The 72089-nt window shown below is 43.5% G+C and overlaps 1 protein-coding gene and 1 pseudogene across 2 annotated transcripts; both read right to left on the bottom strand.

The window, feature by feature from the left end:
* Positions 1-719: 719 nt before the first annotated feature.
* Positions 720-1473, bottom strand: LOC308301801 (F-actin-capping protein subunit beta-like; annotated as a pseudogene). Its single transcript has one exon. The product of its transcript is annotated as an F-actin-capping protein subunit beta-like (transcript).
* Positions 1474-13573: 12100 nt separating this feature from the next.
* ankrd50 (ankyrin repeat domain 50) lies at positions 13574-57999 on the bottom strand. Its single transcript, XM_080746412.1, has 3 exons — positions 57362-57999; positions 43560-43813; positions 13574-17865 (listed from the first exon to the last, which is right to left on the bottom strand). Exons 1-3 carry the CDS (start codon positions 57886-57888, stop codon positions 14321-14323), a joined length of 4326 nt encoding a protein of 1441 aa, XP_080602538.1. The 5' UTR covers positions 57889-57999; the 3' UTR covers positions 13574-14320.
* Positions 58000-72089: the final 14090 nt, after the last annotated feature.

Genomic DNA, 72089 nt, shown 5'->3' on the forward strand with positions numbered 1-72089 from the left:
CCTAAATAAATATTGGCACTTTGGCTATAGTGTGTGCGGCCGCTTCTTTGTCTTTTAAAGACTATATTAATGGGATCAACTTTGACCAAAAGAATGCACAGACCTGGTTGGTTGTTTAAGTTGGACAAAATGTTGCCAAAATGTGGTTGTGTTTTCCCAAATATGGAGATGACTGACATCTGACATCATAGATGTTTGATGTTATAGACCACATGAGACTGACACAATATCTCCATATATGGGCATTCCCAGATATGGGCTTAATATTGATGACATCAGGGATGGGCATAAAAGGATGGAATCCATTTGCAACATCATTGTGATCAGCTATATCCTTCTGCTGAGCTGGGATGAGGTGGTGTGATGTCAGAAGAGTGACAGACAGACAGACAGACATGAGCTGGATGTTTTCATACTAAGTACTGTACTGTACTGTACTGTACTGTACTGTACTGTACTGTACTGTTGCAATTATATTCATAGCACGAGAGAGAGAGAGGGGGGGGGGGGGGAGAGAAAGAGAGAGAGAGAGAATGGCTTCATGGTAGATGAGATGCACCAAATAAAAAGCTACGCGTTTTTAAAAAGAAAAACATGTTTTCCACAAATGAACAGAAGTGCAGCACTGAAACAGGTGGAGTGAGATGTGAAGAAACAGAGAAAAGATGACAAAGACGTGGTGGAAAGAAAGAGAGAAGACAGAGAGAGAGACAGCATTTCTAGCATTGCTGTTTTCGTTTGAGAGCCTCCATCAGGTCGTTCTTTAGAGCCTCTTGCTTCGACTTGTTGCCCAGAGTCTGAACACTCCTGAGTCCACTGAGAATGTCCTTGATTTTCCCAAAGTAGATTTCGTTGAGAGTGGAGCGAATCTTGTTATCCATATCCAACTGTCTCATCTTTTTTCCACCTGTTTTGTCAGGCTGCCACCCAAGTTCATGGTACCGATAGTTGTCTGGAGCCACAGCATCACGGTGGAGGTGAGTTTGTAGTGAGCCGTTCGGTTCGTCCGCTGGACTTTTCCTGCACCTCCCAGCAGCCTTTGATCTTCTTGGATCCGTCCCCTGCCTTTTTAAAGAGGATGACCCCAGCGAAGCCATGATCCAAATCCCACAGGTACACAGAGGATACGCCGCCCTCAAAGTACAGCTCTCTGTACTGGTCAAAGGCATTGTTGGCTTCCACCTCAAGCTTCCTCAGGCGGGCTGAGGGCATTGTGTCATCATCGATGGGGGGTTCGTACTTATTACTCCAAGGGGACCTGTAGGAGTCGCCGTCTCGGTTGTAATTGCAGAGCAGGTAGTCTCTCCCCACCACCTTGTCCCGGGTGATCTTCAAGGGCTGGTCCACGGACGAGAGTAGGTCCTCGCACAAAGTGGGCACCAAATCGATGAGGTCACTAAGGTTCTTCTCGATCTGCTGGGGAGGCAGACGCCTCATCAAATCTAGGGCAGAGTATAGCTGCCGGTCATTCATGTCAGCAGTGTCCTGTGGTGAGCTCAGTGGGGCAACTGGAATGTCACTGGAGACCTTGCCTGTGGTCTATCATGACGTCAGACATCATCTATTCCTCATCTCCATATTTGGGAAAGTACATTTTCTTCATTTTCCCATTCAAGTCAATGGAGAAATTAATTCATGGCAAAATGCAAGCAGACTAGTCCTGATGAAGCCAGGCGATTTGACATATGGCCCAAGTCTGTGCCTAGCGCTGCAAATTAAAGTTTATATCTGGAAAGATGGAAAGAAAGAAAGAAAGTCGGACAAGTACTATAGTCAGGGCAACCACACTAATAAGCAAGGACAGCACAAGGTAATAATACATCAAATGCATATAAATAGTGATCTAAAAACGTAGGTAGACGTCGTCAGTCTAACAGTAGAATAACCAAAAATAGAAATAGAAAACAATAATCTGAACATGATTGAATGTGTAAAAACAAATGTAAAGCTAAGAAAACGTGCTATGGCAGGAGTCCTCAGGTGCAGTCAAACGGGGTGTGTGTACACACCGCAGTTAATGGCACCCTCTGATCAATTATGGCCATGGCTGAGGGGCGGGGTACCATACATATTTCATGACAGTGTGTGGACGTGGCTGGGGGAGTAGAGGTCCCTGGCTGTCTCACCCCCTCCCCTCCTCTCCCCTCCCCTCCTATCTGCACCTCTCATCTCCTCCCCTCCCCCACCAGGACCTCAAACCAACTCCCCCCCCCCCCCCCTTGTCTCGCCCATGGGCCGCCCGGATGAAAAAGAGGCTTGACTTGTTAGCACTCTGCATCAATTAGCTCCCGCTAGCAAGGCAGGTCGGCACGGCAGGGGAGCCCCCTCTCTGTGCGACGGGAGTGGGCCCTTGTTCCTGTTCGTCTTTGTGTCTGTGAGTGCCTGAGTGGTATACGGTGTGGTGTGCGTATGCTGTGGGTGTACATACATTAGTGATGATATAGGCCCATGGCGATGTGAAGAGATCAAGGGGAGAAACCCGCTGTGTAGCGTACGCAGGGCTGATGAAAGGGCCGTAGAGCGAAAGATGATTAAACCATATTCTTTGCCTTCGTTTGTCCTCTGAACGGAATCGCTGTGTGTCTGGCAGATAGCGGTTCATTTATAGTGTTTAAATAATGATTTCTCCTTTCACAGTCTGACAGTGTCGTCTATAACGGATACACAGTCGCTGCATTCAGTCTGTCCCTGGGACGCTCCAGTCTGTCTGCTGAGATTGTTTGAGAAAGAGATTCTATGGAGTAGGTCAGCCTATTCATGGGACCACAGACACATGACATGATTCTTCTTTTAGACCAGGGGTCTTCAACGTTTTCAGGCCAAGGACCCTTTAGTTGAGAGAGAGATGAAGCAGGGACCCCCACAACCTTTTCATAGATTCCATATAGTTTCATTGTTTGACAGCACAATCATCAGTGTATTTTGGATTCATGTCAATTTGTGTTTTCAGATATTTAACCACTTGAACCGTCAATACTTAATAAACTTGACCTTTCAGTCTGTACTTAGTCTGCTCTTTTCCCCCTCTACACCAAACCTCTCTGCCAAAATTAGCCGATCTACAAGCTCACAGCGGGCTAGTCCCAGTTGGGCGGTGTCCCAGTTGGGCGAACAGACTGTAAAGCAAACGATCTTCATCCCATTCATGCGTTTATCGTGCGCTTGCCCAGGCCTTACGGCCTGGGCATAAATATAACGATTGCATTCACCACGGGCACTCGCGCCTGCGGCGCACGGGCGCGAAAAGCAGGACCAAGGTCCGCTGGCCTTCGCGCCGCTTGCAATGTCGTGGACAATAATTACAGTCTGTTCGCCCAACTGGGACACCGCCCAACTGGGATTTTCCCCCCACAACGCCTCGCAGCGCAGATCTGCTATTTTTGGCTAAAGTTCTCAGAATAAGGACACTAGGGTTCAAGTGGTTAATATAAAAAAGGAGAAAAAGGTTTCTATCACACAAAGATTTGGAGGACCCCCTAGGGGTCCCGGACCCCCTATTGAAGACCCCTGTTTTAGACAAACATAAGCATTGCTGAAGCATCTATCTATCTATCTATCTATCTATCTATCTATTCATTCACCCACCCATCCACCCATCTATCTATCGTTTTGTTTCCAACCCCCATTCACACATAGAGGCTACACTAGAATCATTGTGGAATTCATTTTGGTTGAAGTGTGCATGGGTCCGGCAATTATGGTGGGGGGTTGGGTCGGGAGCCACATGGCTGGCAGTCGATTACTAATGCTTTGTAGTTGGGATCCTCCCAATCCCTTTGGCTCTGAATCACATGCTTGAAAAGAAACACTCTCCATTATTGTCTTTTGTTGCTTATCTTTGGTATGTTTTCTAAAGTGTACTTAATTGTTTGCAGCAGAGTGATGAAATAAAAGCATACTCTTTTATGAACCTGGGTTTAGAACCTCTTTAGAACAGGCAACATTGCTCAGAGTCAAATAGAATGAGAGTTTACAATAGAAGAACTATGTAATACTTAAATTGCTGTGATTAGGATTTCACATGAAAGGCACTCTGGATTAAGAGTTTGATGTAAATGACTAAATTGTACATTTTAGTGTAAGATAATCGTCTAAACAATATTATACTTAATACCACAGGAATGCACAGGCAAAGCATCCCAAATGAATGTAATCTAGGTCCCATCTGCCCTATTTCAACAGCATGATGACTACAGGGTATGTGGTCAAACTATTCTCTCATCACACACTGGGAGGGTTACACCCTTTCTGATGCAGCATGTTGGCCACATCAATGAGGATTTATTGCCAATATTGAACAGCAAAACAACTGATTGCTATGCCATAAATCCCAACGAAACTCACCACAACATTCCATGAGCTGAATGTCATAAACTCCTCAGATAGCTTTACCTTTGAAATATGTTACTGTAGCGCTGCCTTATTATCAACATTTTTATCCGACAATTTGTGTAACCCATTTCTTTCACCCAGTGCCAATTGCTAAGTGTAATCCTGGGCGCTACTCTGCCAACCTGGAGAGCTGCGCTTCAATGCATGAGGATTCCAAGCTGCTTCTTTTCACCTGACAGGGGGGAGTTTCTCTGGTAGGACGTAGCGCGTTTCCCACCAGTTCCTTTTTCCCTCCATCAGGTGCCGTGACTGACCAGGGGTAGGTAGTATAGAGACCAGGATTACTGCATGTTTATTTGTGAGGGTACACACCCTGGGGGACACGGGGAGAACATGCAAACTCCACACAGAAAGGCCCTTTTGCCAACCCCACCTAGAGCATGCATGGGCACTGATACCCAGCGCCCAAAGAGTCCCCAGCGGGAATCAAATCCGAGACATTCTAGCTGTGAGGCGACAGTGCTACCGACTTCGCCAGCGTGCCCCAGTGCTGCCTTATTATCAATCAAAACCAATTTCCCCAGATCCTCCCCCCTTTCACAGTATATGAAATGGATGTGATCTTGTGCCATAGTGTGCTATAATTACATGGCTACCCTTTTCTACCTCAATTTTCACTATCAAATAAAGACATTACAAAAACAGGTACATCAGGTACTGTACATCCATATTTCAAGCTTTCAACATACGGTTTCAGTGCAAATTATTGAGTGGACATGCATTTCCTTTAACATAAAGGGCCCTATTATGATCCAGGTCTTATGCCTTATGCCTTAACTTCTTTACCTTTTTTTCACTATTTTGAAAAACATTTTTAAATACTTCAAATGCTGATCTACATCTGCACGTTGTGAACTTGCAGATCAGCTATTTGAAATATTTAAAAAACAAAAACAAAATAGTAAAAAAAGACAAATAAGTTAAGGCATAAGACCTGGATCATAATAGGGCCCATAATATCAAAAGTACTGTAGATACTGGCTATTTAATCATATTTAGTCAACCGATGTGATCTATAGGAGCCATGGCCTCCGTCAGCCCTTGGAATACCCCTCTGTAAAAAGGTGCCTACCGCTCCAACATTTGACTGAGTGAAAAGTCTGTCTGTCCATATGTACTGTATTAGTCTGGTATAACCAGCCAAGATACTAATGCAGCTGACCAGGTCTGGGTACTAACTAACACTTAACTGCAGTAGATCCCCTCCTTGTTTTAACATGGGTGGATGCTATAGCTGAGCTAGGCTAGTACTGTATGGCCTCAACAGCTGCAATACCACTGGGTGACCCACCTTCAATTGGTGCTGTTGAGCAACCTACTAAGGACCATTCACCCAAACTGTGTGATTTTTGAGCGGTGCTCCTGGAAGGAGCAAAGCTCCAACATCATGGCAACATCATGACATGGCTTTGTCCGTTTATCCAATGTTTGTTGTACGCCCAGGGTCACATTGGCCAAGCTTTGCGGGACGCTTAATGAAATTAAGCTCATAAATAGCACCATTCACTTCACACTAGGTGTTGCCCCAAGCTAGCGTTGGAGATGGGTCATCATCTTCAATACAGTAGCCTTGAATTATCTTTCCATCTGTCATTCTTTTCATTCTCATAATTTCATTGCACACTCTGCCTTTTTAAGCTAGTTTATTCAGGTATTTTAATCAGAGAATCCCCCAAGGTTCCTGAGAGCACCAGACATGCATTTGTCAAGGCATTGACTTTTACTCAGAAACGGGCAAACGGCCCACAATTATTACGTTCTCTAATACGTGGCAGGCAGGGCAATTTTCTAACAAAAGGTTACTGGGACACTGGGGCATTTTGGCAGCACTTGGCCTACAGAACAGACTTCTTCATTATTGTTAAGAGGAAATGTATTTCCTTGGACTCATTCCAAGGACACATGCTTTCAACATGGTACACAGACATGTATTCAGAATCAATAGTCTGTGTTATGTAACAAATATTTCCTGACCATTGACAGTGTTGTTATCCAATTAAGTATGCCTCAGGTCAGGAGGAAATTCACTTATAGGGACCAAATTATTTCAAAATGACAGATTGCATGAATGTTAAAGTATTGATAGCAGGAGGAAAACATACATTTATATTGTTATAATACAACCATAAATAGAGTTTGAACACAAGATAGCTCAAAGTTTAAAGCAGCACGACGCAACTGTGTAACCTTTCTCTTCTAAGCTGGATTTGAACCCGGTTTGTGCTGAACTGAGGCCTGCTTGCTCAGGGGATAAATTGAATCTTGACCATCACCGTCAAAATTTGTGTCAGATCTTGTGTCTAGGTGAGACATGACGTTTGACACAATCTAATTGTCTCAATAGAAGAGCAGGGAGACAAAATACAATCAACCCAATTGTATAAGTAATATTGTATTAACAAAATGTATTCATTAAAGAAAAGGTTCACAGTGAGACTTTAATGGGTGAATTGAGACACTAAACCCAAAATGTCCACCTGCAAATATCACATAATTGCTATAAAAGCACATTCATGCTCCCTGGAGAATGAACAGTACTCATTTTTGGAACCATAATGCCTTTCCTCTAGTGTCACCCTTAGACCAAAAGTCAATTATGGTGGTGGCAATAATTTTCTTTCATATTAATACTTAATTTTTAGTTGAAGTGTCAAGAAGGGATTTAAAAGAAGACACTACTTTATCAGCCTGACAGCAAAGGTACAGTAACCCTTTGTCTTGGACCTTGACCCACAATGACCCAGGTCCCAGGAACAACCAGCGGGTTCCTTCCTAAGGCTCTCAGTTCAGGCTGGGGTCAAATAAGACATTACGGTTTTTGGCAACAGACCTGATATTGGTGAGTGCAATATTTTGGGTGAAATATTCAAAAACAATCACCCACAGTCGACTTCATGAATAAGGTAGCTATTTTCCCCCACTATACAAACCTGCTAAAAGTAACTGTTAAATCTACTGCTTTGATAATATTATGACAAACTTCATAGTGACTGATTATTTCTGGAACATTGTACGTACTGATGTCTCAGACATATCACAACCTTTCAGTTCAAACAACTTTGCGAGAAAACACATGGCATTTAATCAAAAGACTACTCGTCTTAAATTCACTAAAAGAGAATTAACAACTTCAAATAATTGTTTGACGAGGTCCTTTGGGACAAATTGTACTTGGAATCTGATGATGAATCTGCATCTATAAAGCTTTCAAGTGCTTTTAATAAATCTTTCCCAGTGATTTCAGTAATGTAAAAAAAGAACCCTTGGTTCACACTTGGTCTTAAAAAATCACAACAATTACCTCATCTGCACACACAGGCATGCTCGCCACACACACACACACAAACAGAGCTTAGGCCTACTAACCGAATAAAGATGGGGATTAATTACACAAATCTGGTTCTGCTGCTTGATTCTGAAAGGATTGCCTTCTTCTTCCCAAAATGAATTTCAGGACAGTTAAAAGAAATATGCTTACTGCATGCTGCATTTCAATGATAGTAGCTCTCTCATATAAGCAAGAATGCACCATCATAAATGGTAAATGGTGCATTTATATAGCGCTTTTATCCAAAGCGCTTTACAGAGATTGTGCATTACATTCACCCATTCACGCACACATTCATACACCAGTGGCGGAGGAAACCATGCAAGGCACCAACCAGCTCACCGGGAGCAATGTGGGGTTCAGAGTCTTGCCCAAGGACCCTTCGACATTAACTCAGGGGGAGCCCGGATTCGAACTGGGATCCCTTCGTGCTCTAATAACGGTTTCTCTACCCCCCAGCTATGCCGCCCCATGATGCACTGTCATCATGGTTTAGGCATCGTTTAACTGAGGTTAGGTTTAGGGTTAAGGTTAGGTACAGTCTGACTATGGGACATCGGAACAATGGGAACTAATGTATGATGTAATTGTTGTGGTGTCATAGTGATGCAATTGCGGTCCTGTTGTGATTGGTGTACAAACATGCTAATACATCCAAGCTTCGTGGGACATACGGACAGTCGGACATACAACACAGCCAGATGTAGGAGCAGCGCTCAAAACATGTATCGATACTAAGGGTTAATCAGTTAACATCTTAACTTTAGATGTGCTTTAGATTCTAAAACAAGGGAAGTTGGTTGGATTGGAGGTCCAAAAATATCCCTAAATTCCCAAATATGGAGATCCTGGTGTCATCAACATGACACCATAGTACTGATCAGTCAGACAGCAAATCAAGTAGATCAGTCTGAATGTTCTTGCGCACACGCACACACACACACACACACACACACACACACACACACACACACACACACACACACACTTTCTGATATAGATCCCAGGCCGATTTAGTTTTCCTAAAGACTGTCAATTATCTAACAAATTACAACAAGTAACACTCCCTAAGGTCGAGTATACTCAATAGCGACCGCAGATGGGTACCAGCTAATTTGACTAGACTTACCTAAAGATTTTTAAAAAAAATGGCAAAAAAGAAACACGTCAACATATATACAGGTACATATGCATATGCAAATCATGAATCATATATTTCCCTGTAAAATGCAAATCATGAATCATATATTTCCCTGTAAAATGACATTTAATTTCTATGAGACTTGTTAAATGCATAGTTCTCAATCTGTAAATTCTTCGTCTCAACAATATGACATCATATGGCAGACCGACATTGTTACATTTCAATCTAGGCTCAGATGAACTGAGTGAACCGGGGCAGAATAGGAAGGGGGGGGCGGGGGAGATTGGCACCATCCTCCGTTCCACTTCAGTTTGATCCAAGAGCTGTGATGCATGCAGTGTCCCGGTTTGGCCATCCACCATCAAACGGTCAAGTAGCAGAGGAAAGACTGAGCGCAGCCTGCAGTTATGTAGACCTAACAAAGGGATTGGGGGGTGAGGGGGGACTCCCTGATGGAAATATGGGATGAGTGCCTCTGGGTTCAGGCCAAAAGCCTGTCCACAGGGCTAAAGTATTTGATGTGAATTGACCTCTGCTTGGTCTTGTAAATGACCAATAAATGATTGCTGTCAATGTCGATTCGTTATGTCTGGGAGCTGTCTGACAGTCTCTATCTAGCACTCATAACACAGTTCTCTCTGTTAGAGCCTCCAATCTACGGAACAGTCTCCCGACTGAAGTAAGACAGTCGTCCAACTATCTGACCTTCAAGTTTAACCTTAAGAGGTGGCTTAAATCGGGTCAGATTTGTAATCATGAGTTATTATCCGTTCCAGCTGTCACTGGAGTTACTCATGGGTGGCTAGTATTGGTCCCCTTTTTTCAATTTACTATTTTACTTACTATTTACTAATTACTATTTTCTATTACTATTTACTACTATTTTACTATTGTCGGCTTCAACCGTGGGAGGTGGCTTGGAGTGGGTCAAGCTTGCGATCATGGGTGGCTATCTGCTCCATCTGTCATTGGAGTCACTAATCTTGCTATAATAATTATTATTATCTGCTCCATCAGTCACTGGAGTCACTCAACTTGCTATGGTTATGTCCCCTAAATGTTTTACTGTATTTTGTACTGTACTGTATTGTATGTATTGTATGTTTTGTATAGATAGCCTTTTACTACTTTTGTACAGCCTGCCCAGGGTCTACAGATGAAAATTAGCCTATGGCTATCTCTGGCTCATTTACATAGAAGTGAAAACTGACATGTCGATCAATGAGTACTGTCCCTGTCAAATAAACAAATAAATACATAAATAAATAAAAGACACCAACAAAATGGGCAAACATGCAAGCTTACCCGAGAAGTATAACACTACAGTTGTATAAGTTGAATGCATCTCTAAATCCAATGTCCCCAAGGCACGAATAAATAAAGCAGCAAAAGACTTAAGCATTTTCCAGCAGTAAAGCAAATATGTTTATTAAGCACTTTAATATACATCAGAAAATTCCACTTCATATAGTACAGGAATTCTTTTTAACTGAACGTTTAATGTACAAGTTAAGCTATTTACAATCCAATTGGTTGACAAAATAAGTGAAACGTGACAAGACAAAAACACAAGCAAAACAACAAACTTTAAACTGCACAAAGACAGCTATGATGATTTCCAACATTTCTTCCAATCCAAACCTTCCAATGAACCTTTCAAGCCACCGTCACTGTCGGGTGGAAACCTCATTATGTCCAAATCTGTTACTTTTCAGGATTCAAATAGCAAAATAAAATATATATACATGTAGCCGATCTACAAGCTCAAAATGTGTCAAATCCCGACGCATTTTGAGCTTGCCGATTTAATAATTTTGTGGGACGCAGTAGTACGACGAAGTAGGGCATTCATTTGCGGAAAAAATAATAATTAAAAAGTTTAAAAATATGGAGATAAGAGGTTTCTGCCCGGGCAGGACAGCGACGCCATACACACTGAGCTGGTGGTTGCACTGAGGGAGCTAAGAGCTTTGACAAGGGCTTTAAGTGTTTGTGCACGCCATTGCTTTTCCTTCTTCCCCTCCAACTCGCTCTCTGCAGAAAATAGCTCACTGTAGAAAATAGCTCACTGTTAACATTAAGAAAAGCCTGCAAAAATATGACACAGCCTGTAAAATGCTAACGCAGCTCCACGCCGTTCATGAGAAACAGATGTTTCTGATGTTGCAGCTAGCGTCATATAGTCAACCCCCCCACCACCACATACACAGTTCTTAACCCATTTAGGCCTAGAATTATTGAATGCTTTAACCAGTGAAAAATAGCAGATATACAAGCTCACAGCTGCGAGCTTGTAGATCTGCTATTTTTGAAAAAGTCGTAAAAAGTGTGTGCAAATCTTTGAATATATGTATTTTCAAAGCGAACGTTTGTAACTCAAATTTTGCTTCTGGGTGGTCCCTGGAACTAAATATTTTGAGATGGGGGTCCGTGGCCAAATAGATATCATTTTGGGGGTCCTTGACATGAAAGAGTTTGAGAACCACTGACATAGTAGTCTCTCAAGAACAGACTAACTGAGCTCCAGTTAAGTGAAAAGGACCTTTTCTTTGACGACGGCTGGCCAGATTGCTGACATAGAAACATAGTTTTTTTTTTTTTTAAACCTTAGAAGGATTCAAAAGACACTTATAGAATCGGGTCAAAATTCTAATGTTCAAGATTTCTCAAAAATAGCAGATCTAGAAGCTTGCAGCGCGGCACTCGGTGCCGCGCTGTGAGCTTGTATATCTGCTATTTTTCAATAGTTAAAGCATTCAATAATTTTATGCCTAAATGGGTTTAAGCAAGGTTTACTGTAGCTCCCATTGAACTCCTATGCAGTCGGCTACCCAAAGGGGAGGGGTGGCGGTGGGATACAACTTTGGCTCGACAAGGACACATTTTAAGACGATGCTTTCATACAATATTAGATTGAAGCCTGTAAAGCATCAGTTATACTTAGTTGCGCGGTCGTTGTGCTGTAAATAGCAGATCTACATGCTCACAACGCGTCACAAATGTGACACGTTGTGAGCTTGTATATCTTCTTCTAGGGCATTAACGAAAAAGTCGACTTCATTACACAAGTCGACTCCCACCAGAGAAAGTTTAAAGTCGAAGTAAAAAAAAAAAAGAATCTATTGTGAAAATAGCAGATCTACATGCTCACAACGCCTCGCAAGATCGTCTATTTTCACAATTTCTGCCTCCATATATTTGACAATTTGGACAATGTTTAATTTGTTATTAAAAAGTCCTTAAATTGGCACTTTAGAAATGTGAAGATACCCGCCTCTATACACTTAAACTTTATGTTGGTTTGTTTACAGTTGAGTGAGAAAACAATGTTTCACATTAAGTTAATCATCTGGGGACCATCCAAAATAATTGGGGGGTTGTGTGTGATGTGATGACGTCATCAAACGATAAAGTCGACTTCTACTCAACTTTTTACTGAGTCGAGTCGACTAGCAAAAATCACAAGTCGTCAATGCCCTAATATCTTCTATTTACAGCATTAAGAATACAGTACTTCAGGCTTCAAGGCTTCATCAAGTTGTCTCAACGACTGCAAAGTCCCTTTATGCCGTTTTGTATCATGCCACCCCAAGAAGAGACCGGTGGAGAATAAAACGTACTGCCCACGTGACACTAATAAGGGAAACAAAGCTTTGAATTTTGTTTCTTGCATTGTTTTGTGATAGGCTATTTATTATGTAACGGACAGCGAATGCATTCGTTTAAAATCACTGCGCTCACTTGAAACCACTGCATTTAGCACCAGACTGTTGTTTAAATATAAAAAAAAAACGCACAAATAATAACACGCACACAAAATTAAAAAAAAAAAAAAAACTATTGGGAGAAGAAAAAAAAGGAATCCCATAGGGATGAAATTAAATCACGGGTTTATAACATTTTCAATGTACTGCCCCCTCACTCTTATTATCTGTAATAATACACAATGCACATAGTGATAGCAAAAAAATAAAAAATAAGCATAATAACTGCAGGCAACCTTTGAACACAGCACCATGGTAGAGCGTACAACACAAAAAGTAGCAAAAGTGGCTTATTTTCCAAAAAATAAATATGCTTGCATGTATATATATATACAGTATATCGTCATTGTCAGGTGGAAACCTTGTATCTCCAAGTTTCATATGTGTATGTTCTTTCGCAAAGTAAAGCCCTGCTTCATCATACAAGCCCGTCGCACAAAAGTAGTGAAAACAGCAGATCTACAAGCACACAACGCCTCGCGGTGCGAGGCGTTGTGTGCTTGTAGATCGTCTGTTTTCACTAGTTTAAATCGTTTTTAAAATGATAAATGCAAAACCAACGGTTTTGGACATACACGGTTTTCACCCAACAACGACGAGTGTAGCCTATATACTGTATATATATACACACACACACACACGCACTGGAGGAGTAACCATAGCTATTACACACAACATATGTTTAGCACACTGATCAAGGTTAAACACAGATTATTTGGGGTCTCTAGAAAAGGCAAGAGTATCAATGCACGCATGTTTACATATCTGTATATCACGGTGTTGGCCACCTCGATGTCTTCTGGTTTTATGCGACAATGTACCAAGTGGTACATTGCTGTCAGTGTGAGCACGAAAACGACTGCAAACAAAACAAACGGCACATGTAATATAAAAAATGATAAAAAATAATAAAAAAACAAAACAAGCATTGGTATGTTTCTTTTGAACAGTTGGTTTGAATAAAACACAGGGTGGTGGTGGGGGGGGGGGGGGGGGGGAGTGGTATGGAGCAAACGGTACAAATGAATGTCTGTTTTTTTTCTCTCTCTTTACAAAGTGCATACACTGTTTCATTAAATATCAATACATTAAATTAAAAAATGATAGTGTGCATGAGAAGGCTGTAACAGATGTAGGCACATCAAAGTATCAGTTCCTTTTAAGCCTTATGCAGCAATTGACAATCTTCCCTAGGATTTGTTTTGTTTTTCCATTTGAGGTGTCCCACTGGCGTGTGGAAAAAGAAAATAGTTTTTTTTTACTATGCAGATGAAAATAGTCACTTTGGCACATTCCCTCCGACGTCTGCATGACGAATGGCATTCAAGACATCTGAAATGCTATAGGAATGGTTCAGATTAATGCTTTGTTGAAAAACTGTTCTCTTGGCCAGATCGAGGCATTCCTCCAAATGCATCCATCATGCACAAGTCTGGTGATATCCAATAGATGACAGCTCTCTCTCTCTCTCTCTCTCTCTCTCTCGACTACACCAGCTAAGCAAGTCCTTGAGTCAAACCCTAAGCTCTGCATCTTTATCAGTGTAAATGAACAGAAAAGCTAGAGAATCTCTTATGTCGCCCGCGCTGATCATAAAATGGCTGTTGAGACGAATACTGAGTGTAGGGTGCATTTCAAATGAGAGCATGAGATAGAGTTGGATTAGTTTGAAAGTCTATTCGTTATTACCGGCTATAATGGAGTCTCCTTTTTGTAGTTAAACCCAGGGTCTGATCCTTCAATCTGCAATTTAAGGGCTTGTTTAAGGCTTAGTTCCGTCTCCCCGATGGGATAGTTCTCTAGGACGTCCTGGTGGCCTCGGCTCTGGACGGCCCGAGGCACCGAGACCCTGCCCAGGAACACCTGGTTGCCCACGTGGTAGTTGGGGTTGGTCATGATGCCGTTCCTCTTCTTCTCCGCACAGCTCTGCTGCTGGATGAAGAGCTGGTCGTGGCCCGGCCCCCCCTCCGTCTGGGTGGCCGGACCGCCGATCATGATCTTACAGTGAGGATCCTTCACTGCGATGTTCGCCACCGCCTTGTTGAGGGCGATCCTTTTGTCGAACTGGGTCATTTCGTACTCCAACACCTGGCCCTGGCTCGATCCGCTGTTCTTGAGCTTTTTCTTGTCTCCCGACGTCCCTTTGCTGTTCGACGTCCCGTTTCCGACCTTGCTTCCCTTTGTCGACTTGAGACTGGGTTTTAACTGGGTCCAGTCAAAGTCGGTGGAGGGAGACGGCGGCTGCAGCTGGCCGATGGACTTGGTGGTGGAGGAAGGCGATATGATGGACTGCCTACTCCGGCTGCGCGGAAGAGAGTGCTGCTGGATCTGCTCCGTGAAGGTCATCCCGTGAAAGCTGTCAATGGGCACGGTCTGTGCGGTGGCCGTAGACGAGGTGGTTCGCAGCGAGGAGTTCTTTGAGCTTTTGAGAGAATTGTTGGAGAGGGAGGATTTGTGTCTGTCCGCGGTAGAATCGGGAGACTCCGATGGGGAGCTGAAAGCATGGACAGGTCCGTTGGGCTGGCCGCGTCCGGATGACTGCATGTCTCCAGCTCCCGTGCTGCCAGAGCTGTTTGACTTGATGGTCAGAGACTGCATTTTGCCCGTTACCGACAGTGGCGTTTTCTCCTCCAAGGTGTGAACAGGGGACGGGTTACAGCCATTTAGAGTCGAGGCCCCATACTTCTCTAGGAGTTTTATGATCATAGAGTGGCCACCTTTTGCTGCCACTCTCATGGCGGTGCGACCAAACTGGTCGGCATGGTTGGGGTCGGCGCCTTGCTCTAGGAGTAACTGGACAACATCGATGTGACCCTCCTGAGCCGCTATGCCCAGTGCCGTCGCACCCTGGTTACATGTGTGGTCCACGCGTGTGCCGTTGTCTATCAAAAACTGTACAACTTTCGTGTGGCCTTGCCAAGCAGCAGACTGGAGGGCTGAGCGCTTCTCGTTGTCACAGGAGTTGACGTCAGCGTGATAGTTTATCAGCAGTCGGACCATTTCCACATGCCCCTGCCAGCAGGACACGTGAAGAGCCGTCCTGCCCTCAGTGTCGCTGGCTTCCACATTCGCCCCGTTTTCCAGGAAGTACTCCGCCATCGCCAGCTGGTTTTCAAGTGCCAATATGTAGAGCGTTGGTCGCCCATCTGCGTCTTTGTAGTCTATGTCAGCCCCGTGACTTAGTAACAGTTCCACAATGTCCCTGTGGCCTTCCAACGCGGCCACCCTGATAGCATTCCTCCCATCGTATCCCCTCTGGTCAATGCAAGACTTGTTTTCCAGGAGGATATGAACGCAGTCGTAATGTCCCTCCTGTGCTGATAATATCAAGGGTATTCTGCCGTCATTGTCTACCTCGGAACAGCGGGCCCCTTGCTCAAGGAGGGCATCGCACACTTGCCGGTGGCCCTCGAAGGAGGCCATGTGCAACGGAGTCCAGCCCGCGTCGTCCCTGTGGTTCTCATCCAGACCTCTGTCCAGCAGAGTGCGGACCACCTCCACGTTGCCCTGAGCCGACGCGATGCTCAGGACGGTCCTCCCCTCACTGTCGATGCTGTCCACGGCGGCGCCCCAGAACAGCAGCGTGTTGACCACAGAGGCGTGGCCCATGGAGGCGGCGGCGAGGAGAGGCGTGCGCCCGTTGTTGTCCGTGTGGTCCACGTCGGCCCCGCCTTCCAGAAGCAGGTCGACCACGTCCACGTGTCCTTCATAGCCGGCCACGAGCAGCGGTGTCATGCAGTCTTTGTCACAGTGGTCGACCTCCGCTCCTCTGTCAATCAGAAGGCTCACCACCGAGGCGTGGCCTTTGCTCGCCGGCACGCAGAGGGCAGCGACCGACAGGGCGGTGCGCCCGTCCACGTCCTCGTGGTTGACCTCCGCCCCGTGGTCGAGGAGGTGCTCGACGATCTCCCGGTGTCCCATGTAGGCCGCCGCGATGAGCGCCGTTCTTCCTTCATTGTCCGCTTTGTTGACCTCGGCGCCGTGCTGGAGGAGGTTCAGCACGATGTCCTCGTGACCTCCCCATGCGGCGGCCCTCAGAGCAGTTCTGCTGTCTGCGTCTGCGCAGTCCACTTTGCCGCCAGCGTAGAGGAGGGCCGACACCACCTCCGAATGTCCGCCCCACGCTGCAGAGCGCAGGGCCGTCCAGCCATCGTGGTCCGTGTGATTTATATTGGCCTCGCAGCCGATAAGGCAGTTGACTACCTTGGTGTGGCCCTGCCTTGCTGCCAAGGTAAGCGCTGTCTGTCCATGGTTGTCCTCGAGCTCCATGTTTGCCCCTCTCGATATGAGCAAGTTCACCACGTCAAGGTTTCCACTGTATGCAGCGTTGGCCAACAGGGTTCTTCCATTAGAGTCACACTGGTTAACAGAGGCCCCGTTATCAAGTAATGTCCGAATCGAGTCCTCCCTCTCCAGCGCCTGCTGTACGATACAAGACGCGTGATCATCCTCATTGTTCACATGAGCGCCAGCTTTGACCAGAAGCTGAAGCACCTCCTGTTCTTTTGGTATAGAGGTGCTTAGAGAGTCCTTAGCAGGAGTTCCGTTCCATACCATCCAGAGAGCTAGATTATACGGCTCAATCTGCAAATTGGAGTTGACAAGATGCAGGGCAAATTCCTGTACTTCCAGTGGTTTGAGCTGCTTGGCCCGGCAAGTGTAACTCATCGCCAGCATCCTGTGGCCCTCCGCTGCGTTGCACAAGTATTTCTGGGTGCAGTGCTTAACATCCAGTAGCCACTCCGCAAAGCTGTAGTGAAAGAGGATCTTAGTGCTTCCGAGGCCGTCCACCAGCAGCTTGGCGAGAATGTCCAACTTCTTCTGAAACTCCTCCATGGTGAGAGTCATGTTCTTGGTCCAGACGGCGTGGTAGAGCTCCTTGACCGTGAGAGGCCTGCAGGCGGCCAGCATCACGTTGAGGATGGGCTGCACCTTGGCAAACTGCTTCCTGACAAACAGCCGCTGGCAGAGCCACAGGTAGAGGCCGTTGAGCGTGCCGGGGATGTCGCGGATCTCGCGCAGCATGATGAAGTTCTCCACCACGCCGTCCAGCACGCGCTCCAGGTAGAGGAAGCAGCCGCTGCTCTTGATGTGGAGCTGGTTGAGCATCTCGGCCGTCTCCTTGGTGAGGTGCTGCCGCAGGGCCTCCTCCTGGTCCAGCCGGTGGAGGATGTACTGCTGCACGTCCTTCACGATGTAGGCCTTGCGCAGGTCGTCCAGGCTGATCTTGCGGAAACCTGCGGGAAGAGCAAAGAGAGAAAGGCACGTTAGATGCGTTTGAAACAGACATAGAGAGATACAAGTAACAGCTTTAAAAAGGACATTTAAAAAATAACCTTTTATACAGATGCAATAAAGCAGTGGTTCTCAACCTGTGGGTCGGGACCGCCAGGGGGGTCCCCAAATTATTTTGGGGGGTCCCCAGATGATTAACTTAATGTGCAACATTGTTTTCTCACTCAACAGTCAACAACCCAACATAAAGTGTAAGTGTATAGAGGGTATCTGCACATCTCTAAAGTGGCAATTTAAGGACTTTTTAATACATCTAAAATGGGAAATTAACCAAACTGTCAAATATTAGAGGCAGAAATTGTGAAAATAGCCGATCTACATGCTCACAGCTCCTCGCGACGCATTGTGAGCATGTAGATCTGCTATTTTCACAATAGAACCGTGTTATACAATATGTAATGCCTCAACTCTTGGTGCTCGTCAGGGTGGGGGGGGTCCCCAGTTAAAATATGATTATTTTGGGGGTCGCGGCCTGAAAAGGTTGAGAACCACTGCAATAAAGAAAGCATCGACCACAATAGAAATAAGCTTGTTTTTGTGTCCTTTTTAACAGATATGTACAAATCATGTATATGCACTTTTGTTAATAAATCAATCGGTCAAAATGAGAGGCAGCTGGCAGCAATGACTGAAGTAGAGACAGTGGTTCCCCCTACAATGCCTTGAACCTGAATCAGAATGTACACAGAAAGAACTTAAGAGTCCTTGAGATCACAGTCACAAGTCCCCCGTAATAATCCTTCGCCTTTTGCTAACTCTGTTAAGCCAACCTTTGCTTTTCTAAGTCCCGGGATAATTGCCTATGAAGCCGTGTTGTTTGAATAAAACCTTTCAAAAGAGTTGAAAGCACAATGCCCCCGGTTGCTGGCAGCAAGAGTTCCCTATCAGTTAATCCTAAGAGAGAATATTGAGCAGAACCAAAAGGTAATAATGGGTGAACTAGAAATCGAGAGAAAATTCAGGCGCATATATATGTCACGGTTTGATAGAGAAACAGTACGATCGAGAAACGGAGCACTCGTCGTGCGGCACGGGGCGGAACAAGCAGTCGCTTTGAGCGACAACAACGTCGCGTCGGCAGGAATGATAGCGCCTCACCCCACGGAGGTTAGGGTTAGGGTTAGGCATAGTTTTACTGAGGTTAAGGTTAGGGTTAGGGTTAGAGTAAGGCATAGTAAGCTAATGGCTAAACACTGCCGAGCTAGGCTAGTAAATAAAGAAAGAGTCGCAAACGAGTGACGTCAGCGCCTGCACTAGTGAATGGCTGTCGTCGCCATCTGGTGGTGATTGGTGTGTGGTGAACGACAAAACAAGCGCTCTTACCATGAACGTACTGAGTTACCCAAACGTACTGTAACATATATATATACACCGGTATTTTTGTTTTTTTTTAGTTTTTCAACTTGCAATAGCATTGTGATGCATCGGAAAAGTTTGCATCATTACCTCCTTCTCAGTGACATGACGAATAAAACACATGCAACTCTAAAATGTGTAAATAGTCATCAACTGGGGTCATGGTAAACAGTATCAGGCTGTGATACATCACACTAGCATTGCTTAAGGAGCACGGGCTGCGCTGCAGAACGCACCAATCAAAGCGAAGTGAGAACAGGGGAGCCATCATTTCCATGCGTGCACGTCAATGGCCTGTAAAAGATCTCTCGAGTGATTCAACTCACTATGAGACTACATGCCCCCAGAGTAGACCTTTATATATACCGTATTTTCCGGACTATAAGGCGCACTTAAAAGCCTTTAATTTTCTCAAAAAACTACAGTGCGCCTTATAGTCCAGTGCGTCTTATATATGGATCATTCATTGACATTGACATTCCCTTTAGCACAGCTCCATCTGTTTGATGCATAACGCAACGGTAGCGTCTATTATGTGCGCCTTATAGTCAGGTGCGCCTTATATATGAAAACAGTTTGAAAATAGACCATTCATTGACAGTGCGCCTTATAGTCAGGTGCGCCTTATAGTCCAGAAAATACTGTATATATGTATGTATGTATATATTTTTTTAGGAAATAAATAAACCGTTATACAACCATGGGTCTAAATTCATGATCGTTAATGTTGGATTCCTCTCCCGGGTAGAAGAGGAATGGCCATCTAATGGCCTCTTTTTCACTAATAGGCGGAGAAAAGAGGCCTTTCTCCATGCTGACACAATTTGCTCATGGTTTGCATCGTCTGTGGACCCCGGGGGCAGGGGGAGTGTTTGTGCATACTTTTACTTAACCCATTTAGGCCTACGATTATTCAGACCTGCCAACCCTGGCAAATTTTTTTGAGTACTCATGCGCGGGCACGAAGTGCCCGCGCGGCGCCCGCAGCGCCCGCGGTGCAATTTTTGTTGTTTTCCCGCACAAAACAGCGTATATTTTGGGGGGTTCCATGCACCTTTTTGGGTGGGGCAAGATGTTAGAACAACCTTTTAAATAAAAATGCCATTTGGTCTGGAGAAAAAGTAGGCTAGTATTACCAGGCAATACAGTAATGTTGCTTTGGCAATATTGTTGACAAATCTTTAATAAAATATACTAACTGCACTTGCTCAGAGTTTGTTAACAATAGACTAGCAAAACAGTCTCACCAGTGACTTAATGAATGAACATACATCAACATAATCATGTTATTCAAATAGCAAAATAGCTTTACATTGTCAGGTAGGCTATTTACCTTTAAATATTTACCTGTGTCTTTGTTAAACATTGTTAATTGAGCAGCCTAAATAAAACCACCTTTCTGTGCATGATTTGCATGAAGTTGAAAGTATTCAACTCATGTAGGTTTCTAGTGCATTCATTCATTGTGTATAGATCACATACCGTCTAGTCTGTATATTCATTCATAGAGGATACAGGCTACTCATTGTTAACAAACCATTAATGTCTTCATATATTCACAGGTGATAAATAACTTGTTCACCTTTAATGTTTTTGACAATACATATAGTCCTCCTAATTCATTCATTCATACTCATTTAGAGATAGCCGAGGTTCTATATGGGGCTAATTTAGAGATAGCTTTAGAGATGGATATTTACTCTAAAGCCCAATTATGGTCAATGTATGTTCCAGTTTACTGTACTACGACCTGCGTCACAAGTTTTCCGACTTTGCTCGCGTGCAACACCGTCGTATGACGAAGTACAGTATAACACGGGCTTCATACAGAACAAGCTGTAGCGGTGGCGACCGCAATTTAATAGTGTAATATTATTGTACGTTTATATATTACCTGTTATACTACAGGCAGCATTGTGGGGGGGCGAATTGTCCCTGTGCAACTGCATCGACTCCGACGACTCGCACAACACGGCCATTCTCCGTTTATCTAATCTGATTAATATCGCCGATATATGTACAAACCGAGCGGCGACAGCAGCTGACTACATGCTGACATGAAACCAAAACAAACCGCTTTCCATCCGGTTAAATTCTTCTTCTGACGACAAAAAAAGAGCATACCTTCTGTTCTAGTGCTCCCCAGCGCCATGCGCCCCATTCACACACACATCAAGTGGTGCCTGGGAGGAACTACACGGCAGTTGCGTAGCAATGAGGGGAAATAGCGTACCTGCGTATTGACACTTAAAATGCGTGCAAAGTACGCAAAATGCGTACGGGTTGGCAGGTCTGGATTATTGACTGCTTTAACTATTGAAAAATAGCAGATATACAAGCTCACAGCGCGGCACCGAGTGCCACGCTGCGAGCTTGTAGATCTGCTATTTTTGAAAAGTCGTGAAAATGTGTGCAAAATTTTCAATATATATTTTTCAAAGCAGACTTTTGTAACTCAAATCTCTGCTTCTGGGGGGTCCCTGGAACAACATATTTTGAGATAGGGGTCTGCGACCGAATAAATGTAATTTTGGGGGCCCTTGACATGAAAAAGTTTGAGAACGGCTGATTTAGAGGAAGGATTTAGAAGTCGGGTCAAAGATCGGGTCAAAGATATTCAAAGACTTTTGAATTTTCATGATTTTTCAAAAATAGCAGATCTACAAGCTCGCAGCGCGGCACTCGGTGCCGCGCTGTGAGCTTGTATATCTGCTATTTTTCAATAGTTAAAGCATAAAATAATGGTTAAAGTGGTTCAAATCTAACGCGACTCGGGCATGTTCCAGGTATTTGAGAGTTAAAGTTCCCATGGCTCTCATGCAGGCTTAGGAAAGAAAGAAGAGAAAAAAAAAGACCATGCCGACTCCCGTGATGTTATTGACATATTTCGCAATGACTAACAGGTGTCCAGCTGTGGGAAAATGAGTTGTTACTGTGCTTTCTTTATCTAATTGCTCGATTAGATCTTGCACTTGAAAAACCTGTTCTTTCTTGGAAAGAATATGGTTCTGCTTTCACATCGGCCAAGCCTAAAAGTACTAGTTGACATACATTTGAAATCAAGACAACTCGTAAGACTCAAAACATTGGCAGTTAAAAATGTACTGGGCAGACCCTCTGGCAAGAAGAGAACGCTTTGAATCGCAGCAAAACATCCATCTTTGAGTGAAACCTTTAAGATTGCATGAATTATATAACAATATTTGGCTCTGCAGACTATGAATCACACATCGTCACTAATGCCCTAGGCACAGTTCTCTCGGTTCAACTTATATTGTGTGGGTAAAAAAAAAAAAAAAAAAAGAAAGAAAAAAGACTGGCTGTGAAATCGTATTCCATGTGAGGGAAAATGGGAACCACACCTGCAGAGAAATGAGAAACATCCCCCCAATCTATTGTGTACAGCTTTAAAGAAAAATACAACCTGTGAGATTCCAGGCAGGTTCTGACAGTTTGGATAACAGACAGGGAGAAACAGGTGCAGTGGTGTTTCTCTTCCAAGAGTTAGGCCTACGGTATATGTTCACCCTTTATGTCTGTCTCACAAGATCAATCAAGCACATCTATACTCACACCACCCCCCACACATGCCAAAAATATGTCCTAAATCCTTCAACCATAAAAAAAAAGAAAAAAAAGAAAGGTAAAGTAAAAACATGTACATTATATGATATTCATATTGCAATGATTTTATGATCAGAAGATCACAAAATTCTTAAATTCCTTGCCAGACATAATTTACCACCAAAGATAGACAGAGTCTTGAGTAAAATCATTCCAGTTGGATTATCTAATTAAATGGCTCATTCCTAGTAGCAGTGACTGTCTTGCAATGCACATGGGTCATTCAGTCATTACTAAGAACTGCTTTGATTTATTCTGTAATTAATATTATTATTACCAAAGTAAAGCACAGAAAAAAGATTCACCTAGTCAACATGTTCAGTAAACACAAACACTGAAGTTTTAATTCATCCCTAGAAATTATTGCAGTATAGTAGCAGTCAGAAATTAATTAAATCTTTTTTTGTTGTGGATTATTGTTGATCTGGTGGTTTCCTTTTACGCATGTCAATATCCCCCTTTCTTTTTTTTTAAGGAAACTTGAACTTGTTTAGAGCAGCAGTGTTCATTTTCCACTTCCCCTCACTGTCTCCCAGACTCAATGCCCTCCTGCTACAGCTATAGCTCCCAGCCCCACCTCCAGGTGCAGTGAAACAGGAGGAGGCCGCTGACATCATGGGAATTAGACGCGGGGATAAGACATGCACCGTGGAAATGAAAGTAATTACGACGGGGCTAAAGGAGAAAACAGTAATGGAATACCACTAATGTTGAGTTTTGTTCAAGTCAGCAAGTACAAGATAAGGGCTAAAGCAAATGTTCCAAGCACATTATTACTTTTCTACATTCCAAAAACCTTTGGTACCTTTTGGAGACTGGGATCAATACTTGGGTGACGGATGTGACTAATGTGTAATATGATGCCAGAGCTCGCTCTGTTCTCACCGGACTCTGCTATGGGAAAAAGAGCTATGAGGAAGTACTTACAAATTGCCCCAAGGAAAAATCATTTAAGTAAAGGCATAAACATAATAATAATAAAGTCAAGTATTCCATCACTGACTCTTCCTCACTTGGCTGTTCCCAGACCTCTTTGGAAAATGCTGGAATAGTTCCAGCTGGGACAGGAAATACATACACTGAGAGGGGGGGGGGGGGGGGGGGGGGGGGAGAGGCCGTCAAGAGGGGAAAGGGTGCATAACAACTCTGAAAGAGCAGCTATTTTCACCCAGCAAGTGACTTTGACAGTAGCATGACATTTATTTTCTCAAAGTTTTGTCAATTTAGATTTGCCCAATGCTCAGGAGGACAGCAGCATGGACAACATTACAGAACTCTAACACCGTTGAGAATATGGTGTGTGTGTGTGTGTGTGTGTGTGTGTGTGTGTGTGTGTGTGTGTGTGTGTGTGTGTGTGTGTGTGTGTGTGCGTGCGTGCGTGCGTGTTGTGCTGTAGTTTTATGATCACGGTTTCATCTGAATTCCACAGCTGCTGACATGCCAATTATGAAGACACAGTGACTAGGAAATCTGGAGGAGGCAGAAGGGAGACAGATTTGACTGCAGCCATCACAAAATGAAGAATATGGTTGAGGGGGGGGGGAAGGAAGAAAATACGTTTTTGAATCAACTTCATGGGGCCAGGAGAAAGTCAAAAGCAAGAACTGCATAAGGAATTAGGGCGTCCAATCTGAATAAGCCGGAAAAGGACTACTTCTTTCAATTATAGTGAATGGAGCGAGATGACCTACAATTTCCACTTGAGTCATCGCAGACATCACTTCATAAGGCTTGGATCTCAGTAGTGCAGCCCTTGCATTATTGCTCCCATTGTAGTGAAAGCCCTGCAACAGCTGGGGCAAAGGCAACCAGAAGAAGTATCATTCTTATAGCTGTTCGGTCACATCAGTGTGAGGGGACTACAATTAAATACTACAACAAGTCTTACCAACCAATGTTCTTTGGAATGATGTACTTTCTAACTGAAAACCCAACATACACAGCAAATCTATTTTTACACAAGATGCACAACTACACACAGGCAGAATAAGTGGAATTCAAGAACTTACGCTCAGCTTTGTGACTAGGGATGGGACAATATGAAAATGTCATATCACGATTATTGTGACAAAATAAATCGTGATTTACGATATTATTGTGATAATCAAAATCCATTATCCTGGGGCGGAACATTTGCCAAAAAATAGCCGATCTACAAGCTCACAACGGGTCACGACGCGTTGTTAGCTTGTAGATCGGCTATTTTTTGGCAAAGACATTTGATAGAGGGAAAAAAGACTGTATCAAGTACATAATATTATAAGTACCTTTTACATGCAGCTCTGCAAACAAAAGGTGAATTGAACCCAGTGCACGACGGAGCACGACATCACGATAAATTAAATCTCCACGATACGATAATCGCGAGTGTTTCTTATCGCGATATACGATAATATCGCTTATCGTCCCATCCATCCCTGTTTGTGAGCATGCGCATATTTGTGTGTTATGTTATGTGAATGGCTGAAGAGGCATGTACGAAGTGACTCGCTAAACAAGCAACAAATGACACATTCATCAGAGGGAGGGATGCAGGCCTCTGAGCCAGCTGCTGCTCGTTATGGAACTGGATACCAGCCATGAGAGACAGAGCACCAGTGCACAAAGAGGGACTGTTTGCCTTCTAGATTAATTTCTAGATGACAAAAACGAAGCATGGGTGTGTGTGTGTGTGCGCATGTGTGCCATGCAACTGGAGGGCGTTTACTACAGGTCCCGGCCGATCTAAGCAGGATATTTTAGAAACCGGCACTGCCTCAAAACTCGCCGCCACGTTCTTTTGAGAGACACGACCGTCTTAAGTCATGGGATCCAAAAGGAAAACAGAAACCCAAGCCTTGTTCCCCTCTCTCTCCTCAGGGCCCTCGACGCTCAAGCAAACGTCTGCTCGACAGCTGCAGAGAGAGGTCCCTGCTCCAAAACACAAAGAGCGGCCAACCTCCTTCCCTAAACACAAGTACTGGTGGACGAGATTCAACTCCCAACGTTCCACAACAAGTCATTTCCTAAGGCTATATGCTGCTTTCGTAATTTGAAAATAACACAACTGTCATATTTGATGGCGAGTAGCGACACATCACTCCTTGTTTGATTATGTCCATAATAGTAGCATGTTGCATTTCACTGTGGACAAAATGGGATCCATCCAAAACCCTTTAGACACACAAGAAACCACAGTGCACAGGACTGATTCCAACTATGCCACGCTTTCAACTGTACAGGCAGCTTTTGCAAGTGAAGAAAGTTATTATTTTTTACATTGGCTACTAGATTTCAGGGTCAAACTTTGTCCCTGTAACGCTGCCCTGATGAGCAGCAGGACTGCCAGACGAGACGCTGAAAAACAATTACACGATTAATTTGGTTTCTACCGGTAGACAATGACACATGAAGACATCGCTTGCCCCGACGTGCCTCGCATGACGAAATTTCAAAGCGGCTTCGCAGAGTCTTTCCAGTTGGACCTGTTGTGGTCTTAACTGAACACAGACAGCGGAATAGCACTGGGAGACGGCGGCGGCGGCCCCCTCAGCTCCCCCTGGGATTAGTGTGCAATCTAATAGTCTTATCAAACCACCTGCAGCAGGAAGGAGGATAGGCCTCGCAGGGGGAATACATCCATCAAAAGATGATTTATGCGGAACGTTGCAGAGCTCCCAGTGCAGATGATGAGTGTTTTATTAAGCCGTTTAGAACGGATACACATTATTCTGTATCATTATTTTATGCTTTAACCAGTGAAAAACAGCAGATATACAAGCTCACAGTGCGGCACCGAGTGCCGCGCTGCGAGCTTGTAGATCTGCTATTTTTGAAAAATCGTGAAAATTAGAATTTTGACCCGATTCTATAAGTGTCTTTTGAATCCTTCTAAGGTTTTTTGAAAAAGCTATCTATATGTCAGCAATCTGGCCGGCCATTGTCAAAGAAAAGGTCCTTTTCACTCAACTGGAGCTCAGTTAGTCAGTCTGTTCTTGAGAGATTACTATGTCAGTGGTTCTCAAACCTTTTCATTTGAAGGACCCACAAAATGATATGTATTTGTCCACGGACCCGCATCTCAAAATATCTAGTTCCAGGGACCCCCCAGAAGCAAAATTTGAGTCACAAACGTTCGTTTCGAAAATACATATATTCAAAGATTTGCACACATTTTCACAACTTTTTCAAAAATAGCAGATCTACAAGCTCGGAGCGCGCGCTGTGAGCTTGTATATCTGCTATTTTTCACTGGTTAAAGCGTTCAACGATTCTAGGCCTAAACGGTTTAAACAGCCTATGAAACCGGGGTTTTGTGCTTGGGATGCACTTCTGTCTGAATTGAAGGGAGGTTCTGACATGAGACATCAACCCGTGAGGCACACCTGGTCACACCTGGCCGTGCCGCATGCGTGCGCTTCCACTTATCCAACAATGGAGCCCTATTCCATCCAAGCTAGCTGTCCCAATATATCACGGAGGGTTCTTGATCGAGTACAGCTGCGCAGACGACTGGAGGTTTTTCGTCCAAGAAGTGGAGAAATTCCCAATACAAATCTACAGCTGCAGTGAAAGAGTGATGACATTCCTTCAGCCAGTTTAACACAGTATACAAATCAAATATAAGCCACGAAATATAAATATTCTGGGAGTATATCAATTGTTATGAACTTTATTATCCATTCCAAAGTATCCACTCGTCGCCAGTAGATCCTTGTTTCTTTTGGGGTGAAATCACTTGTGCATATCATCGCTGTCAGCTGGAAAACATTGTATATCTAAAATTCTTTTTTATATTAGTTTAAAAAACATTTCAAAACGTGCTCGTCTTGACCCAAACTGAGGCCGATTTTACAAATGCCAGTAGTCAGCAGTGTTTCAAATACATCAATTCCTTGACATGGAAATGTTGGAGGACCACTGCTCCAGTCTTCCAGAGTACTTCACTTAATGTTTTTGTTTGCCATTACGTCACCTGACCTCTCGGCGACCTCACTTAGCCCTATCGACAGCACATGCTTCTGTTCACCTACGCAGTAAAATGCACTCAGTCTAGCGTTACCAATCATGTTTTATTTGCCACCGAGTCACTTCAAATAAACCCATTATCTGCTAGCGGCACACGGTGTACAGAAAATGTCTGGAACCATTTACGTTTGCCAGAATGTCCACACAACAGATTTAAAAAAGGAAAAAGAAAAAAGAAGGAGGGAAGGTTCAGCTCTGTGGAATGCTCTGCGAGTTTGCTGTAAAAGCTGGGCACTTTCGGCAAAGTTATCCGTGGCATTCCACTAGTGAGGCAAGTGTGGGAGGATAGTACGCTGGTTCTTAAAGTAGGGTACGGTCGGGGACCCCCGGGGGTCCTTGAGGGTGTTCCAGGGGGTCCCCAGCAAAATGAGGAAAAGTATATCCACGAGTCGAAACCTATTTTATACCGCACTTATTCGAAAATAGCAGATCTACAAGCTCACAATGATCTGCTCTTTTCTAAGACGTCTGGAAAAATCTGGAATAGTTCTGAACATTTGTAACACAAATCTTCTCTTATGGAGGCCCATGGCACAAAATATTTTCCGATGGGGTCCAGGGCCACATAGACCCCACATGGAAATGTTTTGAGAATGACTGGGTCTGGGATAAGAAAACCCAAATGCATTGTACACTTCTATAACACACCGGCCAATGAATCCCACATACTCAATTTGACCTAAAATGACATTAAATCCTATTCAATTCAAAACACCCCTCAATTAAAGCAGAAGCTGACATTTGAAGTCCCACTCTTAAGCTAGAGCAGAAGCACCACGGAAGAGCAGAAGCACCACGGAAGAGTGGGCACCTCTGTGTTAAAGGGATAATTTGATGACCAGCAGCAGTTCCTTATGGAGACACAAAGAGTCTCCTTTGTGTCTCCATAGGGAACCGCCGTCTGTAATCATATTATGGGCTTAGGAATGCGACAAAAACATGTCTCCATGTGGGGTGAGCAATCTATAGGAAACAAATATAGTTTTTTGGGGGGTGAACTATGCCTTTAAATAGTTTTTAAGTAAAGTATACATGATTAGAACATTCGACAATTAAGGTCTAATATTTTTTGCTACAAAACCTGTATATCAACCTGTCATTTTAGGGCATATTTTGGGGCATAAACAAGAAGTTGAAGGATAAAATTTAGTCCGATAATAATGTACCGTGCATGCTGACATCATGTATAATTAACATTACTTCATATTTAATTTTTTAACATTTTGGATAAAATAGCCAACTTTACTCTCAAGATGTCCCTATAGTGCCCACCTATCCTGTATCCCCCACAACGCGTCACGGTGAGATGCGTCGTGAGCTCGTACATCAGCTATTTTCGGCGCGTTAACACACAGACAACAGAGTACATAAATCAGGGCTTCAGAAGTCGGGTAGGGCAGCGGGTGCGAAAGTGGCCAGCCAGGTTTCTCCTCCATGTATAGTGTCATGTTACTGCAGAGCAGCACCCAAGGTGTTATAGATACAGACACCGTAGACCTGTAATTTGCCCGGCTGTCAGACTGCACCGCAGTCAATTACAGTGTTCAGCCGGGATTATGCTCGCCAGCTCTTCTCAAAAGAGAAGCTCAACGACGTGCAAACTCGCAGACGAAACGGCATACATGAATGCCAACACAAATCTGCTTGTCTGTCTGAGCAAATTTTTTCACCAAGAGAGGGGACGACGACGAGATAGTGTAATTATCCGTCCTTTGATAACAAAATACATAAATGTTTAATAGCAGGCATATAGAAATATTACTGTATGTACACACAGTATATAGAAAATGAGGAATAATAGCGGAAACACACACACACACACACACACACACACACACACACACACACACACACACACACACACACACACACACACACACACACACACACACACACACACACACACACACACACACACACACACACACACACACATTGTACATAACTTTAAACTCGATTGAAAACCAGCAGCCTTCACACCAACGGTATGTAAGAAACCAAACCAAGAAACCCCTGTGGATGACATTACAGAATGTCATCTGCCGTGGTTGCTACAGTAGCTAGGAGTTTGTCTTCGGGGGAACATTCCACCGTTGGCCCAGGAGAAATAAACCGTCCTCATTTCTGCATGGCTGTGTTTGTGTTGTCAGCCAGTCAGAATAGCTTGTGGTCCCTCGACTGAGTGTCTCGCCTTGCCCCGCAGCCCCGAAAGAAAGAACGCACAAGAAAATATCCGAGGACGCGTTAACAGCTCCGTTGACCTTTTGTGGAGGGGGGGGGGGTTCTTTTTTGGCCCCTGTCTCCCAGGCCAGTGGACAAAATAAGGGCTGGGGTCTTGAGAGGCTGGACTAGCTAGGGAGTGAAGAGCACCTACTTCAAACAAGGCTGCCATTTCATTTGTGATCGGCAGTGGTAAATCAACTCTGTCACTTCGGCCACTGGGCAATGAAAGCCCCATTCATGGGCCCAAGGAGAGGAGAGGAAAGCGGCGGTTGAGGCTCCTTGCCGGGGTGGGCTACGCTGTGAGCATAAACAGAAGCGCCTAGCGGGACGACGACTGCAGGAGGCTAAAAAACACAGACAGCCGACCGGGCAGAGGGAATTTCCTGTAAACCCTCGCTTTCATTAAACAATAGCTACGGTATACATGATGATGACGAATTCAGGGTGTGTGTGGGCACTTTGGGTAAGAAAGGTACTCTAGGAATGTGTCTGAAATGTGTCATCTTCAGGAGGAAATGAGTAAAGCCTGTTAAAATGGCACCTAGCAAGAATGCCTGGTCACCCTCTGCACTACCATTAAGGCTGAACCTGAAATACTGCATGTTTAGACCAAATATCTCCAAATATCTTTGAGCTACAAAGTATTTTAAGTCAAAACTCTGAGTACTTCTTCCACCACTCTTTTTACCTACACCCTCCTGTACAGATAGATAAGAGACAGTTCTGCAGAGGAGAACTTCGTGAACCAATACACAAAGCTCTTTTAGACAGCTATAGTATGTCCTAGTCTGGAAACCGTCCGAATCTGCCAGAGCCAAGCTACAGTAGTCCTTGAAGACACAGGTCAACCACAAGAGACTATACAAGTTCCAATAAGTGAATCATTCGGGCGTATGGAATCACTAGACGGGGGTGAAAGCGTTTTCAGTTTTAAACCAACTGCTTGGACGCGTTCCATACAGGGAATTTGTGTTGGCTCATGGTGCAGTGACGGCCCAACAGATGCAACATATTTTCTATTATACAGACTAATTCATGGTGGAGCATTTATGGCAGGGGTGAGGGGTCTTCAACGTTTTCAGGCCAAGGACCCCTTAGTTGAGAGAAAGATGAAGCAGGGACCACCACTACCTTATCATAGATTCCATATAGTTTCATTCTTTGACAGCACGATCATCAGTGTATTTGGGATTCATGTCAATGTGTGTTTTCAGATATTTAACCACTTGAACCGTCAATAAGTAATAAACTTGACCTTTCACTCTGTACTTAGTCTGCTCTTTTTCCCCACTACACCAAGGCTCTTTGCCGAAAATAGCCGATCTACAAGCTCACAACGCATCGCAGCGTTGGCTAAAGTCTCAGAATATGGACACTAGGGTTCAAGTGGTTAATATAAAAAAAGGATAAAAAAAACTTTCTATCACTCAAAGATTTGGAGGACCCCCTGTAGTAACTCTGAGGACCCCTGATTTATGGAATTGTCTTTTACTTCGTGAATATGGGCTTCTTAAGCCGTGACATCATTTTATAGTCAGACCCCCCGCTGGTGCCAAGCAGATTTATTGTCAATATGGGCAGTGCTGTGTCCCTCGCTATTTCAACAGATCCGAGACAAAAATAACGACTAAAGTATAATTCTACCACTTCCCTGTCAACAAGAAAGAGGAGAAAAATTAGCTTATAGTAAAAAAAAAAAATCACGGGCGCTGGAGCCTCTTTGGCACCAGAAGTTCTCATCCGCCTACAAAATGATGTCAGACTTAAGAGGTCCATAGTTGCTGTCGGGTGGAAACCTGTCCTAAAACCTTTACTTTTCAGGAAATGGTTACAACAACGGTTCCTACAGATGCAGTGTAGTCACAAACTCTTGTTAATGCTTTTAATGCGTTAAATATGTATAAACCCACAGACAGACTTAACCCCTTTCAAAACCTGCCGTCCCTATTTTGGGCATGGTATTATTTGCAAGTTTTCAAAAATCGGAATCTTTCAAGTTCACAGTGCATTGTATAATGACGCGGTGTAAGCTTGTAGATCAGCTATTTTTGTGCGACACTTTCACACGGTAAAGTATACAAAGGACATTTGTTTATGAAAAAGAATAACAGTTATAATATGAGATACAAGGTTTATGCCCGACAGCGACAATATGTAGGCCTAATGTATTTCTGAAATGTCAATACCAAAATGTCCATAGTTTGTGCATGTATTCCAAAGTCCCTCTTGTAGTGGTCGCAAAGTAACCCTAGTTACAGGCCTAAGCATCCCCAAAACAGTTTGAGAAATAGCAACCATGGCATGCCAGCAGCACAAAGAATACTGGGCAGATGGCAGCCATTACAGTCCAATGATTCTTCCACTCCGATATGGAGATCACACACCACCAGGCTGTATAAAATACTACCAGCAGCTTATTAGCACTATTACCAAGTCATTCTCAATGAGAGCCTAAATGATTCATCGTTTGAATAATATTATGAACCCAGAGGGGATTCTCTTTGCTCCACAGTTAACCCATTTAGAACGGGTACAAATTATTGTGTATCATATTTTATGCTTTAACTATTGAAAAATAGCAGATATACAAGCTCACAGCGCGGCACCGAGTGCCGCGCTGCGAGCTTGTAGATCTGCTATTTTTGACAAATCGTGAAAATTTCAATTTTGACCCGATTCTATAAGTGTCTTTTGAATCCTTCAAAGGTTTTCTTTTTTTTTAAACTTATGTTTCTATGTCAGCAATCTGGCCAGCCATCATCAAAGAAAAAGTCCTTTTCACTTAACTGGAGCTCAGTTAGTCTGTTCTTGATATGTCAGTGGTTCTCAAAGCTTTTCATGTGAAGGACCCCCAAAATGATATGTTTTTGGCCACGGACCTGCATCTGGCCACGGACCTGCATCTCAAAATATTTAGTTCCAGGGACCACCCAGCAAAATTTGAGTTACCAACGTTCGCTTTGAAAATACATGTATTCAAAGATTTGCACACATTTTCACGACTTTTTCAAAAAATAGCAGATGTACAAGCTCGCAGCGCGCTGTGAGCTTGTATATCTGCTATTTTTCACTGGTTAAAGCATTCAATAATTCTAGGCCTAAATGGGTTAAGGATAAATAGAAATCGAAAAAGTCATCCTTGTCGACTCAAGTCAAAGCCTATAGGGATTCCAAATCCAAAGAAAGGAGGGGGATCTATAAAACAGAGGCAAGTTGTGAAGAATTACCGCATGTACAGTATCTGTCAATTACTGTACTGCAAGAGGAATACAGAAGGACAACAGACAAATAATGAAAGGGGTCAAAATATCTGCTGCTTAACCCATTTAGGCCTAAGATTATTGAATGCTTTAACTAGTGAAAAATAGCAGATATACAAGCCCACAGCGCGGCACCGAGTGCCGTGCTGCGAGCTTGTAGATCTGCTATTTTTGGAAAAAGTCGTGAAAATGTGTGCAAATCTTTGAATATGTGTATTTTCAAAGCGAACGTTTGTAACTCAAATTTTGCATCTGGGTGGTCCCTGGAAGTAAATATTTTGAGTTGGGGGTCCGTGGCCAAATAAATATCAGTTTGGGGGTCCTTGACATGAAAACGTTTGAGAACAACTGACATAGTAGTCTTTCAAGAACAGACTAACTGAGCTCCAGTTAAGTGAAAAGGACCTTTTCTTTGACGATGGCTGGCCAGATTGCTGACATAGAAACAAAGGTTTTTCAAAAGATCTTAGAAGGATTCAAAAGACACTTATAGAATCGGGTCAAAATTCGAATTTTCACGATTTTTCAAAAATAGCAGATCTACAAGCTTGCAGCGCGGCACTCGGTGCCGCGCTGTGAGCTTGTATATCTGCTGTTTTTCAATAGTTAAAGCGTAAAATAACAATACACTATAATGTGTACCCGTTCTAAATGGGTTTTAAAGGAGAAGGAAAAACAACCATGCGAGGGCCTGTTTATATTTATGTAAACCATATTTAAGCCTTAACAGTCTGTGACTCTGCCTTCACAGACACCTATTCTGCTTGATTTCTCTCCACTTCTGCTCTAGGCTTTTCTTAAATTAGCGCAGATAATACCCCAGCTCCCAACCAAAGAAAGTAAACACATTTAAAAACAAATATATCTGCCTGCCTATAAGTGCTTCTAAAGCAGGGGTCTTCCGCGTTTTCAGGCCAAGGACCCCTTAGTTGAGAGAGAGAGATGAAGCAGGGACTCCCACAACCTGTTCATAGATTCCATATAGTTTCATTGTTTGACAGCACAATCATCAGTGTATTTTGGATTCATGTCAATTTGTGTTTTCAGATATTTAACCACTTGAACTGTCAATACTTCCCCTCTACACCAAAGCTCTTTGCCAAAAATAGCCCATCTACAAGCTCACAACGCCTCGCGCTGTGAGCTTGTATTTTTTAAGTTCTCAGAATATGGACGCTAGGGTTCAAGCATTCTCTTGAGACAGAGTCTGTAGCTATAGCTACTGAGGAAGAGGGACAGGCCGAGTGGGTGTCCCCTTTTCTTTGACGATGGCTAGCCAGATTGGGGTTCAAGTGGTTAATATGGTTAAAATAAAAAACGAGAAAAAAAAAGTTTCTATCACTCAAAGATTTGGAGGACCCCCTGTAGTAACTCTGGGGACCCCACTGTTGAAGAGCCCTGTTCTAAAGCACTTCCCTCTGGTGGCCGTACAGTAACAGAACACTGAGACAAGGATTGGGAGATTTGGGTCTTTTCACCAGTTGGTTCCTGAAATTGGGTAGAAGTTGTGCGAGTGCATCTCTCCACTCCGACATGTCTCCTTTCCGACATGTCTCCATTCCGACACTAACCCTATCTCTAACCCTAACCCTAAACCTTAGGCCCATGGGAGTGTCGCCTCCGACAATAAGAAGTCAATTTCGGAGTGGCGACATGTCGGAATGGAGAGAGCCTCCCGAGCTGTGCCACCGTGCCAGGCCACCGTTTAGCCCATTGACTATGATGACTCATGGTAAACTTGACACTACCGCCGAGCATTTTCCAAAGCATAGCACTGGTTTGTTTGAGTTTCGAGGGAGCCTTTGGATTCCGTTCACTTCAGTGCCGTATGAAAATCAACTTGCAGAGACTTGAAACTTGCCTGAGATTGGTAATCCGACGCATCAAATATAATTGTGGTGGGGTTATAATTATTATTTATCAAAGACGTTACATTATCATTGCACTTTAATGACTTTTATAGATCCTGCAGAAAAGATGTTCAACCATCCATGACTTATTAAGCTCACAACAGCAGTGTCTTAATGACTTAATGAGGAGAGAATGTAAACAAAAGACAAAATCTAAAAATACAGACATTAAAAAGGAAACTCTATAGCAGAAGCAATAATAACTTGTATTCAATCACACCGTTATGGTCCTTTAAACACTTACTGTACTAGCATCCCTGTTCTGGCACAATACGTTAAAATTGGGCACAAATGCTGACCAACTAACCATTCAGCTAAAACAATGCAGTGTTGTGAGCTTGTAGATCTGCTATCTTTGGCAGAGATTTGGTGTAGCGGAGAAAAGGATCCTATATACAAAGCACAGTATATAGGATGGTTAAATCCTTAAACTCATTTTCCCATCCCATCCAACACCTAACGGAAATGGGGTAATGGTGGGAATATAAGGTTTTCCAATCATTACACCCGTTTACCCCTTATTATTACATTGGAAGACCAAGAAAATGGGGAGGAAGATGTAGGGAAAAATGGAGTGACAATGTTGATGTGATGGCATGATGCTCGGTTAAAAAAGATTTAAGTTCTTTCTACTTTTCCCTTACAGCAAGCACAAAACAACAGAACATTCTTTGTTTGCGAGGCACTGGCCAGCGGATGCGAGCGAGGCATTCTGTTGGAAGAAGTCAGAATATAATGCCTCCTCCCTCTTCCTGCTTAGGGTCTCAGAGGTGTTGAAAACTTCCCAAAGCACATTCCAGCTCCAAGGACCGACACAAGGAATAACAGTTGAGCAAGGAAAAAGGAATTCACCAAGAGTGTGACTCCTGTGGGTTCAGAAATCTATCCTTGGAGCAGAAATGCGTCACCCCCCAAGTGATTTCAGCTCGTATATCTATGGTAACCGTGATGATTCAGTTAGTGGATGAAATCCTCCAATTTCCTTCAGATATCTTTTGTTCTGAGCTTTTGGACAAGCACGCTAGTCCACTGCACTCTTCTGAAAAATGAAGCTTCGGTCAGAACAGAAGCTGTTTCTCAAACTTTATCGGCACTGCATTCGTGGAACCACATCATTCTCTATCTCCGCAGAACACAGGGTGTACTACTGGGAAACCCACACAACCTCCACCCCAGACAAAATAGGGCTGAAAAGAGTTTGCTTTGCACAGAGCATGAAAAGTGGTCTCTTTTTGGCGGGGCCAATGCCACCTCTAACTTGTAAACAATATGGTGGGTATTTTTAGCAGATACTTGGCCTCAATTCGATGCTCTGAAGTCCTCTAGTCTATTTTAGGTCGGGGGCGGCATGAATAAGGGACGTTCACATGGCTGTCATAATGGGGCTAATGGGAGATATGGAGAGTGAGTGTGAGTCAAAGTGCACACGCTGTATGTGCCCGCGAAGAGGAGAAAGCAGGCCTTGCAGGAGAATACTCAACGTGAGCTACAAGCGGAAGACTCTAGTCTAGACAAAACAAAGACTGTGCTAAAAACGCATCAGCTGAAGAGAACTGCCAGAGCCTATTAGCAGCCATGCTGGAGCATCTCACTGCTCAAACACAATGGGACACAACCTAGTTATACCCGGAACAAAATAAAATCTACCTTGTTACAGTAAATAACACTTAACACAAAGAAATAGTCACGTGTCATTCTGCTTCAGCGGTCCCTTTCTCAACGGCCCGATGACGGCCCCACTCAACACATTTTTACAACAAATGTATGTGCCATACTTTTGTTGTAAAAATGTGCCGAATACCTTCAAAGCCTGATCCAACTCTACTACCCCTCAAGCTCACTCAGATAAGCTAACACAGGGAAGCGGACAGAACCTTCGCTAAAACACCCAGGACAACGATCCACTCGTCCCAGACTCTTTTCCCTCTTGGGCACCCAAACTGTGGAATGAACTCCCCATTGCAATTAGAACTGCAGACTCATGCCCTAGCTTCCGCCACATTGCGCAGGTGTAACTGAAAGTGGAACGGTAATGGAACATAATGGAAATATATACCATGCGCACGGTAATTTACAGAGCGAACTTGAATAGCTCTATTCATTAACACACCTAAGAGTATTGTCTGACGGGTGGAAACCTCATGTCCAAGAACTGTTACTTTACAGCATGGGTCTTCAACAGGGGGTCCGGGACCCCTAGGGGGTCCTCAGAGTTACTAGTACTGGGGGTCCTCCAAATCTTTGAGTGATAGAAACCTTTTTCTCCTTTTTTATAATAACCACTTGAACCCTAGCATCCATATTCTGAGAACTTTAGCTGCGAGGCGTTGTGAGCTTGTAGATCGGCTATTTTTGGCAAAGAGCTTTGGTGTAGAGGGGAAAAAGGGCAGACCAAGTACAGAGTGAAAGGTCAAGTTTATTAAGTATTGAAGGTTCAAATGGTTAAATATCTGAAAACACAAATTGACATGAATCCAAAATACACTGACGATTGTGCTGTCAAACAATGAAACTACTGTATATGGAATCTATTATAAGGTTATGGGGGTCCCTGCTTCATCTCTCTCTCAACTAAGGGGTCCTTGGCCTGAAAACGTTGAAGACCCCTGCTTTACAGGATTCAAATTCTTGTACAAATCTACAAGCTCAAAACGAGCTTGCTGCCACATGTAATGCTTTTTTGTGATGCTGTAGTAAGATCAAGTACGGCTTTCATATACAAAAAAAACACGAATATGGAGACGAGAGGTTAGCAACAGGATAGATTTGCAGAGTATGGAACACCACAGAAAGGACCACATAAATGGGAATGTTACATAACCAATGCAAAGTGTCAAGTGAAAGGCTGTTTGTGGGAAAGGTAGATGCTCGGCAGGCACTATAAAAGCCTGCAGGAAGAACCTTCCTCCCACACGGCCTTGTGGTCCTTGATTAATGTTGTTCCCGCTCATCACTGTTGCGTAGGCTGCTGTCCTGACAACTAGATAGGCCTAATCAGACATGCGAGATGGAGAATGGCCCTCATGTTCACCGTCTCGGAACAGACTTAAAAAGGCCAAGTCTGGCCGTTTTAGATTACATTACTTGTAACTAGGTGTGGGCGATATGGAAAAATACAATATCACAATATTTTCCCAACCTGTATCACGATACACGATTTTATCACAATTCTTTTTCACGTTGCTTTTTATGGTTATTTTTCCGATACACGATTTTATCACAATTCTTTTTCACGTTGCTTTTTATGGTTATTTTTCAAGTTACTTGACAGAGACTAGACTCTCTGGGTTCCTTTTGGAAGGTCTACATTCAACTTTACAAGTATGTAACTCTGACAGTATACAAATGAAACCAAATGGACCCTTACGGGTCCATTTGGTTTCATTTGTATACTGTCAGAGTTAAGGGGAGACCTTGACATTTTAAAGTTTGAGAACTACTGTTTAGACCAAAATGCGGTTTAAATTGAATTCTGCAATGAATCTCTGTATTAACGATTAAACAGGATTTTTACAAGGCTCCCTCAATTGTATCACGATATATACGATACCTCTGAAAAGGCATATCGTGGAGACATTGTATCGTCTCAACGATAATTATCACCATATCGCCCACCCCTACTTGTAACAGAGTATTACTACATTCATTGCAGTATTGATACTTTTATCTATACTATAATTTTGCGAATGTCTGACTGAGTGAGTGAGTGAGTGAGTGTCTGTCTGTCCCAGCGTTTCTCCTCGGTGGCTCGAGCAATTGATCTGAAATCGTTCACTATCAGCATATGAACACACCTGACATAACTGTGAAGCCCGTTTGTCACTTTCACAAATCGTATGCTGTATATTCACATTTTTATGGTGTATCTATATCTATTTAGCCTACAGTACCTTTTGTGACCACACATGTTAAGGGAGGGGCGCTGTTGTTCAGGCCATGCACAATCACACACAAACCCACACACACACACACACACACACACACACACACACACGGGGGGGGGGGGGGGGGTGTGTGTGGGGGGGGGGGGGGGTTCTGGCCCTGTTACAGATGTTGTCCAAAAATCATGCAGATCGGTACACAGTATCTCTGTAGCCGTTAAATGGAACGGGTATTTCTTACACTGATGCTCCTACATATTAGCATGCAAGCACCAGTTAAAGTTACTTTCCATCCCTCATATACTGTATGCACAGTGCACATCCCATAACCCACACACTGCACATCATTTCGGAGCTCATATCTTTGAACGGGTAAGGGCTAGTTTAAGTAACAAACGTGAATACTTTTTTCCACAACTGAATAATACTTCCAGAGTCAGATGACAGTAGAAATGGTGAGCTCTCCTGTTTATAGCATGTTGCTGCAAACACGCATTTCATTTAAAAAAGGGTTACGTCAAACTATCTAAAAAAAAAAGAAAACGTTTGTAGGCGCTCCAGAACTTGGGGGGCGAGAAATGGAGATGCCAAGTACATCAATTAAAATGAGCTGCAGATTCACAGCGAGTTCTGATATCACGCACAATTTCACTATTCAGGAAAATCACTGAAATATTGTTCTTCACCAAAGCACGACTACGTGGGTGGCATAATCTAGTTTTCCATTCAGTCAAGTGTAAACATTAGCAAATGGAGCCAGGTGAGTGAGAATAGTGGCATGCTGTTGCTGCTGCTTCCTTGGCTGTGGAGGTCAAGACAGCGGCTGGTCACCAATAACGCTTTTTTACCTATCCTGTTTGAAACGCTTATTAGCAGCAAGAGGCTAGCAAGAGGCTAGAAACAGTGTGACGTTTATACTGATCGCCGACTCTGGAAGTAATATATTGTTGCTGTCAAACAGAAACCTCTTTATCTCCATATTTTGACTTTTTTCCTCGTAAATTAATGCTTTAGTTGATCACACTACAGCGCCACACAAAAGCATCAAAGGTAGCAGATCTGCGAGATCAAAAGCTTGCAGATCTGCTACTTTTTGGTGTGAAAAGTCACACCAAAAGTTGGATTTGAATACTAAAGTATTCAGGATATTCTGATGAAAAGGATTTTGATGGCTTTGCCCTTTGCCAAACCTTAATGCCAAGGGGGGAAAAAGCACTCTCATACTGAACTTAAAACTTGTGACTCATGCGTTTCATTTCAATGTGAACACACCCACCATTCTAAATATTTGAAAAACCTGCTCTTGCAAATGGACGGTACAAAATGTTAAGCAAATAATGGTAGCTAAAAAAAAAAAAGAAAACTCGGCTGACAATATAAAAAGAACTATTCAGACTGGATCCGCTATATTTATCTCAGCCAGGCCAGAAGGCCATGGACTGAGATTATATTTGTATCCCAATCCGTGAGTTCTCAGCTAATCTTGAAATCCACAGGACTGATCAGCACTGATTTGCGTGTACAAAAGGAAGTACCAAGGAAGTAAAGGAAGTAACTCTACTCCAAATCTTTCTAATTGGTTGGACTAGTTGACACTATACCAGCTTGCTTTATGTTCTGGCCGTATATCTCTTGAATGGTACATTCAAAATCCTCCGCCAGTTAGCATTTTCTTTAAAACACACTTTCTCAAAAGAATTCAGGCAAATGTCTTCACTTGTGGAACAACAGCCCTGATAACCACTTAAAAGTATTTGTTATAAGGGCTGTTGCACAGAGGTTAGAAACACTATCCTCACTCAAACAGATACTACTGACCACATAGTCACAAGGGTCAGTTTAAAGCCTGTGAGCTCATCCATCTTCTCTGCCCCACCCTGGCTTTCTGTCTGCGCTTAGATATAATATAAATGTAAAGAACAATAAATTAAAAGACTACTGAGAAAGGGTCACAGTTCGGATCCTCATGACAGCCAACAGTCCCATATATCCTGCCAGAGTATCCTTGAGCAAGACACTGAACCCCCAAACCTGCTCACTCATCATCCAGTCACTCTGGATGAGTCAGCAAAAATGCCTCAAAGAGCAAACCGGTGAGAAACAACCCTTAAAGGAGTAGTTCACCCCCAAAATGACTTTTTTTCTATTGATTATACTCATTTCTTTTTCTTTTTTTCGCATTCCTAAGACAAAAAATTAAATGTACTCGCATTGATTCCGGAATCAATGGGAGTCATTATTTTGTAATTAAGTTATTGTCTTAGGAATGTGACTAAAACATTCCGGGCGTCATAGCTCAGGGGTAGAGAAACCGTTATTAGAGCACGAAGGGTTCCCAGTTCGAATCCGGGCTCCCCCTGAGTTAATGTCGAAGAGTCCTTGAGCAAGACTCTGAACCCCTAGTTGCTCACGGTGAGCAGGCTGGTGCCTTGCATGGTTTCCTCCGCCATCGGTGTATGAATGTGTGTGTGAATGGGTGAATGTAATGCACAATCTATGTAAAGCGCCTTGGATAAAAGCGCTATATAAATGCACCATTAACCATTTATTTATTGAACTCAAGTCTCCATGGCATGAGTAATCAATAGAAAAAAAGTCATTTTGGGGGTGAACTACTCCTTTAACAGAGATTCCAAGTTCAATTCCTGCTACATTCATTATGTCCTGGTAAGGTATATTTGAGCAAGACTCCAACGTTGGTACTCCAATCTGTTTACTCCTTGTCAAGCCACACAGCCTGAAATAGAAAGTCCCCTTCACTTATAGAAATATCTCTCTAAAAAAAAAAAGAAAAAACTGTGTGTATTCACCAATGTGCCTGAATATTATGCACTCAGTAAAGTGTACAGTCCATACAACCTGAACATACTTTGCATGTCACATACTTTACAAATCCTGCCGTTAACTGTGTTTTTGACATCAAGATTGATAATCTTTTACTCTCCAAGTTTGTTACTTGTCATATGGGCAGCCACAGCTGAGTGGTTAACTCATACTCCGCGATCCCCGTAGAAACCGTAGATTTCCCGCTGTACCGCGGTGCCATGCCCGTAGATCCCGGAAGTTTAATTAGCTTTAATCATTATGAAAGGATTAAAAGTATTATCGCTGATTCTGGCTCTTTAGGCCCGCCCCCTAACTGTATCCGGTCATTTCCGGTCTGGACCGGATCTAGCTTTCCGTATCCGGTCTGAGCCTGGGCCATAGTCCCGCCTCCGTTGGTTTACATTGTAACAGAAGAGAAAGCTACTAGGCGATGGAACACTCGTTTTTCAATCGGATTTTTTCCGAAAGCTTGTCAGTCTACACGTCTACTAGATGAGTCGCGCACAGATTGTGCACGATGCGTGCGCGTGCCCACGTTAAAAGGTAAGGACAATTTGGCAGCTGCTTACTACAGCTATGTTTAAAATGGCAGCAAAATTGTTAATGAGCTCGCCTGGTCGTCCCAGGTAGGATTCCAGGCCAGGCCAGCAATGTTGATGTGTGTTCCTGAGCAAGACTCTTTATCCCTAATTGCTCCCTGAGCGCCAGAGAATCCAATGGCTGCTCACTGCTCCTAGTTGTTATAGGATGGGTAAACAAATTTCACCTATACATAATGTGACAAAAAAACACCCCAAAGGACTGGGGACTATTCTATTCTAGTATTCTATATACAGTAAGTCTAGTTCCCCATACCCATTTCTATCGGTATCGAGTAAATATCTCTAGTTTCTTTTTTAAGAATGTCATGAATAAATACAAATCTAATAAATTCCATAAATTAAGAACTAGTGAAAAGTAGTGCTAGTGAAAATATTGCCATTTTCACTAGGTCGGATCCCGAGGAGAGGCCTCATCAAATGTCTCTTTCGCAGGGGCGTCAATTGGGTATGGCAGGGGTATGCAGCTGCCATACCCTGGGTCCAGGGGGGGGAAATAAAAGTTACTTTTAAATATAAATCCATGAATGTCTCTTCGTCTATCTGTTCTAGTTATTATGTTGTTAAATTACAGTACAATAACTACAAATGCAAAAAAAAATGTAATGGGGTATTGTGACACGTTTACTAACATGCCAATAGCTGCACTTGAACAACCATTCCAGGCTGCCATATCCAGCCCAAGAAACCGTAGAAACAGGGGGGAAATAGAATGTACTTCTTAAAATAAACGTATCATGCCTGTTGCTAAGGTATGGCAACATGACTGGTGTCTTGCACGCGCGCCTTTGCGCGCGTGCAAGACACCAGTCATGTTGCCATACCTTAGCTTTTTCTGAACTGAAGCCACGGCTCTTTCAGTCTGGAGCTATGAAAAAAAAAGGTTTGGGAACCACTGATATTAACAGTCATGTCATGAGTCAATGTGACCTCATCTCAGGTTCATGTACCTGTGAACAGCTTGGTGATGGCCTTGTTCTGGCGGCGTGCGGAGCAGATGAGCAGCAGCCAGGGGGGCAGGAACTCGTGGTGCGCGGCCAGGAGCTCGGCGATGGTCCTGGGGGAGCCGGGCGGAGAGGACCTCTGCTCCCCGCCCTGACCACCACTGCCGTCCGCTGGCTGGCAGCCCTCGTCCACAGAGTCCACCAGCAGAAAGAGGGCCTGCTGGGGAGGCTTGACGCTCAGCAGGGGCAGGAGGACGCATCTGTGGGGGTTAAAAAAGAATAGAGAGGGAGGGGACAGAAAAGACAGAAGGTTAGAGCAGTGGTTCCCAAGCTTTTTTTAGCTCAAGACCCAAAAGAGAAACTAGACGTTTGGCCGGGAGCCAAACTCGTGAAAATGGCAGATCTACAAGCTTCAAGCCGCGGTGTGAGCTTGTAGATCGGCTATTTTCACTACTTCTTAAACATTCGTTTTCGAATTTATGGAATTTCTTAGATTTTTCTTTTATTTCCTCATGAAATTACTGAAAATCATTGAATTAGCTTTTTGTCGTTTTGAAATAATTAAAACCAAAATGTAGGAGACAAAAAATAAAAGAAAAATGTGTCCACAACCCATAAAAATGCGTTCATGACCCACAAATGGGTTCCGACCGGGTCGACCCAGTGTTCGGGAACCAGTGGAATAGAGGATAATTTCATAAACCCATACTACCCATCATCTGCTCGTCACAGCGCAGAATGATTTTCTCTGAAATAAACAAGTTGGCAACAAGCTTGTTTGGTGTGACAGCAGTGGCGGCGCTGCTGAAATAAGATGGGTAGAGTGAGGAATTGGGCAATTTTATTGATGGGGCACTAAATCCGATCGGTCTATCGCTCTCAGTTGACAGTAAGTAATAGGCATTTCAATACCTCCCCATCCATTAGGGGTGCCACAAAATTCTCCAAATCCATGATTCAATTATTCTTTTTAGAGTTTCAAAGTCAACGTTTTAAATCACACTGTAAAGAAAAACAAGAGAGAGAATGATTTCTAATCCTAGTGTCTTTGTGCTGGTGAGGAACCTCATGTAGTTATTCTCATTTAACTATGATGTGCACTCTTCACATCAAAAGGCAGGTGCCATTCAATCTCTTCAGAGCAATTTGAGGTCACGGATTAGATCGGATTCTTACTCATTCTGATCGATTGTCGTGACCATACCAACCAGTGCCAAATAACTTGTAGGTCCAATGTGGAAGATTTGGAAGAATAGAAACATGCTGTGCAGATACACACATCTACACTTCATTATGCTGTAGTTTTTAATGGTTCATCTAAGCCAAATATGTTCAATGAAAGTCAAATACCACGTTTTTGCAGTGCAGGCCACTGAGGCCAGACAGTGAAAAGGTTAGAAATCAAAGTACCAGGATAGCGTGATGACGTTGACAAAGAAAGAGAGAGTGTGAGCGTTCTTACTGGTCTTACTGATCTCTTTTAGGAAGGTTGGCAAGAGAGGAGAAAAGAGAAGCACAGAGATTTTAGGCGAGAAGCAGAACTGCCAACACCAACTGTTAACCCCCACGTAATGAATGATTGTGAGAGGGGGAAAAAAGACCCGTTTCCATCTCCTCTGTTCTCTCAATGGATTCAAGTTACACGCCTGTCTGCTGGTGATGTGGGGTTAGTGTGCCTGCACAACACATGGAGGTCTCGCGTGATTACCACCACCTCTCACGCGAGTGTAAGTATTATGCCGTCACAAATGAGACTATAATGAAAACGGTTGCATACTAATAGGCATTACCAGCACTTTTACTGCCAAAGGAGTGCAATGTGCCATTCCAGCACATTATGCCAATTGTCTTGCCAGTAATATACTGGCAATATAGTGAAAACATGTCATATGTTGCTCAATGTATCTCTGTATACTCTGCATATCCGGTCTCTCTCTTCCACTATCGTTGTCAAATACGTTATAGTGATGCAGGTTTAGAATGGTTCCGTTTTCTTTTGACTTTGGGGTTGTTAACGGCAAGAATTTAAATCCAATTCATCCTTGCTTAAAAAGTGTAAATGCAGGACGTGATCAGACTGTCAGCAAGAAAGGTTTGTCGACAACTAAACAGAGAAGTATATCATGGTGGGATTGCAGAGCACAAACCCATCATTACAAAGACAAATACACACTTGAGAGTTCGGTGGCGCAAAAACCATAGGCAGATTGGGCACTGGCCGACAGAGATGTGGAAAAAAGTGATGGACAGATCAATCATCCTTGACCAATGACCATACATACATACACAAACAGAAACACACACATATAACACAGTATACATATGACATGGTGTATATCACACTACTGCATCAATTCTCAGCGGAGTTCATAAACCCAGGGTTTAAATGCCACATTAACCTTTAAACAACACAGAACCACATGCCGTAGGAAAAAGGCGAGGAGTCCGCTTGCTCCAGTGCTAATGTGCGGTGCAATTTCATGCACAAATGCCACCACAGTAAGATAGCTTAGAATTGCACTTTTTTTTGTTTGGTTTGGGTGGTATGTTTGTGCTGGCAAGAACCCAGTCCTAGAGTAACTGCCACCAACAGTTACAACAAAAAATCAAAAGGCTTTCCCTGTTACTATTATTATCCATTCCCAGAACCGGACCGGTATAACTGCTTTTAGTTCAAGCATGACCCTGTCGTTCCCACGTCAAGACTTAAAAGAACCTTTTGTATATTGCAATGACTAAATAAATCAATGCTAATGCTAGTTAATTTCTAACTTCCTGTTCTGGAATTGTTCACAATCTTCATGTCAGTTTTGGTTTGTACGCATCTCACATTCTCACTCACATAACGCTTATTTATGCAGGACTGATTAGAGACAGCCTTGGTAATACTAACTACTAATAATGTTACTAAATTAAATGCAATGGGCACTCTTTCTGCAAGAATTATAAGCCAATGTCAACTAATGCATTAACAAAGGTGAATATGCCTTGCCTTCATCTGTATAATATATGTTATATTGTCTCTGTCAGGTGGAAACCTCATGTCCAAAGCTGTTATTTTTCAGGATTCGAATTCAAAAACAGCAAAAGTAGCATATCTAATAAGCTCAAAACGCATCGATTCACGTCGCATTTCGAGCTTGTGGATCTGCTTCTGCTACTTTTGATGCTTTTGTGTGAGCAAGCTGAAGTGTGATCAAGTAGGGCATTCGTTAACGAAAAAACCCACAAAAAGCTAGGATACGGAGATATTTTCTTTTTGTTTTGATTCGTTTTGGGGCTTTTATGCCTGTATTGATAGGTCAGTAGACTGACAGGAAATGGGGAGAGAGAAGGGGAGTGACACGCAGCAAAGGTCGATAGAATCGGGACTCGAACCCACAACGCGTTGCAGGCATCAGAGCCTACTGTATGTGGTATGCGCCTGGACCGGTAGGCCAGCGGGCGCCCCCAAGATAAGAGGTTCCTGCCCGACAGTACAGCAATGATATGCAAAGAACAACAGAGGCTGCAAGTATACACAAAAACACAATCTTGCAGTTTTCCATAAGAATAACACATAGCAAATTATGTATAACAACTGAAGGCAGGTGTCCCCAGGTGACCCAGCAGGTTTCTTATACTGCTCATTTTTTTCTGCTCAAAGAAAAGATGACACCGGTGAACCGGTATAGCTCTTCCATTATCACACTGCTCTCACTGAGAAACTCATCTAATCACACTCCGATTCACTCTGTGTCTCTGATGGATGCAGGCAGCGGGCATGGATTCTTCACTGCCATGTGAGAAAGTACAATGGATCCATGCAAGGATGCGCGTGTGTGTGGTGTGTGTGTGTGTGTGTGTGTGTGTGTGTGTGTGTGTGTGTGTGTGTTATTGTTTAAGAAGCTGCACATAGAGCTACAGTTTAGAGGTCTTTAAATAATCAGATAATGTTTCTAAACATGATGGATCCTTGTCATGTGAATTAACCTGACTCAAAGGCTGAAGTGATCATGTTCCACACGTAACCCAGCACCCACTGTGTAAGTGCGTATAGTTAATCCTTCACTATGAGGACCAAACGGATAGCTATTATCTTCTCATAAATCAGCTGCCTTCCCTTCAAGAATCAAGCCGAGGAGGACAAATCGTGGCAAGTAGCAATAAAACTGAATGGAGAACATTCACACAAAAAAAAACAGTTTTGATTGCGAGATTAACTTAGATAATTCCTGAACCAAAGCAATGAAATAACTAGTAAATTAGATACTGCTTTTGAAACTCTGTAAACAACTCTGCGGGTAAACCCTCTCAACATACATATGCCCGAGGTGATGATGAATGTGATCATTATTTAAGCCGAGAAACGTACATTGGCGAAACGCGGCCTAATGCCATCGCCATCTGTCATGCCGGGTTGTGTTGTGTCGTCGTGTGCTTGTGGCCAACTGCAGCCTCCAATCACAGCCTGCGCCGCTCTACGCGATGTCCTGCAAACAGAGACGTTCACCCTGAAACATAGTGAAGATGTCAGGGCCGATGACGCAAAGGGGAGTGGGGGCACTGGGCTGGGAACTCTGCCACTGTCTTACAAATGTACACAACTCACTTTATGGATTGGGCACTCAGCCCGACATCTCTTTCCTTCCCTTCCTCCCAGTCAGGGGCGTCACAAGGGGTAGGAAAGTGGGACTGAGTTACTGGGGCCCAAGGTGGAGGGGCCCTAGTAACTTTATCTATTGAAAAATAGCAGATATACAAGCTCACAGCGCGGCACCGAGTGCCGCGCTGCGAGCTTGTAGATCTGCTATTTTTTAAAAGTTGTGAAAATGTGTGAAAGTCTTTGAATATATGTATTTTTTAAGCGAACATTTCTAACTCAAATTTTGCTTCTGGGGGTCCCTGGAACTAAATATTTTGAGATCGGGGTCCGTGGCCAAATACATATCATCTTGGGGGTCCTTGACATAGGTTTCTTGCACACATTTTCACGATTTTTCAAAAATAGCAGATCTACAAGCTCACAGCGCGGCACTCGGTGCCGCGCTGTGAGCTTGTATATCTGCTATTTTTCAATAGTTAACATTCATGGGGGGCCCGCAGTGAATCCTTGTACCCAGGGCCCAGAATTTGGTGTGACGCCCCTGCTCCCAGTCCCAACCACACACACCAAACACGTGCACACACAAGCACACGTATACAGTATGCCCACTCAACGGAGGAGAACAAGCAGTACACAGTGGCTGAGGGATGTCAAACACATCCAGCCTTGACACAATTCTATCAGCCAACAGATGAGGAGGGGCTGAGCAGTCAGTGAGCACGTCTTTGTAAACTCCAGTCCAGACGGAGAAATACCGATAAAATAGTCAAATCTCCTCGGGGAAAAACATGGCTTTATTAAGTAAATGGGATCAATTTGTAAGGGAACACTGCGCACGTCAGTCTTTATATTCACGAGAGAAGTCAGATTTGAAGAAAGCCAGCACTGCATCGTTTCCATCAGTTAGGAGAGCTCAGCAACACGGTAAGCCTCAGCGAAACAGCTGACTCATGGGCACCGTGTGTACTGTGTAGGCCAGGGTGAGAGTGTGGAAGGTGGGGGGAAGACAACCAACTCATCTCAGTCTAATCATCCAATTAAAAAAGCAATGAACTCTGACGAGTAAAGTAAGAGGGCACTCTCTTGAGAAAGGAGGGTGGAGGCATGGTCTCCTGAGCACCAAATCAAATGACTGAGGGGAATGGCGCTTTTCTTCAGCCTCTATACTGTATATCTATAGATACCATATGGTCTAATGTCCTCCTCAATCTGCTCGAATCGAATTCACCCGTTGAATTCCTGATTGGGTTGAATGGAAAATTCCCAAATGCAGGATTTGCGTTTATGTTCTGGAAAGAAAAACTATCTGCTGCCTGAAAAATGACCAGTCCTCCAAAACAATCTGTTTTGGAGTACTTGTAGGGAACTATAGACGGTTTTCCATATGCATGGCCCAACTCCACTCCACCCCACCCCACACACTTGTGTCGGGTTTTCCACTACAAGGAACTGGGTAGAGTGGTGTGAAAATGGTACAAAACGGGGTACTATAAAGTATCCACTCTAGAGTGGTTCCGAGCTCGGCCAAGCGGTGCCTTAAAAGTGACGTATACGCGCTGCTGATACTGATTGGTCGGAGAATCTGGCTCACTGGCTGAGCTGCGTCTTTCAACACAACTTGAGACAGATTTTAGTTTGCAGTCACGGCTGCAAATCAAATAAAAAACGCCTGTTTGTTTAATATATATGTTTATAAAGAGGTCGATTATGGCAGAATTGTGTTCCCCAGCGCAAGTTAGCGTCTCCGTTTCTCTGTGTTTACAGAGAAAGATCCTATCCATATGTTGAAAGGGGCGTCGATTTCTTTCGGGAGCGGAGGGGAGGATGCAGGCGGGGGGTGGGGGGGATACTGTAGTGGAAAACCTACATATAAAAATGTGGTGCGGTGTCGTGCCGTGTCATGTAGTGTCGGGCTAAAAACTGGTATGGAAAATCGGCTTAAGTGTAGTTCCTAACTTCAAAAAAGGTCTCAATTTAGCAGCAGGATAGCCAACTAGGTTGAGAAACTATAATGTTTGTCAAATGTCCATGTTCAATCCCCAGATAATTAGCTGTGTGTGTCCATGTCCATCGCCAACCATGTCCTCCTCCTGCGTACTACAGTCCTTTAGCAAGACACTGAACCACCCAGCAAATCATCTATAAAAAAGACTAACATAGCATGGCTTAGCTTACAAAACAACAATCATTTAAACAGCGTACTGTATATGTCATTTTGGAAATCAAACCCTTCATTGTAGAGGCTACATTTGTGTTGCGGAACATACAAAATGGGGTTGTGCTGATCCAGCTCATTGTGAGTCAAGCTTTCTATGAATCAAGGAGTGGATAAAGACGGGTTGCTCACATACAGGCAAAACTGTATTTTATACAGCCTAAGTCCTTGACAGACGTATTTACATGATCTTGTCTACATAGCCATTCATTAGGCAGATAATACTCTGAGCACAAGTTGAGGAACAGCAGGGTGGTTAGAGTGGCAACAACAACAGAAAGCGCCTAGACACAATCCTCACAACCACAATGATGGCCCTGTGAAACTGTCATTGAGTGAGAGATACTGAGATCCTGATCCAACTCATGACATGTACTTTTAAAAACAGCCTGGATGAGTATACCTGCATTAATGCCCACAATATTTGTAGGCTGAACGTCCTTTACAAATACAATTCAAAGACTAACAATCACTTAAACACCAAATTCATCATACCCTGAGTCTGAGGTCTGAAATATGCAACACCATTAAAGAAAACACGAAACCTATACCTCATGATCCTTGCACTGCTACAACTGTTCTACCCACAGGCCCCTGCAAGCAGGAAACCATTTCAGAGACATTTTCTGATAAACCACCAGAGTTTATCAAGATCTCTCCTAGCATGACGCTATTTGGCCTACGTTTCATATCTCCTAGATGTTGTTCTTTTCTACACACCCTGAAGCTGTAAAGAATAAGGCACTGGTTGACTGGGTTTGGTCAACCTGTGTGAGCTTTATGAAGTTATGTTTTACTTCTTAAACTTAGTTGACACTGGAAAGTCAAAGGTCCCTCCCTGACCCAGTACAGTAAAACTGTTGTTAATTTTCCTTCCAAATACCCTGGATCACTGAACCCCCAAACTTCTTTCCTAGCCCAGGCAGGGTGTGCATTCCTGGCTATTCAATCCTGACAGAGGAATCTGAATTTCACCCTTTCCATCCCCTCCTCTCTCTTGACTCTGGGACATCTAACTCTACTCCATCCCACACATAAAGCATATATTCATCAATTCAACACACATCCACTCTGCACACATGCGCGTCCACGCCCACATGCTTGCTTACAGTAGGCACTACACACACACACACACTGTGCATACTACTCCCACACATGCACCTCCAGGGGCGTCACACCAAATTCTGGGCCCTGGGTACAAGGATTCACTGTGGACCCCCCATGAATGTTAGCTATTGAAAAATAGCAAATATACAAGCTCACAGCGCGGCACCGAGTGCCGCGCTGCGAGCTTGTAGATCTGCTATTTTTGCAAAATAGTGAAAATGTGTGCAAGAAACCTATGTTTCCATGTCAGTGGCACTCAAACTTTTTCATGTCAAGGACCCGCAAGATTATATGTATTTGGCCACGGACCCCCATCTCAACATATTTAGTTCCAGGGACCCCCAGAAGCAAAATTTGAGTTACAATTACAAATGTTCGCTTAAAAATACATATATTCAAAGATTTGCACACATTTCCCCGACTTTTCAAAAATAGCAGATCTACAAGCTCGCAGCGCGGCACTCGGTGCCGCGCTGTGAGCTTGTATATCTGCTATTTTTCAATAGCTAAAGTTACTAAGGCCCCTCCACCTTGGGCCCTAGTAACTCAGTCCCCCCCTTGTGACGCCCCTGTGCACGTCCACGCACAGTTCCCTGGATTCTTAACACAGATGGGGGAAAATATCCAGGCAACCTATGCCAGGCAGCGAAAGCATGATGTGCTGCCTGACTCCCCTCCCCCGCCATCACAGTGGAGACACAGCAGCAGTGATGTGTGGTGGTGGTGGTCTCGCCTGGCACAGTCTCCAGGGAACCTTGATCAACCTCCCACCCCTCGACCTCTGCCAGAGGATTCACTTCATCCAGACTTATAGATCCAATGCTAATCCTGATTATATAGAGTCCTGATTACCTAACTGACCACTGATTGATATGATATAGATAGTACTTTATTGTCAGTTCACACTGAAATTTGTCTTACGACACAGCAGCCATGTATTCGAAACATATATACAAACATTTGTAACACATCAAGGCATACATGACACGCTGAGTCGCGGTGCAGCCCCTGTACCAGCGCACCGAGATTTTGGATTACTGATATTTTAACCAGATTTTGAAATGATTAAAGCTTCTGTTTGAGACATTTAATTTATAAGCAAAACAAATAAAAAAGTATAACTTTTTGATAGACTCATACGTTGATATGTAAGTACATAAAAAAACTTCAATAAATGAAATCAATTAATCAAATAATGACTGATATATTGCTTGTCCAAAGCGATATAATGGCTGGCTTCTAATCAAAAAGAATGAATAACGGCAGTTGCATTAACCTAAGCTTGCACCCACCCACCCACACACACAGACAGACAAATGCACTAAGTGGAGGGGCAAATTGACCTCAGATTGCTGAGTCACCGTCGCCTGCCCAAATGGAGTTGATGCGGCTCCGTGGGATGCTTTTCTCTGTCTCTAATCTGCAGCATGCTTTCCACAGCCATACACCACATGAAAGGATCAAGATGCTTAGGCTACTTTTTTTACTATTATTGTCCCTTGAGCCCACTCACGATTGCTCTGTGTGCAACAGCCACATCTCCAGTGTTGCATTGGTCCGGCGGTCACGCGTGTACACACCTTCCCGTATCTTTTCTGACAAGTGTCACGCTTCTCACGCACACGGGCATGCATCGATTCAAAATAACCCCCAAGTTCACACCTCGACAACGTTTAGTGTGACAGCAGGGTGATTTAACAAAGAGATGAGCCTATATGCATATTAATACACCATTGTCTGAAGCTGTTAACTCCTGTAATGTAGGTGTTAAGCGACGTGTCGTGCGGCGTGACATCATTAAAACCGCGTACCCCCAAACATTGAATCACCAATGCCACACACTGCACATCTCCCCTTCTCCTACGATCACACCAGCGAAGATGGACCATTTGAAATGACTTTGAATCCGAAAGTCTGAAATCACACAAAAGGCCTACATTTTTACTCAGCCTTTATGAATGCCATATATAACGGTTTCTATGAAAGTCTATTCTTCCGCGTTTCACACTTTGTAGTTCACAATCTCCTTGAATACTGAAAGAGTAGAATGAAACCGTCAAAACCAACTTGTACAAACTCAATGTCACTCCTTACAGCCAAGTAAAAAGTATTCATGCAGGGGCACGGTGGTGCAGTGGTTAGCACTTCGCCTCACAGCTCGAAGGTCCTGGGTTCGATTCCTGCCGGAGGAAGCTGTGGGCGCTGGGGTCGTGTTCCTCCACCCGCGTCATCAGCGCCCACACCCTAGGTGGGGTTGGCGATAGGGCCTTTCTGTGGTTAGTTTGCATGTTCTCCCCGTGTCTCCTTGGGCATAGGCCCTCACACAAAAACATGCAGTAGTCCTGGTTTCTATACTACCTCCCCCTAGCCAGCCGGGTGCTCCCCAATGTCCCCTGGCGCAGCAGGGGGAGAGACGAAACCAGGACTACAGGTTAGGTAGTCACCGGGTGAAAAAAAATGGGTTGCAAAACCGTGGGATAAAAAACATTAAAAAAAAAGCATTCATGCTTACGCAGATGATTATATATCATTACATTGTATTAAATAAATCATTATTTTCTTTTGTTTGATTTGATGTCTTTATCTTAGTTCCTAACATTGATTTGGAACTAGTAATAACTAGTACTACTACTACTAATAATAATAATACATGATAATAACCTTTTGTAAGTAGTTTTCTATTACTAGAAATCATGTCTTTTTCAGCCTTGCAGAAAAACATCAGATCTTGTTCACAAATCCAAGCCATGGACCACAGTCATTCATCATTTCTGAAATGTGTGCCCTTTACTACCACGCAGAAAAACTTGCCTGGCTGCTAGTCAAACTCCTGTGCATGCTCAGTGGAGGAATGCCCCACAACAGAGGCCAAAGAAGGCAACTTGCCCATTCAGCAAAAAACATTGCCTTTAGACTGACCCACATGACTGGGTTAACTCCACCTGTTTGATGTGTGCTCTTTTGTCCTAAAGGGGTTGAAAAAGAGCTATGAGGGGCAGGAGGCGACCGCCTGGTTCAGTATATAGCCGGGCCAAATTCATTCACGTTGAGGGAAACGCAGTCAAAACAAGCTGAATGGCCTTCAGTTTACAGTAAGGGCATTGTAACATTGGGGGAGGCAGTTTGTGTTTGTGTCCACACATCCGTTGTTAAATATCAACAGGTGCCACTGCTGGATAAGATTAGCAGAATAAGGTTAGGAGGATTCACGACGAAAGATGGAAGTCCTTTTTTATTTGTTGTAAACAGAATTATCACATAAGGGTTCCGGGATTTTACTCAAGGACACTTTGACCAGAGACATTGCTGCATGCAGGGATTGAAAGTGGGACGCTTCTGGTACAGTACAGGCACTCTAGCAAAACCCCTGTAATGAGCACGTTGTAAGGGTGAGACGTAAACCCACGTACCAGTCTTTTAATGTATTAACACACCACTGGTGATTAACATCACCAAACAGAGCTGTTTGTCTTTGACCGGGCTAAAGAATTTGGCATGCCCTCCCCCACAGTCCCTTGCTGGCTCTTGTGTTTTTCAAATCACCGCTGAGAGGGTCGAAAACTGCCCCAAAAGAGTCGTGTTCAACAAGATCCTCAACTAAATGGATGTCATATAAGTTTTATTTTTATTGAAAGAATTATGGGCATGAATAAATTCACCCAAAATGAATTACACATACCCTCAACCCCACACTACCAGTGAAATTTTATCACAGATAATAAATTAGAGGGATCATAATTTTGGAGCAATAATAAACTTTTACTCCCTCCCTTTGCTGTGGTGTTTCTTTCTCTCTCTTGCTTTCTATATGCACACTGCCAGATGGAGACAGGAGTCTTGGCTACAGTTCCTTGCACGTTCAGCCTCTCTGAAATGCGATAGCATCTAAAGCGGCTGGGAAGGCCAGTGAAATTATTTGTGTACCGTGGTGCCCTGTGACGCTTTTACACCTGAGATGGCGATAAGGTATTCTCTAAAGTGCATATTTACCCCACAAACAAAACAGGCTTTCGTGATAAGAGTAAGACCTGTGTGTGTCTCTCTTGTCGGTCTATTTTTCACAGGACAGGGCCCTTCAGCAAGAAGGGAATATTTGTTTCACAGGCCGGATTTAGGAACTGGGTCCGTCTGCAAGGGGCCCCTCTCAACATGCGACTGACATGGTGCAGAGCTGGACTAAATCTCTGCCTTATAACCGGCTGGATTCAATCTCTGTTAAAATCTCTTCGATAACCAGCCCTCTACAGGTCAAACCGAAGTCGAGCACCGCTTCAAGGCCAAACTATAATTAATATCATGATTACTACGAGCAGATGAGCAGCAGAATGGTGATCGCTGAACTTTGAGCTTCCTTGGGGAAAGAGAAAAAAAGTGTGGGTTGAATGAACGACTTTGTTGACCGTTTAAAAAATGATTTACCTCGCTGAACGTTTGACCTATTTTCCCCCTGCCGTGTGTGATGTTGAGTTAGCGGTAACTCGTCACCAGATGGCCAGACAAGAGCATGTGTGTATGTTCAGCTCTGCATTCCAGCCGGTGCTGCAGAGAGCGCCCGACCTATTCTGTGTCGACAAGTTGTGCCTCCCCCCCCCACCCCCTCAAACCCACCCACCCACCCCACAACACACGTGCACACAGTTTAAAAGGCAGCTCCTTTTTTTAAAGCCTCTGCTTACAATAACAGTCCGTCTTGATCGTGTTACATGCCCGGACAGGACCCTGTAAGGCCCCGTCACCATGCTGTACTGTACTTCAGTTTCACATGTCCCACTCCATCTTTCCGCCGTGCAGTCACTCCAGGCATGCAGTCAGTCAGGCAGGAGGCAGGCAGTCAAGAGTCACTTCCCTGTGGGCCGTGGGCCACCTGAGCTTGGGTCGCAACTTAAAAATATCTGAAACTTTTTCTGTCAAGCCGGTGCGGCTCCACACCGAAACAAAACACCACCACACTCACACAGACACAGCATGCCACACCATGGGGCAAAACCAACAAAAACATGACTTCAAATGAGCATTGAGGCTGCTGCTGCTGCCTGCTACCGAGGTGGGGCCAATTGCTAGTGTGTGTGTGTGTGTGTGTTGTGTGTAGTAAAGAGGGGGAGGGGTACATGAGGGTCAGGAGGTGGAAGAGGAAAGACAGGGAGGAGGAGGGGGAGTGGTTGGCCTCGCATTTACATTCAGGCACACTTTACATCAGTGACTGTCAACCTTTTCAGGCTGTGACACCCTAAATAATCATTCAGGGTGTCACTTTGACTCTGTCAAACAGATAAATATTGTGAAAACAGCTGATTATGCTATCCCTTTCTTATATATATCATTTGAATATTTGGCCAGTGTTTGACCAGTTTTTATAGTATAGATTTTGATTACTTCTGATGCAGTAATGGTCAGTTTTCTTTTCTTGTTATATTTTTTTAGGTGTTAAAAAGATCTTAATTGTCACTTCAGTCAGTTCAGTGTCATCTGGGGACCCGACCCGCAGGTTGAGAACCACCGCTTTACATCACCAACATTAGCAGCAAACCAACGGCAAGGGTTACGACTCCTGCCTAACACAGTGCCCCAGACACAAACACATGTTGGTTAACATCCCAGGCCCCCTTCCTTCCTTTTCCCCTCCGTCTACACCAAATTTCGAATTTCGATCTACAAGCTCGTGTCATGACGCATTGTGAGCTAGTTGTTAGATCTGCTTTCGATGCTGAACGTTCGCACCCCTAGAACAGGGACACTGTCTAGCGTTCGTGTGGTTGAGGATGATCATCATCAGTGAAAGCCACAGAAGGCATAAACAAGCTTTCCTGTTCCCCAGGAATGTTCAGGCGCTGCATGCCAAAGAAGTGCTGGGTAATGCAAATATGGCTTCAATCAGGAAGGTTATGTTTTGTGAACACCTACCTCTTGAAAGCCTCCGTGGGGTTTCTCTCACACTCTCCGGGCTGCAGGGAACACTGCACGGCGGGGTCCCGGACCTTCTCCTCGTACCCTGGCACCAGGCCCCCCCGACAGATCTGTGCCACCAGGCCCCGGACGAAGCCCCCCATGCACAGAGTGTCCGAGTCCTCCGCCCGGCAGAAGTGGAAGGCCAGGCCCTGCTGGTGGAGCCCCCGGTGGGCCGCCTGGGCGTGGGCACTCTGGTTGGGCCACAGCAACTCCGTACAAAGGGCCGTTTTACCGCTCCCGGGGCCCCCCACCAGCAACACCCCCCAGGGTGTGGCCGCACCTGTGCCTGCCTTGGCCGAGGAGGTCGAGGTGGGGCCCGAGGGGTTGGTCCCGCCACCGGGGACACAGGGGGGCTGCTTGCTGGGAGTGCCGGCGACCCCACTCAGGCCATTGGTCTTCTCCTGAAGGCAATGCTGGATCTTGTGGAAGACCCACTCCCTGCAGTAAAAGCGCTTCCCCTGCAGCAAACTGGTTTGGGCCATTTTGATCTTTGTTGCTGCTGTCCCAGCTATTGCTCCTCATAGGGCAGCCCTCAATCTGCCCCTGACGTCTGCAAGTCCAACAAAACGCCGGCTACGAAGTGGAACATCCATTTTTTCCGGGGCTTCCAAGCGCGCCTCTCAAAAAAAAAAAGAAGCGAAAGGGTCAGTTCAGCTGTCCTTGTTTTGTTTTGCCGTTTAAGATGCCTCGGTGCAACTTAAGGCTTGCACCAAGAGACAGTGAGAGACCAAAGATTCCTAAAGGAAAAGCAAAGCAGCTGAGCCACAGTGCTTGCAGAATATCTAGGTCAAAATATAAAAAAAATAAAAAATGAATCAAAATTGAGGCTTAAGCCATAAATTTTCCACCAACTTTTTCCACAGCTCTCTCATTGGTTGAACCGACTGCTCCTTGTTATTATGAGTGTGTGTGTTTAGCATGGCGTTGGGCATGGCAGGGCACCCGGCCGGCTCTGAGTGCATCCGCTGCAAAACTTCAGACCACCGCTTGATACAATTAGCCGTGCGACTTGCCGATATATTTCCGTGGATGCATTTCCGATGCTAAATGGGGCGATTGGAGCCCATTTCCATTACATTAACACCACGGAAGAGTGTGCACCGTCAGTGTCTCCAATAACACCGCCAGCCTGTCTCTCTCTCCCTGGAAAATAGAGAGAAACGTAAAAAGGTCAGATTAGGACGAAAAAAGAATACAAAAAAGATCTGATGCAACACAGTCGTCTATAACATTGGTTCTCAAAGTGGGGTGTGGGGACCCCCAGGGGTCCTTGAGGGAGTTCCAGGGGGTCCCCAGCTAAATGATAGAACCAAATGGGCCCTTATGGATCTGTAACTCAGAGAAAGTACAAATGGACCGTAGCAGATCCATTTGTAGGCTACTGTGTCAGAGTTAAATTAAGATTGATTTTACTATATAAATTGTAGTCCCAGAGATTAAAAAAGGCCATTAAATGGGGTATGTAGCCTAATGCAATTGCATGTCAATGTCAACCTTGATGGTTGAGAATCACTGCTATAGCTGTATAAAAAATCGTCTCTAATGGAGGTCCTTGGCATATCTTTTCAAATGGGGGTCCGCGGGCTAATAACTGTACATTTTGGGGGTCTTTGACATGAAAAAGTGTGATAACAATGTGCCATACTAACTAAGACTAAAGTCTTAGTAGAGGCTCTTCCAGTTTCTCTAGTAAGTCTACTCCACCTACCCCCTCCCCTCCCCTCCCCTCCCTATGTGGCTTTAAATTGCAAACAGTCCACATCCGTCCTGGTCTGAACGGAGAGGAGACCAGACCAAAATGAGAGGACCCTCTTCTCCATTATTTCGCCTACGTGCTCGTGTCGTGTCTGTCTAGGCGGCATTGAGTCTTTGTGCCCAAAACAAACGAACCCTGATGCTGCCACACGTTTCTGTAACATTTATTAATATACAACAGGGGGCTGCTATGGTGCTATTATGTTTCACCTTCCTACGAGCTCTCACCTACCTAGCGAACCAAAACACTAGCCACACAAACACACGCAGCCTCCAATCTCTGCCTTCGACTCTATCCCAAAATGAAAATACAAGACATCTAGGTGTTTGTTAAAGAACCTGTTAACATTAAGCGGCAGATAAACACGGCCCACGGGTCTTTGTATAAACCCCCAACCATTTCAGAGTCAGAAGGGAGAGAATTCACACCTTCGGGTGTTTAGACACGAGAAACCCCGTTAATAATAGCATGTGTGCCGAAGACAAAAATGAACCCATATTCTGGATGCTGTTCCAGCTCATGACACCATTCCAGTGGTTCTCAACCAGTGGTCCGGGGACCACCAATGGTCACTGGGGAGGTCCCAGGTGGTCCCCGGCTAAATGATGGAAGAGTTGGTAACCAAATGGACCCCTTTGTTGTAACTATTAGGAGCGTAAAAATGTTACGGGTCCATTTGGTTTAGTTTTGCGCTTTCAAGAGTTCAATTATGTTTTAAACATCTGCAATAGGCTACTTCATTTACAAGAAGTCTACAATGTAGAACTAATGTTTGGTCAACGTTTGCCTGTTCTCTCTCCTATGGTACCAATATCAATACAGCATGCAATTGTGGGCTAAATCTATCCAACAATAACAAAAAATATTCTAAGTCTTGGGTCTGAGAGGCTATAAAATCTCATCAAATGGTGGTCCGTGGCTCAAATGCAAAATAAACAATGGGCCTTGATTGATATGAAGAAAAAAGAAGGGAAAAAAACCACCGCACTATCAACAAAACTTCAATCGCGGAGCGTTTCTCCTAATTTTCCATACAGTTTCTAACGTCTCTTCGGCAGCCCACGGCTTTTCCCCCTCACCTCTCTTTTAACGATTATTCCCGTTTGCTCGCTGCCTGCTCAGCTGCATCCGTGGCTCAGAACAGTTGAGGGAAAAAGAAAAAAGGAACCCCTTTTTGTACGAAACAAACCGTGCGATCGTTATAATCCAGCGCGTTTTTCGGAGCCGAAATCTCTACATATCAGACAGCAAAGCATCCACATCCACAAGCCTTCTCTTTGTAATTCTCGGTCGTTCGCCCCTGCCGGCTCCTCCTGCCCATCCGACAACACAGCAGCTCAAAAAGCGAAGCCGTCTCTCTCTCTCCGGCGTCTCCGCCTCCAAACCAAACAAGTCAAAAAAGGTAGAGCACACAGACAGACCCCATAGCTCGAGGGACGGCCCATCGGCACGGCGATTGGTTGCTAGTTGGTTGTCAGGCAACCTCTTCCAAAAGATGTCACAGAGGGAAAGAATAGTATTATATCAAAACTGTGCGTCTCTGTCAGCGTAGCTGCTTTCCACGGAGTGTATTTATATCGCCGTTGTTTTCTCGCCAGTGGGTTGTCTCACTGACAGCGTGACCGTCCCTCCGGCATATGGGATCTGGTCTAGAAGATCGCCGTTCTAAAATGTGCTGCTATGTTTTATGGGACTTGGAGTTCTATCCCATCCAGCCAGATTTAACACTTTTTGGTGGCCAGGCTCTCCCTCTATTAATGATAGATCTATCATTAATTGTGATACTAAAATGCCATTAACATATGGCCTATAGCCTTGGATCAAGAGATTTCTTTGATCGAGTGTGACATTGCGTATGAGATAAATCTGACAGTCTTGATCCATATTAACTTTAGAATCTGTGTGAAGTCCACTGTCAATTTCATAACATTCTCTCTCTCTCTCTCTCTCTCTCTCTCTCTCTCTCTCTCTCTCTCTCTCTCTCTCTCTCTCTCTGGCACATGTATCAACCCTCATTATACAAACAAACCATTTTTTAAATGGTCCTGGTTTCTCAGGGTGCACAGTTCTGTTCAATCCGTTTGCCATTCCATTGTCAGCAGGAGCCTCTAATTCGTTTAGAATACTCGGTGGGGGAAGAACTAAAAAGTAGACCTACTCATATGTTTTACTTGAGTAAAGTATCAATACACAGCAAAGTAGAAATACATTGTTACAAGTAAAATTTTGGTATTCACAATTTACTTGAATAAAAGTACAACAGTATTGGCATCAAAATGTAGGGCTATACTTAAAGTAAAAGTACTCGTTATGCAGAATGCTCCATCTCACAGGTTTTCAAATTCATTCATTTTTTTTTTTTTACAATTTCAGATCTACAAGCACACAACACTGTTTTCAAATAGCATAAGTTTAAATAGTACAAAGTAACTAGTAACTAAAATATTCAAATAATTTTAGTGGAGTAAAAAAGTACAAGATTTGCCTCTGAGATGTACTGGAGTAGAAGTGAAGGTATTGAACATTGGAAATAGTCCAAAATTGTACTTAAGAACTTGAGTACATGTACTTTACACCATTGCAAATACGTCTCACAGATGAAGCCACATGTGGCTGTTTATTCTGATTTTAACACCAATGAGAATAGCCTACCCCAGTGGTTCTCAAACTTTTTGGGCTTCAGTACCCCCCTTTCCTGATTGCTGAATCCAAGCACCCCCTCAAGTACCACCTAATCGACAACAACATTTTGATGAGAAAATACTGACATAAAAAATGTGCCTATTGTCTATTCAGTAACAGCTGTACTAGTCAAAAATCTTTACAGGGCAGTACATTCACATACATATGTCAATGTTTTATCATTAAACATAACAGTAAAATAAATGTTTCCACTTTCCATTTTCTCTCAAGTACCCCCCTGTAGTGCCTCTGAGTTTCCCTAGGGGTACACGTACCCCCATTTGAGAAACACTGGCCTACCCAATCGGGCCGTTCCAATTAAACCACACATGCCAATCTTCCAAGTTCAGAAAAGTGTGGCAAATTTCTTCCTCTTTGCGCAGACTAATTACCAACCATTTCAAGTCACAGGCTTCAGGGGATGCACAGAGAGCAGGCAGCAATAATTATATTCCACTTTGGTTAATATTCATAAATATGCTCTGCCTCCGTTTGGCATTAAATGTGCAATATGGCCATGCATGTTCAATCACTTGAGGGTATGTGTCTTCTGTGTGATTTGTTTCTTTTCTTAGTGAAATGTTGACTGATATTCCAGCAGTGGTGGAAAACGTTCTCAGATTTGTTGCTCAAATGAAAGTATAGCAATATCACAATGTAGAAATACTATGTTTTGATTGATCGATTGATTGATTGATTGATTGATTGATTGATTGATTGATTGATTGAATACTTTATTTGCAGTTCGCATAGGAAAAGCACAGGTCAGTACAGTTCAGATGTCTGCTTCAAGGCAGACATTAAATGACAAATATGCAACAATACTTGCAAAACATATAGGCTTTGACTTTTTACAGGGGACTGGTTCAAGTAAGTGTTCTTTCAGAGCGGTTTTAAAGGAGAGTAGGGATTTACACTCCTTTAAGGCCGTTGGTAGTGTAGTCCATTGGATGTGGCATAGCAGGAGAATGAATGTAACCCTTTGTTTGAGCCAAATCTGTGTTGAACGTGATTAGTGGAGCTGGCCCTGGTGTTGTGATTGTGGACTTCTTTGACGTTAACTATTTTGACAGGTGCATGGGTATCTTAGTGGTGTAGTGTATCTTGTAGACCAGGCCCTTTGCAAGATGCTCTACTCTGTCATCTACCCCATCCCACCCTAGCAAAATGATCAGGTTCAAGATGAGTCTGAGATGGAATGCCAAAGTAGTACCCTAACGGCCTAACCAATGTATTATGGTGCTACGGTACCATGCGTGGACTGCATATAGTCAAGGTACAGTAGGTAGAATGAGTACTCCTGCTAAAGTCTTCTGTTACAAGTCAAACTTGTTTAAAAATGTACTTGAGTAAAAGTATAATATTGTCATCAATATACTTTACACCAAAGTCGTCATCATCATCAAACTTTATTTAAATCATCATCATAAACTTTATTTAAACTCTGAGTAATTGAGGTCCACATTGAGGGAAGGCCACATTTTCAATGTAACCAGGTAATACAGCCAATGTAAAAGTACTCATTATGCAAAGGTATGCAGCATACATACAGTATATGAGAGATATAGGAATTTCTATATCAACTTTGTCACGAGCAGAATGATAATGTGGCAATAATGAACAGTATGGACACTGACAGCAGTAGCCAACTGATGCAATATCTCTTCAATTTGCACTCTGAATAGTGGCAGAGTAAAACATAATTGGCAATCATGGCAGCTCATAGCTCATAAGCCTGTGAATGATAATTTGCAATCCCAGGTTGGGTTATTGCTGACACTCCAAGAGTTATTTTTGTTGTTGTTGCAAACTGTGTGTGCGTTTGCGTGCGTGCGTGCGTGCGTGCGTGCGTGCGTGCTTGCGTGCGTGCGTGCGTGCGTGCGTGTGTGTGTGTGTGTGCGTGCGTGTGTGTGTGTGTGTTGGTGCTGTCTATAAAAATGAACTTTCTAGGCAGGCAAATGATGACTTGATATAACATATAAAAACGCTGCAAGACAAAGTCATAATGGGTCCATTTAAATTACACTGTGTTATAGCATACATCCTTCATTGTACCGAATACTTTTCTTTAAAAAGAGACCATTTGGTCAGAAAATAGAATATTCAACAATAAATTATGTTTTGTTATTAAGTAGCACATGTATTAATCAATTTTGGGGAGACAGGGGGCACACTGTGTCAAAGGAGTGTTGACTGACTATTTTGTGAGCAGGCATGGTGCAGTGGGTTAAGTGAAGGGGGTCATGGGAAATGGAGTCCTGATTTGTATTTAATTGTTTAGATTGGACAAGTCTTTCTTAATGCCCTCCCTTAGGGAGAGTCTGAACCATGCAGTTGGCAAGCAGTCTGTATGATTCAACGAGAGACTGAGTGGAGAGTGATGCAGCTTGCTTGGCAGTTTCAAATTCACTTTATTCCAGTGGTTCCCAAACTGGGGTTCAGTCCCCAAATTATTTTGGGGGGTCCCCAGATGATTACCTTAATGTGCCACATTGTTTTCTCACTTAACAGTAAACAAACCAGTGTATCTGCATATTTATAAAGTTACAATGTAATGACTTTTAAGACCCTTTTAATACCAAATTGGCCAAATGATCAAATAATGTCAGAGTCAAACTTAATGTAATGCCTATAAATTCCAAGTGCTTGTCAGGGTGGGGTCCCCAGTTCAAATATGATTATTTTGGGGGGTCGACGTCTGACATGTTTTTGAACCCTTGCTCTGTTCTACAGTGTAAGAAATAAGAGGCCCTCCATCAGGTCCAAGATGGTACATGAAGAGCCCAGGGGTCATCGCCATGTCTGCTTGTGGTGGACATTTTTGTAAAGAATCTTTCTTTCTTTTTTTTTGCCACGGACATCCAAAATGAGCGGACAATAATGTTACCAGAAGCACAAAGAGATAGCCTTTAATGACCATAAAAGTTAATATGTAAAAATGAGAGTGCACAAATGGTTCCATTTGTACACTCAGAGTTATAACAGAGTTATAGTGGTCCTTGTTTGAGAACCAGTAGTACTAGACTAGACTAGTGGACCCATAATGTGCCATAGTGTCATAGTAAATCAGTGTCATATCCTGAAGAAAACCTGAAGATTAGACATTCAGTAATTGGGTATTATGATCAAAATAAGAACATTATAATGGTGTGTAAAACAGAAAATCTAACATTTGCCACAGACAGGGCCAATACGAACACATTTGTCTGTGTACGGACATATTGATGACCCCTCAAGAGCCTTACACATGCAGTTCCATTTCTAAATTCCAATTCCCTTCGAATGAGACTTTTTTCCCCAGATGACAGAATTTCTAAAAATCAATAAAACCCCACTGCAGTTAAAAAATATCACTTGGACACGACCATGAACAATGAAAAACTGAATGACCTTGGAGTGCTGAGCATGCCATTTAGTGTGGAGAAAGAGAGCCAAGGGATATAGATGGATGAGTTCATAATAAGGCTGCTTAGTAGCCGACATAAAAGCTGCACATTTCCGTTTTTTCTGCACTTCTAAATTGTGGGTGTTTGTTCCAGTGTGTTTATTGTTCAATTAAAAATCCCAAACTCATTATGAGACTAGTAAGGCATTATAAGACTTAACAATGCATTTCGACTGCATCACAATGCATTATAAACAGCTGCTTACCCATCTTACTGGTTATTTATTTAGTTCATTACAGGCGCTTTTTATAGCAGTTATTGTTCCCTGTCCAACTGAGGCTTTTTGGCTGCTCCTTACTCAACATTGAAACATTGAAACCCCCTGATTACAGTTTAAACCTTCATACCTTTAAGAATGTGTGTGTATATTTCAGGTGACTCAGCGTTTATCATTCTGTCACTGGCTACAATGTAGCCATGTATTTGGACCTACAAACATACAGTATAGGTAGGAGAAAGGTTTGTGGCTGCCTTAATTTAGCTGTTGGTTTCCCTTGTGCCCCCCACCCACCCTGCCCTGACCCACCCCACACCGAACTGTTATTCTATTCTACCCCCTTGAAGCCCCCAACTTTGACAGTTAGTCCTACCCTTTTCTCATAACTGCAGAACATTTTGTAATGTCAGCCAAAACCTAACATCTTGACGCTCAACAATATACTGTAGCTGCTTAGGGGTGTTTTGTTACAGTAGGACGCATGGGTTAGGCTGTTAGGCTAGTTAGATTCCTTCATTTGGCACAATTTTGAGGGAACATCAGGTGGTTGCTTGGCAGCATAGAATTCCATTAAGGCTTTGCAACAAGGTAGGCATCTCGTGTGTTCTAATTGTTTGTATAATTTCATCTGATTCTTCTAAATCAAATCAAACATGGAAACGTATTCTCCAAAACATCACCCATAGCTTTGCAACCGTATGTCGGTTGGAGTCAGTCAGTTCATCTGTTGCACAAGAGACTTGATTGGTACGAGTAAACAGACGTACGAGTGGCTTGATAACCATGGAAACTGGAGGCACGGTGCTGAATCAGTCTCAATTCATGTAACCTTTTGGACAAAGCAGGTGCCTAAATGTTCCTAACGAGGTACCAAGGTGATAGATGTTGTGTTTACCTTGCTTTGCATGTGATTACCTTGCTTGCTGTATCTCACTCTGGATAAAGAGCGTCTGCTAAATAAAAACAACCAGATCTTATTTTATTGTTGTTTGGGACACGATCCTGAGTTATTTTTTGTGTTCAATCTGTGTTTTTAGATATTTTAGTATTTCAGCATGCTACAACTGGTCATATGATGCATTTTGCATCATATGACCAGTTGTAGCATGCTGAAATACTAAAATGAAGTAAATTGTAACATTGGTTCTCATAGTGGGTTCCGTGGACCCATAGGGTTCCTTGGGGGGATCCAAATGGACCCTTACAGGTCTGTAACTCTGAGAGTTATGGGGTCCCTGAAATTAAATAGTCGGAGAACCACTGGGCTGTATCATTCCAATCCAAATGAGACACAGCCCTTGTGCGACCACTGTGAAGTGAGTAATACCTGCCTGCAGACGTCATAGCAGCACCAAAAAGGAATTCACGACAAACAGTGTGAAAGAAGTCATTTAAAAGAGAACATTTGACTTTGCTAACCTAATCTTCCCAGGTAGATCATTCCAAAGTCCACCAGTGGTCCTTGAGGGTGTTCCAGGTGGTCCCCAGCTAAATCTGGTACAAATACTACTACTACTACTACTACTACTACTACTACTACTACTACTACTACTATTACAAATAATAATAATATATAATAATATAATAAATAATGTTGCTACATACTGTATATTTGAGCATGTACGCTGCTGCCTTATACAGTTTGCTCCTACTGATTTATCTATCTGAACATCAGTCTCTCTTCATTACTTTCATTATGTGTTCTCTATCTTGTCTTTGCATCAGTCCTTCATGTGCTGCTTGTGAAGAATATAAAAGAAACTATATAAATAACATTTATTACAAGAAATTCACTACAAAACGTAACTACAGTACATGTCTGCACATGACAAACAAATGCATCTACTACTGCCCTACTGTAGTTATGCCTTGACCATTTTCAATGTGGCGTACCTATTTTGGGTATTTATAATGCTAAACCCTTCCGAAATTGCAGTTTATAAAGCTTAACTGATCAATTTTGGGGGCGGGGTTGACCTTGCAACAAATGGCCCAATTATCAGGAGCATCAGTGGGTTCCATGCATTCTTTAGCTAACCCCTCAATGTCACAAAAAGTCACACACACACACTCACTCAAGTGTGCACCGGCTGAGGAGTTCAGAGGTCATCGCACTCAGAGCAGTGGCTCTTAAATTCTCGTCTTTTTCTCCCCTTTCCAGAGCCTTGGACTTAATTTGGTGGTTTAATAACTACCTCACAGAGAGAGTAAAAATCTACACCATCTAGGGCTAGCCAAAGTAATATGCAATAAAAAGCAGACTAAGTGCATGTGTGCTATAAGGCAGATAGAGAGCCACTATATGGAATGAAATTCAAGTTTGACTTTGTGAAAAGGGCTTCTGGTGCTGTCTCTCTAAAGCCAGATTTTTAAACTTAGTTGTGCTCTGGGTCTTCTTCGCACACCAAAAATAGCAAAGATTCTCTACAAGGCAAGCTCACATCGTGACTTGACGTCCCAGATTCAACTTGGGAGATCTGATTTGATTTCACGCTTGTAAAGCTATCGGTGCGTATCGTGAAACTCTTCAGCCAGCCCAAACCTTTGTTCACATCGGCAAAGCAACTGGGAATTATGCAAATGAACAGTAACGATCACATACTGCTCCCTCTCCCTCCAACGGTCTCTCTCTATCCCTTTATCACACTCTCTTTTCCCCCTAGTCTCTGCCTGTTTATCTATCAAGTTCTCTCTGCATCTCGCCTCATATATTTCTCTCTACTCTCACCTCAATTGATATTTTATCTCTATAGCCTCAATTGATCTCTCTCTCTCTCTCTCTCTCTCTCTCTCTCTCTCTCTCTCTCTCTCTCACTCTCCCTCCCTCCTCCCTCTTTCTTTTACTCTGAAGAGGAAGCGAGATATCTCGCCATGGATCTGTTCCCTTGTGTTTTAGAGCAGATTACTCTGTCAACCTCTGTTAAGGTGGCCATTCTCAGGGTGCCACTTCCTCTCCCTCTGCCACCAATATGCAATTATTGCCTAAAGTGGGCCCTGCAGCCATACCAGGTGCCCGGAAAATTGCGAGCTTCGCAGGAATGCAGGAATGAGACTATTCCAGGAATATTTACGGTAACATCCACTTTTGTGCAGGGGCCATCGTTGAACTGGTAAACAGCAAACGTATTTAAGACAATGCCAAAGCAGACCTGCATATGGAATAGTGGTTGTGATGCTCAGCTATGGAATTACATGCACCACAACTGGCCTCAAATCTAATCCAATACAGCATTCTACAGTAGCTCAAATCGACTTGTGTCTGTGTAGAAATACACACACACACACACACACACACACACACACACACACACACACACACACACACACACACAAGTAGGCTACAGTGACTGCACCTGTGCAAGAACAGAAACATGGATGTTCTATTTGAGAAGAGGTTGCTACCCGCATCTGTGTAACTCGTTAAATAGCCTGCCCTACAGACAACACCTTTGTGCTTAAATTCTTTAAAGAGGCGGTGCCATAGTTTTGTACATTTTCTAGTTTTCATGTGTCTAGGAGGTTGACAGTAGTTCATTAGACCCCCTGGTGTGGTTGTTATGAGCAATTATGTATTGCCTTTCTATTTGGGTTTTAGCTGTAGGCTGCCACCTTGTGGGGTCAAACGTGCCGGTCCAAAAACAAAGAAACTTATTACATCACAGAATCAACCCCTCCCCTAATTACCATTCACCCAACATACGTGGGTGTGGCTAACTTCAGCTGGGTCACCACCCACCATGACAACCACGCATACCAATTAACTGGTGGGTGTGGCCACATAAAAACATAATTTTAACTCTTTCTGTACACTTTTTTGGAAAAAATCTTCCTCCTAGTATAATCATAATAGTAGATAATCATGTATTATAGGGGGGAATAATCATGGCACCCGCACTTTAAGAGAAAAGCATTGTTACTGTCAGAAAAGATAAAGCATGTTCAGGCAGAAGTAAAGCCAGACTACACTGGTAGGCTAGTGTAGTGAGCATAATTATGTGGAATGAGTGCACATCTGCAGACACAAATTGTAATATAAACAGAATTACGTGTGAGCTGTCCACTGACCCAGGTGGATGTATCAAGTTTAACAAGCTTAATTATTTTACAGTATAAAAGCCCCACACCATTAGACGCTGTGCTGCTCTTTATACCGCATGGGACCTGAATGGTTTGAACCAACCCACCTGCCAACATTTTCGATCAGGAAGTTTTATAGCACCGATGTGAGTCTTAGATATCTTGTGTGCTAGCAGACATTTTGGTCAAATAAATTCAGTAGTTTGGGAAATATTTTGGCATTATGGCATTAAAATGGACATCAATCCAGAGCGTGATGTCAGAGCGGCAAACCCATAGAACCACAGTGTCAGGCGTGACGTACAGACAGAGATACACAGACAAGATGTGCCGGTTTTCATAGTAAACTTCCTACGGTCGCAATTATATTTTCTTTAGTACATTATATTTTCTTTGTACCACCAACATTTTGCTACTTGTACTGTACCTGTATGAATGAGTGACAAATAAACCCCTCTTGATTCTTGATTGTGCTGTTTACTACTGGCTGCCTCTGACGTTGGGCATCTAGGAACTGAAGCATATTCTACAGCTGAAGGTTTGCCAAATGCAAATGTATACTAACATTGGCGTTTGGCATGCAGTTTGACAGTAGCATTCTCTCCCTCACAGGGAGAGAACAGCAAATATCTGGATGATATATCTGGCTCTGCAGTGGCGTAGCCCACATAACTGCCGGCCATTCAGTGTTGGATAGCGTCATTCGTCACTATCACAGCAGATGTGGGGCACCATTGTGGTTCGTCATGTGACAGACATTTACTCATCTAGCTGCCGTACAATGCCCTCCCTCTGTGTACAGTTAGCTAACAATGCCGTATTCAGCCATACAGAAATGTTACTGGGCTACTTCCATCACTTTTTATTGTATTGTCCTTCCGTCAGTAGCAACCAACTCACAACTAGGAGGAAAGATTGCTATTGTAAAAAGGTTGTCTTGTACGTGATAGAGAAGCCTTCCTCTAGTTGCGACCGTAAGTCGCATTTACTATGAAAACCTGCAGCTCCTGTGTGTCAGTCAGTTATGTCACACTCCATATATGACCAAGACACTCCATATATGGCCAAGACAGAATTCCTAGGCAAATGTGACTCGCGTCACGGCAACCACACTTGCAAATGAATTCTGTCCTTGTCCTTTTTATGCCCATATATGGCGATCCCTGATGTCATCAATATTAAGCCCATATCTGGGTCTGGGAATACCCATATATGGACATATTGTGTCTGTCTCAGGATAACCAGTGTGGTTGTTGCGACGCGAGTCACACTTGCAAATGAATTATATGGATATATTGACATATTGTGTCATGTCTCTTTTGCTTTGCTTCTCGCCCTTTGGGCATCTTACTGGTACAGTATGTATGTATGTATGTATGTATGTATGTATGTATGTATGTATGTATGTATGTTCGTACGTATGTACTGTATGTATGTATGTATGTATGTGTATGTATGTATGTATGTATGTATGTATGTATGTACTGTATGTACTGTATGTACTGTTCGTATGTATGCTCTCTGTGAATGTCCAGCTCATTTGTTCCATAGAACCTATTCAGAAGTCATTGAGAAGTGGAGCCTGTACACATTTGGTTCTAAGTGGGTATTTCCTGTTGCTGCAGAGAGAACATGGAAGTCATACTCAGTGCTGGCCTGGCAGGCAGAGGAGGTGAAACCTATCCTGATCTTCATACCATCTGCTCATGTATTATGGAGCCCTGTGTGTGACACTGCATGTATGTGTGACTTGTGTGTGCACGCGTGTGCAACTGTGCATGTACTTACTATACTTGTGAGGGCAGAATGTCCCCACAAGTAGACTATAGTAGAATGTGTTCCCCACAAGAGAAATGGTTACAAATGAATGTTTTTAGAAGATTCCGGTTGGGGTTAGTGTTAGAGTTGTTCCTATTTTATACTTACACTGGCTATTTTCAGCTAATTTCAATAATGTCCTAAAATGTTGATGCTTGATGCCCTCACTCACAAGTATAGTATAGCGTATGCGTGCGAGTGTCTGTGTGCGAGTGTGTGTGTGTGTGTGTGTGTGTGTGTGTGTGTGTGTGTGTGTGTGTGTGTGTGTGTGTGTGTGTGTGTGTGTGTGTGTGTGTGTGTGTGTGTGTGTGTGTGTGTGTGTGTGTGTGTGTGTGTGTGTGCGTGCGAGTGTGTGGAAGGCCATGGCATCTGGCCTGTTAACCTTGTGTCAGATGTGCTGATGATGGTGGCAGGCTGACTAATTGAGACTACAGATGGAAGTAGGGCTGATGAAGCTCACGCATCGCTAGTCGAAGCATCTTTAAGTGCAAATTGATAGTGGGCTTCACCTCATTGAAATTCTTGCCCTTCAAAATCCACTGTCCTGATGACTGAGAATACTCAGTCCTCAGGACTTCATTTAAATAATACACACACAAACACACACGTGCGTGCACGCGCGCACAGCCGCACACACACAAACACACACTCACACACACACACATCGATTTATGTGGGTCACTCACG

Source organism: Nannobrachium achirus (genome assembly GCF_963921795.1).
Source record: "Nannobrachium achirus genome assembly, chromosome: 17".
NCBI lineage: Eukaryota > Metazoa > Chordata > Actinopteri > Myctophiformes > Myctophidae > Nannobrachium > Nannobrachium achirus.

Coding starts and splice junctions, on each gene's coding strand:
- ankrd50 (XM_080746412.1), bottom strand. CDS start 57,888: ATGGCCCAAACCAGTTTGCTGCAGGGGAAGCGCTTTTACTGCAGGGAG. Junction 43,814..57,361: donor CCCACGGAGGCTTTCAAGAG/GTAGGTGTTCAC, acceptor TAACCCCCACAG/ATGCGTCCTCCTGCCCCTGC. Junction 17,866..43,559: donor CATCACCAAGCTGTTCACAG/GTACATGAACCT, acceptor CTCTTCCCGCAG/GTTTCCGCAAGATCAGCCTG.